At 46.1% G+C, this 72,089-nt stretch overlaps 2 protein-coding genes across 2 annotated transcripts; one reads left to right on the top strand and one right to left on the bottom strand.

Annotated features, from left to right (window-relative positions):
- Nucleotides 1-21,838: 21,838 nt before the first annotated feature.
- Nucleotides 21,839-30,365, bottom strand: LOC142906406 (pre-miRNA 5'-monophosphate methyltransferase-like; the record flags this gene model as incomplete). Its single annotated transcript, XM_076054087.1, has 3 exons — nucleotides 21,839-23,113; nucleotides 23,729-23,769; nucleotides 30,101-30,365. Coding segments are annotated over 3 exons (942 nt in total), but the record flags the coding sequence as incomplete, so codon positions are not given.
- Nucleotides 30,366-50,050: 19,685 nt separating this feature from the next.
- On the top strand, nucleotides 50,051-53,067 carry LOC142906607 (uncharacterized). The gene has a single exon (XM_076054773.1). It carries the CDS (start codon nucleotides 50,065-50,067, stop codon nucleotides 51,943-51,945), a length of 1,881 nt encoding a protein of 626 aa, XP_075910888.1. The 5' UTR covers nucleotides 50,051-50,064; the 3' UTR covers nucleotides 51,946-53,067.
- Nucleotides 53,068-72,089: the final 19,022 nt, after the last annotated feature.

Raw genomic sequence — 72,089 nt, 5'->3', positions numbered from 1 at the left:
AAACAGGCCTTGAGGTGTTCGAAAAGCCGTTTGGGTTTAGAGGCCTCATTTAGTGGCAAATGCCAAAATCCGGACAGGAGATCAAGGGTGGAGAAGTTCTGTACTCCCGCCAGAGCGTCCAGGGAATCGTCCATCCGAGGGAGAGGATACGCGTCAGCCACCGATATCTTATGAAGCTTCCTAAAGTCGACACACAACTGCAAGCTACCATCGTGCTTCTTAATGTGGTGGGTAATTGTCAGGCGTAATACGCCGCCACCACTACTGGAAAATATGTAGCTGCAGTCAGGGCCCAACAGGGGGCAATAGCGGGTCCGGCCTGTACCAAGTAGGACTCGTAGGTAAGGCAATTTGGAGGGCGGTTTGGAACCGGAGGTGGACACCCCAGGCCCCCAGTGGGGGCTGGGGGATTGCGCCGACATCCCCGGGGCCGGTGGGTCGTCGTCCTCTTCATCTGGAGACCTGGTACGTATTGTTCGCCTAGTCTCCATAATCTATAGTTAATTAACTAACGTTTGGCCACTTCCAACACCAGTTGTAGTGGGCTCAAATGGAGACTCAGGCTTCTATAGGAGACAACACGTTTATTTAACATTAACACGCTAAAACTAGATTCAAAGTTTTCGTGACTGCAGGAATTACTCTTTGGTTCTTTCGGTAAAGTCACGTTGACAGAAAATAAATTAAATAATAGAATACGCCGTTTTTCCAGTGTCGCTCCTATAATTTTGTTGACGGACAAATGGACAAAGGGCACAATAGCTTAGTGTTTGTGTATGTATATGTTATGTTTTTAAGAGAAGACAAGTTTGTAAATATATTTTCCCCCGGGAAACGCTGGGTACTTCCCGCTGGTACTGATATGAAAATATATATTTTAAACTGTGCCAAAATCAATCAAAACGAACAACAGTAGATCAGAATTAAATCTCCAATGCTTGATATTTTATCATCCGCATAGGCGAGTGATGGTCAGGATGTTGTGTATGTGTAGTCACATAGAATTGGTCACTACGTAGCATAGCGCTGGCTGCTGGCAGGGAAGGGGATCTGCAGAGTGAAGCAGCCCTGATTGACAGCAGACCACGTAATAGACCTGAGAAGGATCTCGGGTAGGACACGTCGAGAGCCTGCTAGTAGATTCTAGAAGGGGAGCCTGGCCGGAGTGGAGCGAGGCCACGCTAACAGGATTAAAGGGGACCCCGAGCAGGGGATGAGGGCCATCGTTTGGAGTGGGATCGCCGTCGTCGTCGTCGTTGCTGTTGAAGATCGTCGCCTTCGCCGCTGTTGTCATCCACTTGATAATTGTGCTGCTAGCAGTAGTTGCCTGTCTTAGTTCAGCGCCGTCAGTGTCAGATGGCGAGCGTTGTGTTGTAGGCTAGCCACCAGTGCAGAGTTGCGTTTAAGCGAGGGACAGAGCGTTGTATTACAGCAGAGAGTGTGTAACAGTATTCTCGGTGTGTAATTAAAGAATTGCCTCGAAGAAGTTACGTCTCCAAGTTAGTCACTATATATTTTTTCATGGGCATGGCTAGAGTTGTCACCTGTCCAGGAATTACCATTTGTGTTTAGGTTGTGGGTATTCATTCTTACGAGATATAGCACCCGCATTGTGTCGTTTACTGTGTAGTTCTGATAATTCTAGACTGAGTGCTGACTGAGAAATCTGTCAGGGCTTTGTCTACAGTCAAAAATGTGGCAATCTCATAGCAGCACCCTCCTGCGTCTCCAGTGTGAATATGCTGTAGAGTAAGTTTTCAACGCAGCGTATGTTTGCATGCTGAACTTCTTTCGCACCGTACGCAGGCAACCATGCTTATTGGAGGTGCGGGGGAATAACAAATTGAACAAAAAGAACAGGGACACAACTTGAAAACATAGAAGTGCATTTATACGTGGGGCGGTTGTTGAAGGGGGAGAGGGATGAAAATTATTAAGAGAGGCGTATCAGGGCAGAGCACAGTGCTGATTGGAATCTGAACTTAAATCATGAAACGTAACAAAGCCATTTTCCTAAAGCAGAACGTTTTTTAATCAGTGGATATGACCTGCAACAACAGATGCATCACAAACATGGCCATTGACGAAGACAATGGAACCAATGTTGAGAAGTGCACAAGGAAGCATAGAGATGCACATGCTAGGAATTAAACTGAGAATGGAAGACGGACACGTCAATTGGGCATCATATGCAAATTAAAGGCATAATTTTAGTTTAGAAAGGTGGGGTGAGGCAGGACACACAACTTGAAGAGATGACGGCCGGTGGTCGTGACTAACGTGGGAATGGGAGCTAAAGGAGGGAACACAACCAATAGAGCGTCCACTGCGAAGATGGATCGAATAAATCAACCGGTGGGCAGTAGCCAGACAGATTTTTGCATTGCAAATCCGCAAGAGATGGTGATGGCTTCGGACAGAAGTGGAGAAATCACGGCTGGAGATGGTGACGGCTGCATAAGCAGCTTTGGAAAACATTTACACGATATCACCTTCAAAAACAACCATTCACTAAAACACATTTTCATTAAATGTGTATTCAGAAAGATAAACTAAAACAGTACAGGAATTATATCGTCTTTATTTTGCAAATTTTACAATAAAGGGTATTTTTTTCATTGCACTAGTTTAAGATAAAAACATTTTTTGCCGAAATAATGACATTAATAGGCACATTAATTGAAAGTGCAATTTAAATTAACCGTGTAATTACTCGATAGTTTTGGTTAGAGTCTGTGCCTGTGTTAGAGTGCCGGAAAAAGTCCTGGCAAGGATTATTCAACATCACCTTGCCAGGCATGCTGAGAAGAGGATTGGGGAGCCCCATTGTGGTTTCAGGCCAGGGCAGCCACAGATGCCACATCTTCCTTCCGTTTGCTTCAGCAGAGGAGTGTTGAATTCCGACAGGACTTACATCTCTGCTTTATTGACCTGGTCAATGCCTATGATACCATCAATAGGTCTGGACTCTGGGTTGTTCTTCATGCTTTCGGAGTCTCTGACTCTCTGCTCACAATAATTAAGGACTTCCATGATATTGAGCAGGGCCGAGTAAAGCTACTTTGCCGGAAGACGAAGCTATTCCCCGTTAACCTTGGGGTTCGACAGTAATGTCCTCTGGCTCCGTACACTGTTTAAAATATTTTTGGTCCACGTCGTTCGAGAAACCTTCCATGTCCGTACCAGAGCAATCTATATCTGATATAGATACAATGGGAGGCGGATTGATGCCCGGGTGCGCTTGAGAGCTTGCTCCCGATTTGTCATCCATGTTACGTATGCGAATGATCTAGACCTGGAGCGTGCCACTAGACAGGGGTGGGGAACGTCCGGCCCGCCAGCCATGAGGCCTGCGAAATCATTTGGTCTGGCCCTGCCAAGGCAACCGCAGGCGGGACTCGAAATTCAATCAATCTTGGAGCAAACCTGGAAAAGCAGTTGCGAGTAGCAACATCATCAATACCAGCTAACATCATCAATACCAGCTAACATCATCAATGCCAGCTAATATCTCCACACGCCTCACCAAAGAGAAGCAGTTCCAGCCATCGCATTAGGGGTGAGTTAATTAAATGTTTGACCAAATATAATAGGCTAATTTTTAAGTTGATGATTTTGTATGGCCCCCGAATGATGTTATAAATATCCAAATGGCCCTTGGCACAAAAAAGGTTCCCCACCCCTGCACTAAGAGGTGGGGCCTTAACCATCAGCCCCACCAAAACTAAGCACCTGCCTCGCTATGTTGTGCCATTAAACAAGGCGTGGGCAATTTTTTTTACTCGCGGGCCACAATGGGTTCTAAAATTTGACAGAGGGGCCGGGCAAGGAACAGATGGATGGAGTGTTTGTGTGAACTAATATAAATGACATGTAAAAATCATTACATGAAAGGATTTGGCCTTTAACAGGTAGCAAAGCATTTATTTGCAAGGCAATTTAACAAATTGCACGAACATGAACAATACAAAAACATGTCGTAACGTGACTGATCAAACATCATGAAAACATCTGAGGCCTGCGCCCAAACCAATTACCACACTCCCGGTCAAAGTGCTCCATCTAATGGGGAAATGGGGGCATTACAGGTGAAAGGTAAAATTTAATTTAATAATATTTGGACACGTTCAGGGGGCCGGATTAAAAAGCCCAGCCCATGTCTGCATTAAACCCTCCACCCCTTAACTCCCCATTGGTGATGGGGCAGTTGTAAATTGGATAGTTTTCCACATCTGGATAGTGTGCTTATGACCAACTCCGGTTTGACAGAAGAGGTCTCACTCCGAATCAGTCGAGCGGCATTATCTTTTCATCGGTTGCATAACGCTGTGTGGAAGCTACCTGATATCTGTCGCTCCACAGCAGTCTTCGGATCTTCTCGGCCACGGTCATGCCCTTCCTTCTCGATGCTTGCCAAACGTGGACCCCCCTAATGGAACATCTTCGCCGGTAATAAACATTCATGATGGCCTTCCTACGATCCATCCTGTGTTTAACCAGGCTGGATTGTGTGAGCTCACAATCCTTTACAGATCTGGACAAAGTCCCATCGGTAAGCGCCTCCAGCAGGTAATGCTACATTGGCTGGGTCATGTACCACGCCTCCCTAACCACTGCATTAAAGGGGTCTAAACAGGTGCGGCACGGGCTAGAGAAGAGATTGAATGATGTGGTACAAGAGGATGTGGAACTGAATTGACTTGCGAATGACTGGTACCAGCAGTGTAAAGAGCGGCCTATGTGGAGGAGACTCATGATGGACGATACTGGGCAGTTGGAGGTAGTCGCCCTCCAGCAACAACAGAGGGCAGCAGAGAGACGCTCACAACAACGAGCAGAGCCTCAGGCGGATAAAACACATCAAGTTGGCACAGTAGGGGAGGCACAGCTGACGCATCTGCCACTCATCTCTGTCAAACCATGGCAGCTGAATCTGACCCGTGATCACGTGGCCATAAAGTGCACTTAGCCTGGCACAAGTGCCGTAGCAACGTCACAGCCACTTAGTGGCGGTTGTTGTCTGTGTGTGTGCAATTGTAGTGACTCATTTCGCCCCTTACGACAAGCAAGCCAACATCAGGACGCAAGGTATTTGAACATAAAATGTTTTTATAAATTTGTATGTATTTTATGTTTCATACACGATCCCGACAGTCCTCGACTTATGAACTCAATTAGTTCCTGGGACCCGTTCGTGAGTCAAACGGTTTGTAAGTGGGAACACAATAATGTACACACGTGCGTGCACGCACACACGAGCACAAACACTGGAAGCGCGAGGATGACACAACTTGTGGAGGATCGCTCCGCTGAAAAAAAATAGATCCTCGGTTCAGTTTGCAAGTGCGAGTTCGCGTTGTAATTCTCAATGTTAAAACACATTTCATGGAAGCTGGTTCCTAAGTGCGGAAATTCGTAAGTCGAGTGGTTCGTAAGTCGATGCCTGCATGTATGTGAAATGTTTATTTGTGACTGTAAACGGAAAAATCCGTGTAGCCAGTTACCCAGTTAGTATCGGTGGAAACAGCTGGAACCCACTAACAGAGTTAATTTTGTGGTGGAGAGAAACCCAGCCAGTAAGGAAACTCGAGGCATACATTATTGTAATAGCAGTATGACTTACATTGCTATAGCAGATTTGATGAAAAATCTTGAAGATAACATTTACCATTATCTTATTGCAATATATGAAAGTGTCATGGCAAATTAAAACGATGTGAAACAATTTAACAATCCTGTACAGCGATACACATAATCAAATTAAGTTAACTGGAAACGCTGAAACACGTACATATTAGTGAACATATCGTGAATAGAAGAAACTGATTTAACAAAGTATCCACACAATTAAAACATCAATGAAGCAGGTTGCTGGAATGGATGCTCCAGGCGCCACTCTACGCGTGAGTGGTGCCAGTGGACTGAGAGGCCGTGCCAGGAGTCGCTGTCGCTGGCTGCTCAATGACCACCACCCTCTCGGCCGCTGCAGGGAGGGCGCGGCGCTGAGCCTTGAACTTCAGCTTCCCGTCTTCAGTCAAGCAGCAGCTCACGCTCTGCGGGTCCACGTCCCTGGGCAGCTGCGTCTCCCTGTGGAACTCCTGGCAGCTGTGGCTGTAGCTGCCGCTGCTGACTTCTCCGCTCTTCACCTCGCGCCGTCCGGCCACCACCAGCTTGTCTCCAGACACCTTCACGGCCAGGTCTTGTGGGGCGAAGTCCTGCACGTCCAGGGACGCGACAAACCCGCCTCCCTGCTCCTGTGGATCTTCAATCTGGAACCCACTGCTCACGGCCGGCTGCTGCAGCAGTGCGTCTCCGAGGCTGCCCGGAGCCCGCGTGTGGCTGCTGAGCTGATCGACTCCACGGAAGATTCTCTCCATCCTCTCGATCTCACTCCTCATGTCTCGCTGCAGCTGCTGGAAGAGACTTTCACCGCGGGGGTTCCAGACCGGCCAGCCTGGCCAGACGCTCCTCTCCATCACGTGCATCGCAGGGAAGTGAACACTCAGGGCCATGCTTGTTGATGTGCTTCACAGTGAGGCTCGCTTCAGCTGTGAGCGCTGCTCCCTCGTCCCCCGATGTTCTGCCAGTGCAGCTACAGGAGCTGCTTTTATAGCCCTGGCAGTACCTACGAGCAGATGCCAGGTGGAGCCAGAAGCGTCCAGAATGACGCAGCTGCTCCCAGAGGCTTCCTCCATCCGCACAGAATCAAGAGCGTGACTCGTGTCTCAGGCTGCAGTTTGTGAGCAGTTTACTACAATAGCATTTAGTTCACCCTGCCAATGTGTAAGTATCAAACTATAGCATAACGTATATTTTAAAAATAACCATTGTACAGAATTGATAGTTTTTTATTAAGTGAAATGTAAGGGACATTCGTTGTCTTTGTGTGACTCAGTCTTTCCTGATAAGGCTGATGATGTCATTGTGCTGTGTAAGCGAGAATTTAAGTTTCGGTTTGTATCACCCTTCAAAGTGTAGTAATTTCAATTAAATATAGAATAGCGCATCACTCTGTTTTACATTCATTATGAGTGCTGAGTGAATTCCATGGCAGTAAACTGCTCACAAACTGCACCCTGAGACACGAGTCACGCTCTAGATTCTGTGCGGATGGAGGAAGCCCCTGGGAGCAGCTGCGTCATTCTGGACGCTTCTGGCTCCCCCTGGCATCTGCTCGTAGCTACTGCCAGGGCTATAAAAGCAGCTCCTGTAGCTGCACTGGCAGAACATCGGCAGAGGAGGGAGCAACGCTCACAGCTGAAGCGAGCCTCACTGTGAAGCACATCAACAAGCATGGCCCTGAGTGTTTACTTCCCTGCGAATCACGTGATGGAGAGGAGCGTCTGGCCAGGCTGGCCGGTCTGGAACCCCCGCGGTGAAAGTCTCTTCCAGCAGCTGCAGCGAGACATGAGGAGCGAGATCGAGAGGATGGAGAGAATCTTCCATGGAGTCGATCAGCTCAGCAGCCACACGCGGGCTCCGGGCAGCCTCGGAGACGCACTGCTGCAGCAGCCGGCCGTGAGCAGTGGGTTCCAGATTGAAGATCCACAGGAGCAGGGAGGCGGGTTTGTCGCGTCCCTGGACGTGCAGGACTTCTCCCCACAGGACCTGGCCGTGAAGGTGTCTGGAGACAAGCTGGTGGTGGCCGGACGGCGCGAGGTGAAGAGCGGAGAAGTCAGCAGGGGCAGCTACAGCCACTGCTGCCAGGAGTTCCACAGGGAGACGCAGCTGCCCAGGGACGTGGACCCGCAGAGCGTGAGCTGCTGCTTGACTGAAGACGGGAAGCTGAAGTTCAAGGCTCAGCGCCGCGCCCTCCCTGCAGCGGCCGAGAGGGTGGTGGTCATTGAGCAGCCAGCGACAGCGACTCCTGGCACGGCCTCTCAGTCCACTGGCACCACTCACGCGTAGAGTGGCGCCTGGAGCATCCATTCCAGCAGCCTGGTTTATTGATGTTTCAATTGTATGGATATTTAGATAAATCAGTTTATTCTATCCACGCTATGTTCAGTAATATGTACGTGTTTCAGCGTTCACATTCAACTTCATTGGATTAAGTGTATCGCTGTAAAGGATTGTGAAATCGTATCGCTTCGTTTTAATTTGCCATTAAACGTTCATATATTGCAATAAGATAATGATAAATGTTATCTTCAATTATTTTTCATCATTACACACGACTATTTTGCACAGTCTAATTTTCGAACTACTATAATACTATAGTGTTTGTGTGAATGGTAAATGATGTTTGTTTTTTGTAATAAAATGCCTTTCAATTTCCTGCAACAGTTGCAACTGTTCTTTTTTCTACATTGTGTTTGTTTCATCGTTACTGTGGATTAGAGTTCTGGACACAGAATTCCCCAAAACTAAGACAACCGGTAACGCGGCCTCATTGCTCCCTGTCCGTGACAACTCCCAAGGTGCCAGGCTTACGCCGTCGGCCCTGCCGAGTCACTCCGCACTCAGAATCTGGGATTGGCTTGCAATTGTCTAAGATCAATCTTACCACTTCACATTTCACTTGTATCATCCTTCAATTGGTAGTAAATCCTTCGCTAAAGAATTGGTCCTCAAATCGTGGGGACAGCGTACCACGGAAAAAAATAGTTGCCATTTAATGTTTGCGACACAGAGAATGTAAATAGTTACATGACAACATCGCTGGTGTAGCAGTGTAAGTCACGCTGCTATTAACATATTCTATGTCTCGAGTTTCCTGGCTGGCTGCTGGCTGTGCTTCTCTCCACCCGAACAATAACTCCGTTGTTAGTGGGTGCAGGAGACAATAGTGACACCAACAAGGTGGGAATAACCAGAACAGTATTTGAAGACTGACACGGTTCATTTAAAATTGCACTTTCAATGTATGCGCCAATTAACGTCATTCTTTTTGACAAAATAACTTGTTTTATCCTAGAGAATTGGAAACTAAACCTTAAGACATTAAACTAGTACAATTAAAATGTACGATTAATTGTAAAGTTAGCAAAATAAATAAATGATCTAATTCATATACTATATTCTTGGTTCTTTCGGTGAAGTCACATAGAAGGGAAACAATAAAATAATATTTTTCGATTTGAAGCTTTCGTGACTGCAAGGATTCATCTTCTTTGGTTCTTTCGGTAAAGTCACGTAGAATGAGAATAAAATAATAAAATAACACAATAAAATTCTCACGACGTTTCGGCCACAACGCAAGCGGCCGTCTTCAGGTGAAAGGTACAGAACTGTCAGGACGACAGAGCTTAAATGAACAATGTTAAGATTCGTAGCGACTTTTAAGCTGGTTGGGAGAAGTGTGGCACCTTGACAAAGGGGTTTACATATCAATAGCTGAGGGATTAGCTTGTGACTGGTCACGGAAATGGCTATGTTAAAGTCAAAACCTACACATCCACAGAGGCAACTAGTAATTTAGCATTGAAATAGCTAAGGGATTAGCTTGGGACTGGTCACAGGAATGGCTATGTTAAAGTCAAAACCTACACATCCACAGAGGCAACTAGTAATTTATCATTGAAATAGCTAAGGGATTAGCTTGTGCAAATAGCTGAGGGATTAGCTTGTGACTGGTCACAGAAATAGATGTTAAAGTAAAGGTCTACACATCCACAGAGCTTCAATGAACGCTGTTAAAATTCGTAGCGACTATTAAGCTGGTTGGGAGAAGTGAGGCACCTTGACAAAGGGGTTTACATGTCAAATAGCTGAGGGATTAGCTTGTGACTGGTCACGGAAATAGCTATGTTAAAGTCAAAACCTACACATTCACAGAGGCAAATAGTAATTTAGCATTGAGATAGCTAATGGATTAGCTTGTGACTGGTCACAGGAATGGCTATGTTAAAGTCAAAACCTACACATCCACAGAGGCAACTAGTAATTTAACATTGAAATAGCTAAGGGATTAGCTAGTGCAAATAGCTGAGGGATTAGCTTGTGACTGGTCACGGAAATGGCTATGTTAAAGTCAAAACCTACACATCCACAGAGGCAACTAGTAATTTAGCATTGAAATAGCTAAGGGATTAGCTTGTGACTGGTCACAGAAATATATGTTCAAGTCAAAGCCTACACATCCACAGAGGCACCTCGTACATGGACGCCAAAGGGGGCTGCAACAACTCAACTGTCATACAGTAAAGCGATGTGAAAAACCTAATTCTAAATTACATCAATATAATAAATGTACTCAATATATTCTTCAATAAGCTGAGCTATTAACATTAACTGGGTATACACTACACTATATAATGAATATCATATAGTAAACCAATAAAAACTAAAATATAAACTACCTCAATATGCTTAGTTCTTTCGGTAAAGTCACGTTGAAGGGAAACAATAAAGTAATAAAATATATATAAAATAATAAAAATTCTCACGACCTTTCGACCATAACACAAACGGTCGTCTTCAGGTGTTATATGGTGAAGAAACGGGTGGATTATTACCTTCCTCACCACGGACAGCTACGTTCAGACGGACGAGTCCATTCATGGTTGGAGCAGAGGAGGAAGGAGGGGAGAAACAGCTGCGAGGCGCTGTTATACTCCATGTTATAAACCATACCATTAACCGTGGTGTGAGAGGTATTAAAAGTCAGTGCCAGCGAAATAGCTGCGGTCTGAAGGTCCCCGTGAAATACAATTAATTAAGAACCGAAATGGTTTAAAACATCTTTCCAATGGTTACTAAGCCAGAATCCATCTTCTCGGTTGAAATAGTCTCTGTGTTTTATATGTGGATGGCCTCATGAACGAATCTCTCATAGTAGCCGGTTGGTTTGCACATCGCTTTACTGTATGACAGTTGAGTTGTTGCAGCCCCCTTTGGCGTCCATGAACGAGGTGCCTCTGTGGATGTGTAGGCTTTGACTTTAACATCTATTTCTGTAACCAGTCACAAGCTAATCCCTTAGCTATTTCAATGCTAAATTACTAGTTGCCTCTGTGGATGTGTAGGTTTTGACTTTAACATAGCTATTTCCGTGACCAGTCACAAGCTAATCCCTCAGCTATTTGATATGTAAACCCCTTTGTCAAGGTGCCTCACTTCTCCCAACCAGCTTAATAGTCGCTACGAATTTTAACAGCGTTCATTGAAGCTCTGTGGATGTGTAGGCCTTTACTTTAACATCTATTTCTGTGACCAGTCACAAGCTAATCCCTCAGCTATTTGCACAAGCTAATCCCTTAGCTATTTCAATGATAAATTACTAGTTGCCTCTGTGGATGTGTAGGTTTTGACTTTAACATAGCCATTCCTGTGACCAGTCCCAAGCTAATCCCGTAGCTATTTCAATGCTAAATTACTAGTTTCCTCTGTGGATGTGTAGGTTTTGACTTTAACATAGCCATTTCCATGACCAGTCACAAGCTAATCCCTCAGCTATTGATATGTAAACCCCTTTGTCAAGGTACCTCACTTCTCTCAACCAGCTTAAAAGTCGCTACGAATCTTAACATCGTTCATTGAAGCTCTGTCGTCCCGACAGTTCTGTACCTTTCACCTGAAGACGGCCGCTTGCATTGTGGCCGAAACGTCGTGAGAATTTTATTGTGTTATTTCATTATTTTATTCTCATTCTACGTGACTTTACCGAAAGAACCAAGAATATAGTATATGAATTAGATCATTTATTTATTTTGCTAACTTTACAATTAATCGTACATTTTAATTGTACTAGTTTAATGTCTTAAGGTTTAGTTTCCAATTCTCTAGGACAAAACAAGTTATTTTGTCAAAAAGAATGACGTTAATTTGCGCATACATTGAAAGTGCAATTTTAAATGAACCGTGTCAGTCTTCAAATTCTGTTCTGGTTATTCCCACCTTGTTGGTGTCCCTATTGTCTCCTGCACCCACTAACAACGGAGTTATTGTTGGGGTGGAGAGAATCACAGCCAGCAGCCAGCCAGGAAACTCGAGACATAGAATATGTTAATAGCAGCGTGACTTACACTGCTACAGCAGCGATGTTGTCATGTAACTATTTACATTCTCTGTGTCGCAAACATTAAATGGCAACAAATTTTTTCCGTGGTACGCTATCCCCACGATTTGAGGACCAATTCTTTAGCGAAGGATTTACTACCAATTGAAGGATGATACAAGTGAAATGTGAAGTGGTAAGATTGATCTTAGACAATTGCAAGCCAATCCCAGATTCTGAGTGCGGAGTGACTCGGCAGGGCCGACGGCGTGAGCCTGGCACCTTCGGTGTTGTCACGGACACGGAGCAATGAGGCCGCGTTACCGGTTGTCTTAGTTTTGGGGAATTCTGTGTCCAGAACTCTGATCCACAGTAACGATGAAACAAACACAATGTAGAAAAAAGAACAGTTGCAACTGTTGCAGGAAATTGAAAGGCATTTTATTACAAAAAACAAACATCATTTACCATTCACACAAACACTATAGTATTATAGTAGTTCGAAAATTAGACTGTGCAAAATAGTCATGTGTAATGATGAAAAATAATTGAAGATAACATTTATCATTATCTTTTTGCAATATATGAACGTGTAATGGCAAATTAAAACGAAGCGATACGATTTCACAATCCTTTACAGCGATACACTTAATCCAATGAAGTTGAATGTGAACGCTGAAACACGTAAATATTACTGAACATAGCGTGGATAGAAGAAACTGATTTATCTAAATATCCATACAATTGAAACATCAATAAAGCAGGCTGCTGGAATGGATGCTCCAGGCGCCACTCTACGCGTGAGTGGTGTCAGTGGACTGAGAGGCCGTGCCAGGAGTCGCTGTCGCTGGCTGCTCAATGACCACCACCCTCTCGGCCGCTGCAGGGAGGGCGCGGCGCTGAGCCTTGAACTTCAGCTTCCCGTCTTCAGTCAAGCAACAGCTCACGCTCTGCGGGTCCACGTCCCTGGGCAGCTGCGTCTCCCTGTGGAACTCCTGGCAGCTGTGGCTGTAGCTGCCGCTGCTGACTTCTCCGCTCTTCACCTCGCGCCGTCCGGCCACCACCAGCTTGTCTCCAGACACCTTCACGGCCAGGTCCTGTGGGGAGAAGTCCTGCACGTCCAGAGACGCGACAAACCCGCCTCCCTGCTCCTGTGGATCTTCAATCTGGAACCCACTGCTCACGGCCGGCTGCTGCAGCAGTGCGTCTCCGAGGCTGCCCGGAGCCCGCGTGTGGCTGATGAGCTGATCGACTCCACGGAAGATTCTCTCCATCCTCTCGATCTCGCTCCTCATGTCTCGCTGCAGCTGCTGGAAGAGACTTTCACCGTGGGGGTTCCAGACCGGCCAGCCTGGCCAGACGCTCCTCTCCATCACGTGCATCGCAGGGAAGTAAACACTCAGGGCCATGCTTGTTGATGTGCTTCACAGTGAGGCTCGCTTCAGCTGTGAGCGCTGTTCCCTCCTCTGCCGATGTTCTGCGAGTGCAGCTACAGGAGCTGCTTTTATAGCCCTGGCAGTGGCTACGAGCAGATGCCAGGGGGAGCCAGAAGCTTCCAGAATGACGCAGCTGCTCCCAGCGGCTTACATCATCCGCACAGAATCAAGAGCGTGACTCGTGTATCAGGCTGCAGTTTGTGACAAGTTCACTACAATAGCATTTAGTTCACCCTGTCAATGTGTAAGTATCAAATTATAGCATTACGTATATTTTAAAAATAACCATGGTACAGAATTGATAGTTTTTTATTAAGTCAAATGTAAGGGACATTTGTAGTCTTTGTGTGACTCAGTCTTTCCTGATAAGGCTGATGATGTCATTGTGCTGTGTAAGCGAGAATTTAAGTTTCGGTTTGTATCACCCTTCAAAGTGTAGTAATTTCAGTTAAATATAGAAGAGCACATCACTGTTTTACATTCATTATCAGTGCTGAGTGAATTCCATGGCAGTAAACTGCTCACAAACTGCAGCCTGAGACACGAGTCACGCTCTTGATTCTGTGCGGATGGAGGAAGCCCTGGGAGCAGCTGCATCATTCTGGACGCTTCTGGCTGCCCCTGGCATCTGCTCGTAGCTACTGCCAGGGCTATTAAAGCAGCTCCTGTAGCTGCACTGGCAGAACATCGGCGGAGGAGGGAGCAGCGCTCACAGCTGAAGCGAGCCTCACTGTGAAGCACATCAACAAGCATGGCCCTGAGTGTTTACTTCCCTGCGATGCACGTGATGGAGAGGAGCGTCTGGCCAGGCTGGCCGGTCTGGAACCCCCGCGGTGAAAGTCTCTTCCAGCAGCTGCAGCGAGACATGAGGAGCGAGATCGAGAGGATGGAGAGAATCTTCCGTGGAGTCGATCAGCTCAGCAGCCACACGCGGGCTCCGGGCAGCCTCGGAGACGCACTGCTGCAGCAGCCGGCCGTGAGCAGTGGGTTCCAGATTGAAGATCCACAGGAGCAGGGAGGCGGGTTTGTCGCGTCCCTGGACGTGCAGGACTTCTCCCCACAAGACCTGACCGTGAAGGTGTCTGGAGACAAGCTGGTGGTGGCCGGACGGCGCGAGGTGAAGAGCGGAGAAGTCAGCAGCGGCAGCTACAGCCACAGCTGCCAGGAGTTCCACAGGGAGTCGCAGCTGCCCAGGGACGTGGACCCGCAGAGCGTGAGCTGCTGCTTGACTGAAGACGGGAAGCTGAAGTTCAAGGCTCAACGCCGCGCCCTCCCTGCAGCAGCCGAGAGGGTGGTGGTCATTGAGCAGCCAGCGACAGCGACTCCTGGCACGGCCTCTCAGTCCACTGGCACCACTCACGCGTAGAGTGGCGCCTGGAGCATCCGTTCCAGCAACCTGCTTTATTGACGTTTCAATTGTGTGGATATTTAGTTTGACCGACCCTCTGTGCTGCATTATATTGTTTCCAAACTTTACTAAATCTTGTTCAATTTGACGTGCTTCTTCATCCCTCTGTGTTTCCTCTCTCTCTTAAATTTAGCTATTCTATACCTGATGATGATTGCTTGCGTTGCAATCGAAACGTCGTATGCTATTCTGTAATTGTATTTTATTATTTCTTATTTCTACGTGACTTTACCGACAAAACCAAAGAGCGGTTTCTTCTATCCACGCTATGTTCAGTAATATTTACGTCTTTCAGCGTTCACATTCAACTTCATTGGATTAAGTGTATCGCTGTAAAGGATTGTCAAATTGTATCGCATCTTTTAATTTGCCATTAAACGTTCATATATTGCAAAAAGATAATGATAAATGTTATCTTCAAGTATTTTTCATCATTACACATGACTATTTTCCACAGTCTAATTTTCGAACTACTATAATACTATACTGTTTGTGTGAATGGTAATGATGTTTGTTTTTTGTAATAAAATGCCTTTCAATTTCCTGCAACAGTTGCAACTGTTATTTTTTCTACATTGTGTTTGTTTCATCGTTACTGTGGATCAGAGTTCTGGACACAGAATTCCCCAAAACAAAGACAACCGGTAACGCGGCCTCATTGCTCCCTGTCCGTGACAAATCCCAAGGTGCCAGGCTCACGCCGTCGGCCCTGCCGAGTCACTCCGCACTCAGAATCTGGGATTGGCTTGCAATGATCAAAGATCAATCTTACCACTTCACATTTCACTTGTATCATCCTTCAATTGGTAGTAAATCCTTCGCTAAGGAATTGGTCCTCAAATCGTGGGGACAAGCGTACCACAGAAAAATTAGTTGCCATTTAATGTTTGCGACACAGAGAATGTAAATAGTTACATGACAAAATCGCTGCTGTAGCAGTGTAAGTCACGCTGCTATTAACATATTCTATGTCTCGAGTTTCCTGGCTGGCTGCTGGCTGTGATTCTCTCCACCCCAACAATAACTCCGTTGTTAGTGGGTGCAGGAGACAATAGGGACACCAACAAGGTGGGAATAACCGGAACAGTATTTGAAGACTGACACGGTTCATTTAAAATTGCACTTTGAATGTATGCGCCAATTAACGTCATTCATTTTGACAAAATAACTTGTTTTATCCTAGACAATTAGAAACTAAACCTTAAGACATTAAACTAGTACAATTAAAATGTACGATTCATTGTAAAATTAGCAAAATAAATAAATGATCTAATTCATATACTATATTCTTGGTTCTTTCGGTGAAGTCACGTAGAAGGGAAACAATAAAATCATATTTTTCGATTTGAAGCTTTCGTGACTGCAAGGATTCATCTTCTTTGGTTCTTTCGGTAAAGTCACGTAGAATGAGAATAAAATAATAAAAAAAACAATAAAATTCTCACGACGTTTCGGCCACAACGCAAGCGGCCGTCTTCAGGTGAAAGGTACAGAACTGTCGGGACGACAGAGCTTCAATGAACGATGTTAAGATTCGTAGCGACTTTTATGCTGGTTGGGAGAAGTGAGGCACCTTGACAAAGGGTTTTACATATCAATAGCTGAAGGATTAGCATGTGACTGGTCACGGAAATGGCTATGTTAAAGTCAAAATCTACACATCCACAGAGGCAACTAGTAATTTAGCATTGAAATAGCTAAGGGATCAGCTTGTGCAAATAGCTGAGGGATTAGCTTGTGAATGGTCACGGAAACGGCTATGTTAAAGTCAAAACCTACACATCCACAGAGGCAACTAGTAATTTAGCATTGAAATAGCTAAGGGATTAGCTTGGGACTGGTCACAGGAATGGCTATGTTAAAGTCAAAACCTACACATCCACAGAGGCAACTAGTAATTTAGCATTGAAATAGCTAAGGGATTAGCTTGTGCAAATAGCTGAGGGATTAGCTTGTGACTGGTCACAGAAATGGCTATGTTAAAGTAAAGACCTACACATCAACAGAGGCAACTAGTAATTTAGCATTGAAATAGCTAAGGGATTAGCTTGTGACTGGTTACAGAAATAGATGTTAAAGTAAAGGCCTACACATCCACAGAGCTTCAATGAACGCTGTTAAAATTCGTAGCGACTATTAAGCTGGTTGGGAGAAGTGAGGCACCTTGACAAAGGGGTTTACATATCAAATAGCTGAGGGATTAGCTTGTGATTGGTCACGGAAATAGCTATGTTAAAGTCAAAACCTACACATTCACAGAGGCAACTAGTAATTTAGCATTGAGATAGCTAAGGGATTAGCTTGTGACTGGTCACAGGAATGGCTATGTTAAAGTCAAAACCTACACATCCACAGAGGCAACTAGTAATTTAGCATTGAAATATCTAAGGGATTAGCTAGTGCAAATAGCTGAGGGATTAGCTTGTGACTGGCCACGGAAATGGCTATGTTAAAGTCAAAACCTACACATCCACAGAGGCAACTAGTAAGTTAGCATTGAAATAGCTAAGGGATTAGCTTGTGACTGGTCACATAAATAGATGTTAAAGTAAAGGCCTACACATCCACAGAGCTTCAATGAACGCTGTTAAGATTCGTAGCGACTTTTAAGCTGGTTGGGAGAAGTGAGGTACCTTTACAAAGGGGTTTACATATCAATAGCTGAGGGATTAGCTTGTTACTGGTCGCGGAAATGGCTATGTTAAAGTCAAAACCTACACATCCACAGAGGCAACTAGTAATTTAGCATTGAAATAGATAATGGATTCGCTTGTGACTGGTCACAGGAATGGCTATGTTAAAGTCAAAACCTACACATCCACAGAGGCAACTAGTAATTTAGCATTGAAATGGCTAAAGGATCAGCTTGTGCAAATAGCTGAGGGATTAGCTTGTGAATGGTCACGGAAATGGCTATGTTAAAGTCAAAACCTACACATCCACAGAGGCAACTAGTAATTTAGCATTGAAATAGCTAAGGGATTAGCTTGTGACTGGTCACAGGAATGGCTATGTTAAAGTCAAAACCTACACATCCACAGAGGCAACTAGTAATTTAGCATTGAAATAGCTAAGGGATTAGCTTGTGCAAATAGCTGAGGGATTAGCTTGTGACTGGTCACAGAAATGGCTATGTTAAAGTAAAGACCTACGCATCCACAGAGGCAACTAGTAATTTAGCATTGAAATAGCTAAAGGATCAGCTTGTGCAAATAGCTGAGGGATTAGCTTGTGAATGGTCACGGAAATGGCTATGTTAAAGTCAAAACCTACACATCCACAGAGGCAACTAGTAATTTAGCATTGAAATAGCTAAGGGATTAGCTTGTGACTGGTCACAGGAATGGCTATGTTAAAGTCAAAACCTACACATCCACAGAGGCAACAAGTAATTTAGCATTGAAATAGCTAAGGGATTAGCTTGTGCAAATAGCTGAAGGATTAGCTTGTGACTGGTCACAGAAATGGCTATGTTAAAGTAAAGACCTACACATCCACAGAGGCAACTAGTAATTTAGCATTGAAATAGCTAAGGGATTAGCTTGTGACTGGTCACAGAAATAGATGTTAAAGATGTTAAAGATGAACCTTGAGATTTGTAAGGGGCACGGGGTGACCAATTTGGCCCCGCGGTGTGGTGGCGGGTAGTTTGTGATAAACTACCTCAGGGCGTGACGACCCTGCCTTACGCGAGTCCCAGGCACAGCTGGCCCGGCTGTCAGTAGCTGGTAAGGGCCCCTCCCAGGGTTACGCGGTTTTCTCACTGCCTTGTGAGTGTCTCGGGAGAGTCAATGGCTAAGGGAGTAAACCCCGACAGAAAATCAGGAGTGGGGCCCCTCAGGCGGTTTTGTGACGCACTGCGGCACATTCCCGGCAGCCCCTGCAGCCAAACTGGTACCAAACGTCGTGCTACGCACTCCTTTGGACATCACCGGCAAGGCCGAGGGGGGATCCTGACGCATGGGCAACCCAGGATTTCCAGAATAACCTGCCCGGGCTTTGCACTAACAAGAGGTGCAAAAATGGGGAGAGGACACTCCTCGGCCACCTAATCGTGGCCAAGAAACACGGATGGCAGCAGTCACGGGTTATAAGCTCATTTTAGATTGGCGTAAAAAATGGGCGCCACGGGTTGCCATCGTCGGTGGGAGGGGTCATTGCACCCCAATGGATAGCTACTGCCACCCGCCTCAGGCTGGGCAGCCCCCGGCCAATAAGGTCCTTTCCCGCCACGGCTCACCTGCTCCAATGGGTGCTTGGACCTTATGGTTCAGCACCAGACAAGTGGGCTGCAAAACTTGCACCAGACAAAAGCAAAACAAAACGAAAGAAGGTTCCAGCCCTTCATTTTGCAAGCTGGAATGTACGCACAATGTGTTCTGGACTCTCCGAAGATCTATTGCAGATTGAGGACATCCGCAAGACTGGAGTTATCGACAGGGAGTTGGCGAGACTCCATGTCGATATTGCGGCACTGCAGGAGACCCGGCTTGCTGGCAGTGGCTCACTACGAGAGAGTGACTACACTTTCTACTGGCAAGGAAAACAGCAGAACGAACCAAGGCAACATGGTGTTGGGTTCGCTGTCAAAAACACACTCCTTGGCATGATAGAACCACCGACTGCAGGCTCCGAGCGGATTCTACTCATGAGATTGCTCACTGCTTCTGGCCATGTAAACATCCTGAGTGTCTACGCCCCAACACTCTACTCACCTCCGGAGATTCATGACCAATTCAATGAAGAGCTTCACAATATTATTCGCAAAATCCCCAGCTCTGAGCACATGTTTCTGTTGGGAGACTTCAATGCAAGGGTTGGGGCTGACCACGACGCGTGGCCCGCATGCCTTGGCTATCATGGCATTGGAAAGATAAATGCCAGTGGCCAAAGACTACTGGAACTTTGTTCATACCACAATCTCTGTATCAGAAACTCATTCTTTCTCACAAAACCATGACATAAAGTATCATGGAGACATCCAAGGTCTCTTAATTGGCACCAACTGGACCTCGTCATCACCCGACGAGCCCTCCTCAACTCGGTACTCATCACACGCAGCTACCACAGTGCAGTCTGTGACACCGATCACTCGCTGGTATCCAGCAAGGTCAGACTACGCCCCAAAAAGATACACAGACTCAAACAAAAGCGCTACCTACGCATCAACTCTGCCAAGACATCCCTCCCAGAGCTCCCTCAATTTTCCAACACAGCCTTGAGCAGTCCCTACACGACACACCAGATGGAAGCGTGGAGACAAAGTGGGCATACATCAGAGACGCCATCTTTAATGCAGCCATCAATAGCTTCGGCAAGCAGACAAGGCGGAACACAGACTGGTTTGAGGAACACCTGGCTATATTGGAACCCTTCCTCCAAGCCAAACGCATGGCGCTCTTGAAGTACAAGCAAGTCCCAAGTACAGGATCGTTAAGGGCACTGAAAGCTGCTCGCAGTGCAGCTCAAACGACCGCCAGACGCTGTGCCAACAACTACTGGGTGAATCTCAGTAGTAGGATCCAACTCGCCTCTGACACTGGCAATATCCGTGCCATGTATGAAGGCATCAAGACAGCCTTTGGTCCAAACATCAGGAGGACTGCCCCCCTTAAATCCAGCACAGGGGCCATCATCACTGATAAACAAGAGCAAATGGCCAGGTGGGTAGAACACTACTCAGAGCTCTACTCACGAGACAACGGTGTAGTAGCTTTAGAACACTTGAGTCTTAAACTGAGGAATAGGGAAGGGGAGTTGTCCCATATCTGGGGCCCCCTCATGAATGCCACTCCAGAGACCCTGAGTTTACTTGACTAAACTGGAAATTAGACTGACTCCCCTCCCTCCCACACACGATAATTCACACCTGCTTAACCAGCCCCATGCATAACCAGCCCCATGCATAACCAGCCCAATGCATAACCAGCCCCATGCATAACCAGCCCCATGCATAACCAGCCCCATGCATAACCAGCCCCATGCATAACCAGCCCCATGCATAAGCAGCCCCATGCATAACCAGCCCCATGCATAACCAGCCCCATGCATAACCAGCCCCATGCTTAACCAGCTCCATACACAACCAGCTGCTTCCTGACGTATGTACGAAAAAAAACTCACTAACTTGTAAGATTCTTTCATGATTGAAATTATAATTTTGGATGGTCGGTGACATTGTATGCTTGTGCGAGGCAGGACACTAAGTGCATGGCTATGAATAACAGACGTGTCATAACATTCCGCCACCGCAAAGATTGTTCCATTGCAGCAGTTACAGCAAATGATCAGATTCCACTTCAAGAAATCTAATCAGGCACCAATGCTGCTGCGTACCCTGTTTGCAGTAGGTACAACGGAGAAGTGTCATCTCCATGGGTCTCATCACACTGGTTTGGCCTCAAACAGTTACCATTTAAAGATATTGGTCCAAGATTATCAGTAACATTGGGTAAGCATTATTTTTGTCCGTAGATATTTTTTTCTAGATGTTTACTTTGAGAGCAGCTGTAAGCAGTGAAGTTCCATAGCCGACTCAGCCAAGCGGATTAAAGAAAAACGTGAAAGAGCCCATCGGCATCAACACCAGTAACGGCACAACACAAGTCCCATTCAGCAGACGAGCAACTCTTGCCGACAGTGCGATCGATGCTTCCGCTCAAGTTGCTGGGCTCTTCCCACCAGCGTGCAGGAAAATGCTACGAGCAGCTCTTCTCGGCAGTCATCATCGTTTGCGATGGCCAATCCGAAGATTTTTTTTTCAGCAATCAAATCCCGCTTGTCTAACTTTTCACCCTTAACTGCTGAAACATATCTATCAAACAGAGCATTGCACGCTAGTTGCCACTCGGTCGTGGTGATATCGCAACGGCACTTATGTCAGTCTGAGTGCACTCTGCAAACCGTGCATATAGACAACACAACAAAGATATTTATGGAGCGGAGGGAGCTCACTGGACAGGAACATGGGATGGATTGCCTCCATACCAGATGTTGTGGTTAATGGGAGGATGAATGGCAATTATGACTTCACACAATTACAATGCACCCATCAACTATTTACAATGTTCAGATTTTATTTCACAATAAATATAAAAGTGGCGTATCCAAAACATTTACATGTGCATTTCAATAATATTTCAGATGCACGTGGAAATCCAAAGGAAACAGGGACATAGTTCACCTTTACAAAGCAGCCTCCACTGTCACATCATGAGCTGCCTTAAATTATTTGAGGAAAATCGCATGTGAAGAGGAAATATTTCTGTATGTCTTCCATGACCTGGGTTTGATATAATTTTCAAAATGCCTCCTCCAAACAATGATTTGAAGTTGGTGATATTCATTTTCCATTTTATGAGATGCTGTTGTCCCATTTATTAAAAAAAAAAACCATTCATTCCCTTTATCATGATTCTGGTTGGGTCCTTCAAAACTGACAACTCTTTTTGCATACAATTGTATTTTCAGAGGTACAAAAAAGGTACGTTGTGCATTGTTGTCACTTTATATATATAATATTCTGATAAATTATAACACGTTTTCAACAACATGCTGCATTTACACGCACGACGAGAAAACAACGTACCATCAACAAATAAAGGTGTTAAAAACTGACAAACACTTAACATTTCCGACCACGAATTCTCTCCAAATAGGCAACAGATCCTCGAAGGCCACAGCAGCAACGCAGTTTCAATCGGTACTTTTGTCAATGCATCCCAAGGCCACTCCCGTTCGTCCAAACAGCAGCAGGGACCGCCCCCACTCGGTGCTGCCCAGGCTGGACAGCAAGCGCATGTCTCCCTCCTCTCCCAGCAAGGCGGCCAGCTCATCGGCCTCCGCGCGGCCGCCACCGCCGCCAGCCCCACGCAGGAGCCGCAGATCCGGCAGGAGGGGGAACTCGGCCAGCCCCAGACGGCGCAGGCGGCGCGCGGCCGCTCGGTAGCACCTCCACGGCTGCGGCTCGACCAACAGGAAGGTGGCGGTGCGCGCGGCGGCCGCGAGGAAACGCCGCAGGCCGGCATCGCCGTGGTGCAGGTGAATCCACATCGTCACCGACATGCACAGGCACAGGTCAAAGCGCGCCCGGCCGTGGCGTCGCAGGAAGGCGTCCAGCGCGGCGTCTCGTGCTGCGGTGTCCATGAAGTCAAACGCCTCGTAGGCGATGACCTCCGGGTGAGGATTGTCGCCCCGCGCACGCTCCACCAGATCGGCGTCCAGGTCGCACGCCAGCACAGACAGCGGCAGCACGCGGGCAACCTGCCCAGAGCGTGCACCCTCGGGCTGGTCCAGCCCCGTCAGGTGCCGATACACAGCCACCGTCAGCTCCTGCGAGAAAACACGAGGACACCGGTGGCGGGTTTGTTTCTTTGCTGGAGAATGTCGTAAAAAAACAGACGTGATGCGAGGATGGAGTACTTCATTATTCAAAATGAAAATAAGTTAATACCTCAGTGGGCTTTGCCCGGTAGGATGGGGATGGTTTAGTTTTATTTGTATGTGTTTGGGTGATGTGTTTACCTCTCTTGCACTTTGCACTACTATCATGTTTTGTATTTTTTGTTGTTGTAACGTTCTTACCCTCCTTCTACTGGACGTCTGCGAAAAAGAGCTTTATCGCTCATCGCATTCCTCCAGTATGAATATTTTGATTCTGGCCACAGTATTAGATGCAACTTTATTCAATACAAACCTATGACGCAGTGATTCTAGGTCAAAAAATCCAACGAGACCAAGTTCGATGTTCAGCTACTGACATGAATGCAACTTTAAATATCTAATAAACGCCTCAAACCGGTGATATGTCTGAACCAGTCCTTGACACGCACCTTCAGCAACCTTGATTGCCAAAACCACCCGTGACCAACATGGCATGGCATAGGCCTTCATCCAGCAGTTAATTGACAAAAAGTCTGGAGCTAATGATGAATTTCCATGACTCACGTGTTTGATGAACAACGCGCATATGGGGTAGTGTATTCCATCTGTGGGAGAAAGGTGAAAATGCATTTTTGTAAACATGTCTCAGGCCCATGGCCACCCGCACTACCCCACTGTGACTAGTACACCCCTACACTACCACACAGTGACTAGTACACTACCACACAGTGACTAGTACACTACCACACTACCACACAATGACTAGTACACCCCCACACTACCACACAGTGACTAGTACACTACCACACTACCACACAGTGACTAGTACACCTCAACACTACCACACAGTGACTAGTACACCTCAACACTACCACACAGTGACTAGTACACTACCACACTACCACACAGTGACTAGTACACCCCCACACTACCACACAGTGACTAGTACACCTCAACACTACCACACAGTGACTAGTACACTACCACACTACCACAGTGACTAGTACACTACCACACAGTGACTAGTACACTACCACACTACCACACAGTGACTAGTACACTACCACACTACCCTACAGTGAATAGTACACTACCACACTACCACACAGTGACTAGTACACCCCCACACTACCACACAGTGACTAGTACACTACCACACTACCCTACAGTGACTTGTACACCCCCACACTACCACACTGTGACTAGTACACCCCCACACTACCACACAGTGACTAGTACACCCCCACACTACCACACAGTGACTAGTACACCCCCACACTACCACACAGTGACTAGTACACCCCCACACTACCACACAGTGACTAGTACACCCCCACACTACCACACAGTGACTAGTACACTACCACACAGTGACTAGTACACCCCCACACTACCACACAGTGACTAGTACACCACCACACAGTGACTAGTACACCAACACACTACCACACAGTGACTAGTACACCCCCACACTACCACACAGTGACTAGTACACCCCCACACTACCACAGTGACTAGTACACTACCACACAGTGACTAGTACACTACCACACTACCACACAGTGACTAGTACACCAACACACTACCACACAGTGACTAGTACACTACCACACTACCACAGGGACTAGTACACTACCACACTACCACAGTGACTATTACACTACCACACTACCACAGTGACTAGTACACTACCACACAGTGATTAGTACACCCCCACACTACCACACAGTGACTAGTACACCCCCACACTACCTCACAGTGACTAGTACACCCCCACACTACCACACAGTGACTAGTACACTACCACACTACCACACAGTGACTAGTACACCCCCACACAGTGACTAGTACACTACCACACTACCACACAGTGACTAGTACACTACCACACTACCACACAGTGACTAGTACACTACCACACTACCACACAGTGACTAGTACACTACCACACAGTGACTAGTACACCCCCACACTACCACACAGTGACTAGTACACTACTACACTACCACACAGTGACTAGTACACCCCGACACTACCACACAGTGACTAGTACACGCACACACTACCACACAGTGACTAGTACACCCCCACACTACCGCACAGTGACTAGTACACCCCCACACTACCACACAGTGACTAGTACACAACCACACTACTACACAGTGACTAGTACACTACCACACTACCACACAGTGACTAGTACACCCCCACACTACTACACAGTGACTAGTACACTACCACACTATCACACAGTGACTAGTACACTAACACACTACTACACAGTGACTAGTACACTACCACACTACCTCACAGTGACTAGTACACTAACACACTACCATAGTGACTAGTACACCCCCACACAGTGACTAGTACACTACCACACAGTGACTAGTACACTACCACACTACCACAGTGACTAGTAAACTACCACACAGTGACTAGTACACTACCACACTACCACACAGTGACTAGTACACTACCACACTACCACAGTGACTAGTACACTACCATAGTGACTAGTACACCCCCACACAGTGACTAGTACACTACCACACAGTGACTAGTACACTACCGCAGTGACTAGTACACTACCACACAGTGACTAGTACACTACCACACAGTGACTAGTACACTACCACACTACCACAGTGACTAGTACACTACCACACTACCATAGTGACTAGTACACCCCCACACAGTGACTAGTACTATACCACACTACTACACAGTGACTAGTACACTACCACACAGTGACTAGTACACTACCACACTACTACACAGTGACTAGTACACTACCACACTACTACACAGTGACTAGTACACTACCACACTACCACACAGTGACTAGTACACCCCCACACTACTACACAATGACTAGTACACTACCACACTATCACACAGTGACTAGTACACTAACACACTACTACACAGTGACTAGTACACTACCACACTACCTCACAGTGACTAGTACACTAACACACTACCATAGTGACTAGTACACCCCCACACAGTGACTAGTACACTACCACACAGTGACTAGTACACTACCACACTACCACAGTGACTAGTACACTACCACACAGTGACTAGTACACTACCACACTACCACACAGTGACTAGTACACTACCACACTACCACACAGTGACTAGTACACTACCACACAGTGACTAGTACACTACCACACAGTGACTAGTACACTACCACACTACCACAGTGAGTAGTACACTACCATAGTGACTAGTACACCCCCACACAGTGACTAGTACACTACCACACAGTGACTAGTACACTACCACACAGTGACTAGTACACTACCACACTACCACACAGTGACTAGTACACTACCACACAGTGACTAGTACATTACCACACTACCACAGTGACTAGTACACTACCACACTACCATAGTGACTAGTACACCCCCACAGAGTGACTAGTACACTACCACACAGTGACTAGTACACTACCACACTACTACACAGTGACTAGTACACTACCACACAGTGACTAGTACACTACCACACTACTACACAGTGACTAGTACACTACCACACAGTGACTAGTACACTACCACACTACCACACAGTGACTAGTACACCCCCCCACTACCACACAGTGACTAGTACACTACCACACAGTGACTAGTACACTACCACACTACCACACAGTGACTAGTACACTACTACACAGTGACTAGTACACTACCACACTACCACACAGTGACTAGTACACTACCACACCGTGACTAGTACACTACCAGACAGTGACTAGTACACTACCACACAGTGACTAGTACACTACCACACTACCACACAGTGACTAGTACACTACCACACTACTACACAGTGACTAGTACACTACCACACAGTGACTAGTACACTACCACACAGTGACTAGTACACTACCACACTACCACACAGTGACTAGTACACTACCACACTACCACACAGTGACTAGTACACTACCACACTACCACACAGTGACTAGTACACTACCACACTACCACACAATGACTAGTACACCCCCACACTACCACACAGTGACTAGTACACTACCACACTACCACACAGTGACTAGTACACCTCAACACTACCACACAGTGACTAGTACACCTCAACACTACCACACAGTGACTAGTACACTACCACACTACCACACAGTGACTAGTACACCCCCACACTACCACACAGTGACTAGTACACCTCAACACTACCACACAGTGATTAGTACACTACCACACTACCACAGTGACTAGTACACTACCACACAGTGACTAGTACACCCCCACACTACCACACAGTGACTAGTACACTACCACACTACCCTACAGTGACTAGTACACTACCACACTACCACACAGTGACTAGTACACCCCCACACTACCACACAGTGACTAGTACACTACCACACTACCCTACAGTGACTAGTACACCCCCACACTACCACACTGTGACTAGTACACCCCCACACTACCACACAGTGACTAGTACACCCCCACACTACCACACAGTGACTAGTACACCCCCACACTACCACACAGTGACTAGTACACTACCACACAGTGACTAGTACACCCCCACACTACCACACAATGACTAGTGCACCACCACACAGTGACTAGTACACCAACACACTACCACACAGTGACTAGTACACCCCCACACTACCACACAGCGACTAGTACACCCCCACACTACCACAGTGACTAGTACACTACCACACAGTGACTAGTACACTACCACACAGTGACTAGTACACCAACACACTACCACACAGTGACTAGTACACTACCACACTACCACAGTGACTAGTACACTACCACACAGTGACTAGTACACCCCCACACTACCACACAGTGACTAGTACACCCCCACACTACCACACAGTGACTAGTACACCCCCACACTACCTCACAGTGACTAGTACACCCCCACACTACCACACAGTGACTAGTACACCCCCACACTACCACACAGTGACTAGTACACTACCACACCACCACACAGTGACTAGTACACCCCCACACAGTGACTAGTACACTACCACACCACCACACAGTGACTAGTACACCCCCACACTACCACACAGTGATTAGTACACTACCACACTACCACACAGTGACTAGTACACTACCACACTACCACACAGTGACTAGTACACTACCACACAGTGACTAGTACACTACCACACAGTGACTAGTACACTACCACACTACCACAGTGACTAGTACACTACCACACTACCATAGTGACTAGTACACCCCCACACAGTGACTAGTACACTACCACACAGTGACTAGTACACTACCACACAGTGACTAGTACACTACCACACTACCACACAGTGACTAGTACACTACCACACAGTGACTAGTACACTGCCACACTACCACAGCGACTAGTACACTACCACACTACCATAGTGACTAGTACACCCCCACACAGTGACTAGTACACTACCACACAGTGACTAGTACACTACCACACTACTACACAGTGACTAGTATACTACCACACAGTGACTAGTACACTACCACACTACTACACAGTGACTAGTACACCCCCACACTACCACACAGTGATTAGTACACTACCACACTACCACACAGTGACTAGTACACTACCACACTAGCACACAGTGACTAGTACACTACCACACAGTGACTAGTACACTACCACACAGTGACTAGTACACTACCACACTACCACAGTGACTAGTACACTACCACACTACCATAGTGACTAGTACACCCCCACACAGTGACTAGTACACTACCACACAGTGACTAGTACACTACCACACAGTGACTAGTACACTACCACACTACCACACAGTGACTAGTACACTACCACACAGTGACTAGTACACTACCACACTACCACAGCGACTAGTACACTACCACACTACCATAGTGACTAGTACACCCCCACACAGTGACTAGTACACTACCACACAGTGACTAGTACACTACCACACTACTACACAGTGACTAGTACACTACCACACAGTGACTAGTACACTACCACACTACTACACAGTGACTAGTACACTACCACACAGTGACTAGTACACTACCACACTACCACACAGTGACTAGTACACCCCCACACTACCACACAGTGACTAGTACACCCCCACACTACCACACAGTGACTAGTACACTACCACACAGTGACTAGTACACTACCACACTACCACACAGTGACTAGTACACTACCACACTACTACACAGTGACTAGTACACTACCACACTACCACACAGTGACTAGTACACTACCACACCGTGACTAGTACACTACCAGACAGTGACTAGTACACTACCACACAGTGACTAGTACACTACCACACTAGCACACAGTGACTAGTACACTACCACACTACTACACAGTGACTAGTACACTACCACACAGTGACTAGTACACCACCACACAGTGACTAGTACACTACCACACTACCACACAGTGACTAGTACACTACCACACTACTACACAGTGACTAGTACACTACCACACCGTGACTAGTACACTACCACACAGTGACTAGTACACTACCACACTACCACACAGTGACTAGTACACTACCACACAGTGACTAGTACACCCCCACACTACCACACAGTGACTAGTACACTACCACACTACCACAGTGACTAGTACACTACCACAGTGACTAGTACACTACCACACTACCACAGTGACTAGTACACTACCACACTACCACAGTGACTAGTACACTACCATAGTGACTAGTACACTACCACACTACCACACAGTGACTAGTACACTACCACACTACTACACAGTGACTAGTACACTACCACACTACCACAGTGACTAGTACACTACCATAGTGACTAGTACACTATACCACACTGGGACTGGACGAGTCTCACAGCCACGGCTTTGTTCGAGTGAACGTCCCGAGAGTTTCAGAACCTTCCCCAGCGGTCGACGTCCTCAGCCCCGTCCGTGGTAACGTGGAGTTGCGCTCACCCCGCTGTTGCAGCCCATGTCCAGGGCGAGGAACGGCGGCGCGGACTCCGGCAGGAGCCGCCTCAGAAGCTCGCGGGGCAGCAGCGCGACGCGTCGAGCCGGGGGGTTGAAGGCCGCCTAGTTGATGAAGTTCCCGTGGGGAGCCGCGCCTGGCTCCCTCTTCCTCGGGGCCCCGGGCGCTGCCATCTCCTCCCCGCCGTCCTCCTTCTTAATCTCCTCCTCGTCCTCCTCTTTCCTCGCCTCCATCCCTGTGGAGGCCGTAAGCGAGGAGGCTATCAGGCGGGATCGGCACAAGCAAAAGGAGGGGAGCGGGACGCGCGAGTGTGTGGAGGCACAGTCAGCCATGTTACGTGGGGAATTGAACACCGTAGAGGCACAGTCAGCCATGTCACGTGGGGAAGTAAACACTGTGGAGACAGAGTCAGCCATGTTACGTGGGGAAGTGAACACCGTAGAGGCACAGTCAGCCATGTTACGTGGGGAAGTAAACACTGTGGAGACAGAGTCAGCCATGTTACGTGGGGAATTGAACACCGTAGAGGCACAGTCAGCCATGTTACGTGGGGAAGTAAACACTGTGGAGACAGAGTCAGCCATGTTACGTGGGGAAGTGAACACCGTAGAGGCACAGTCAGCCATGTTACGTGGGGAAGTAAACACCGTGGAGGCACAGTCAGCCATGTTACGTGGGGAAGTAAATACCGTGGAGGCACAGTCAGCCATGTTACGTGGGGAAGTGAACACTGTGGAGGCAGTCAGCCATGTTACGTGGGGAAGTAAAACACTGTGGAGACAGAGTCAGCCATGTTACGTGGAGAAGTGAACACCGTGGAGGCACAGTCAGCCATGTTACGTGGAGAAGTGAACACCGTGGAGGCACAGTCAGCCATGTTACGTGGGGTAGTGAACACCGTGGAGACAGAGTCAGCCATGTTACGTGGGGAAGTGAACACTGGAGGCAGTCAGCCATGTCACGTGGGGAAGTAAACACCGTGGAGGCACAGTCAGCCATGTTACGTGGGGAAGTGAACACCGTGGAGGCAGTCAGCCATGTTACGTGGGGAAGTGAACACTGTGGAGACAGAGTCAGCCATGTTACGTGGGGAAGTGAACACTGTGGAGGCAGTCAGCCATGTTACGTGGGGAAGTAAACACCGTGGAGGTAGTCAGCCATGTTACGTGGGGAAGTAAACACCGTGGAGGCAGTCAGCCATGTTACGTGGGGAAATGAACACTGTGGAGGCAGTCAGCCATGTTACGTAGGGAAGTGAACACTGTGGAGGTAGTCAGCCATGTTACGTGGGGAAGTGAACACTGTGGAGGTAGTCAGCCATGTTACGTGGGGAAGTGAACACCGTGGAGGCAGTCAGCCATGTTACGTGGGGAAGTGAACACCGTGGAGGCAGTCAGCCATGTTACGTGGGGAAGTGAACACCGTGGAGGCAGTCAGCCATGTTACGTGGGGAAGTGAACACCGTGGAGGCAGTCAGCCATGTTACGTGGGGAAGTGAACACTGTGGAGGTAGTCAGCCATGTTACGTGGGGAAGTGAACACTGTGGAGGCAGTCAGCCATGTTACGTGGGGAAGTAAACACCGTGGAGACAGAGTCAGCCATGTTATGTGGGGAAGTCAACGACGTGGAGGAACATTCCGCCATGTTACGTCGGGAAGTGAACAGCGTGGACACAGCCGGCGACGTTCCAAATACATAAAAACACTGGGGCACAGCGCTCACAGTCCAACAAAGACAAAGATCCCCCGTGTAGCCTGTGACAGACTGTTGGGGCAAGTGCTGTTAGCGAGTGGCAGCACCGATTAAGATCGGCACTGTGGCACACGACGGGGTGGTTGGCCAACACCACGCCCGGCCGCCTTTGTCTCCCCCAGTGGCGATGTTTACTACACACCGCGCACCAGGTACTCATTTGAGGCTGAGTCGACCTAGGGGGAAGGGGGACCCAGGATTCGAACTCGTGTAGTCGGGGTTCAGAGTGCAGTGCGCTAACCGCTGCGCCACCGCTCCCCCCACCACACACGCGCACAGCAACTCCAGAGAGCGACTTTTGGGTCAGAGGTAGCCGCATTGTACTGGCGCCGTCCATAAATGACATCACGCACCTAGGGGGGGCGGGGGGGGGGTCAGATATTTGTGACGATGTGTGACGAGGGGGGGGGCTGAGAAATGTGACGTCACATCAAAATGCGCAACTTTAAATAAATACAGACAACACGTTCTACTTAATTAAATAGACTTTTTAATAAATGTTTTCTCCTACAACATCAGAGTGCAGCGCCACATTAAATACGCACTACAATGACAATAGTTTAAAGCGATTTGAAGCATGTTTTTTTTTTGGGGGGGGGGGCAGAGCTTTGTGACGTCATATTTGAGGGGGGGGGGTCTGACTTTTTGTTACGCCGTGTGAGGATGGGGTGGGGGGTAAAAAATCGCGTGACGTCATTTATGGACGGCCCCTTTGGCACCGTGCGTCGCTGAATCATTGCTCATCGGAGTGCCAGCTGTATGACAACGCGACGTGGCACGCAGTGCCAACTTACACCTGTCAACCCCTAACCATTGCCTCTCTTATTACAGACCAATTCAGACCTTATTGGTCACCCCGTGCCCCTTACAAATCTCAACGTTCATCCTACAAAGTCCCATCACAAGGGGAAAAACACAAAACATTGTTTTGCCCGTTATAAAACGGCTGTAGTAAGCCGTATGGACCTGAAAAATCAATTTCCCTGTACACGAATACGGAAATTGAAAGGCATTTTATTACAAAAAACAAACATCATTAAAATTCACACAAACACTATAGTATTATAGTAGTTCGAAAATTAGACTGTGGAAAATAGTCATGTGTAATGATGAAAAATACTTGAAGATAACATTTATCATTATCTTATTGCAATATATGAACGTGTAATGGCAAATTAAAACGATGCGATACAATTTGACAATCCTTTACAGCGATACACTTAATCCAATGAAGTTGAATGTAAACGCTGAAACACGTACATATTAGTGAACATAGCGTGGATAGAAGAAACTGATTTAACTAAATATCCACACAATTAAAACATCAATGAAGCAGGTTGTTGGAATGGATGCTCCAGGCGCCACTCTACGCGTGAGTGGTGCCAGTGGACTGAGAGGCCGTGCCAGGAGTCGCTGTCGCTGGCTGCTCAATGACCACCACCCTCTCGGCCGCTGCAGGGAGGGCGCGGCGCTGAGCCTTGAACTTCAGCTTCCCGTCTTCAGTCAAGCAGCAGCTCACGCTCTGCGGGTCCACGTCCCTGGGCAGCTGCGTCTCCCTGTGGAACTCCTGGCAGCTGTGGCTGTAGCTGCCGCTGCTGACTTCTCCGCTCTTCACCTCGCGCCGTCCGGCCACCACCAGCTTGTCTCCAGACACCTTCACGGCCAGGTCCTGTGGGGAGAAGTCCTGCACGTCCAGGGACGCGACAAACCCGCCTCCCTGCTCCTGTGGATCTTCAATCTGGAACCCACTGCTCACGGCCGGCTGCTGCAGCAGTGCGTCTCCGTGGCTGCCCGGGGCCCGCGTGTGGCTGCTGAGCTGATCGACTCCACGGAAGATTCTCTCCATCCTCTCGATCTCGCTCCTCATGTCTCGCTGCAGCTGCTGGAAGAGACTTTCACCGCGGGGGTTCCAGACCGGCCAGCCTGGCCAGACGCTCCTCTCCATCACGTGCATCGCAGGGAAGTAAACACTCAGGGCCATGCTTGTTGATGTGCTTCACAGTGAGGCTCGCTTCAGCTGTGAGCGCTGCTCCCTCCTCCGCCGATGTTCTGCCAGTGCAGCTACAGGAGCTGCTTTTATAGCCCTGGCAGTAGCTACGAGCAGATGCCAGGGGGAGCCAGAAGCGTCCAGAATGACGCAGCTGCTCCCAGGGGCTTCCCTCATCCGCACAGAATCTAGAGCGTGACTCGTGTCTCAGGGTGCAGTTTGTGAGCAGTTTACTGCCATGGAATTCACTCAGCACTCATAATGAATGTAAAACAGAGTGATGTGCTCTTCTATATTTAACTGAAATTACTACACTTTGAAGGGTGATACAAACCGAAACTTAAATTCTCGCTTACACAGCACAATGACATCATCAGCCTTATCAGGAAAGACTGAGTCACACAAAAACAACGAATGTCCCTTACATTGAACTTAATTAATAAAAAACTATCAATTCTGTACAATGGTTATTTTTAAAATATACGTAATGTTATGGTTTGATACTTACACATTGGCAGGGTGAACTAAATGCTATTGTAGTGAACTTGTCATAAACTGCAGCCTGAGACACGAGTGAGGCTCTTGATTCTGGGCGGATGATGTAAGCCCCTGGGAGCAGCTGCGTCATTCTGGACGCTTCTGGCTGCCCCTGGCATCTGCTCGTAGCTACTGCCAGGGAATATGCTATTCTGTAATTTTATTTTTTTATTTCTTATTTCTACGTGACTTTACCGAAAAAACCAAAGAGCAGTTTCTTTTATCCACGCTATGTTCAGTAATATTTACGTGTTTCAGCGTTCACATTCAACTTCATTGGATTAAGTGTATCGCTGTAAAGGAGTGTCAAATTGTATCGCATCGTTTTAATTTGCCATTACACGTTCATATATTGCAATAAGATAATGATAAATGTTATCTTTAATTATTTTTCATCATTACATATGACTTTTCCACAGTCTAATTTTCGAACTACTATAATACTATACTGTTTGTGTGAATGGTAAATGATGTTTGTTTTTTGTAATAAAATACCTTTCATTTTCCTGCAAGAGTTGCAACTGTTCTTTTTTTCTACATTGTGTTTGTTTCATCGTTACTGTGGACCAGAGTTCTGGACACAGAATTCCCCAAAACTAAGACAACCGGTAACGCGGCCTCATTGCTCCCTGACCATGACAACTCCCAAGGTGCCAGGCTCACGCCGTCGGCCCTGCCGAGTCACTCCGCACTCAGAATCTGGGATTGGCTTGCAATGATCTAAGATCAATCTTACCACTTCACATTTCACTTGTATCATCCTTCAATTGGTAGTAAATCCTTCGCTAAGGAATTGGTCCTCAAATCGTGGGGACAAGCGTACCACGGAAAGATTAGTTGCCATTTAATGTTTGCGACACAGAGAATGTAAATAGTTACATGACCACCTCGCTGCTGTAGCAGTGTAAGTCATGCTGCTATTAATATATTCTATGTCTCGAGTTTCCTGGCTGGCTGCTGGCTGTGCTTCTCTCCATCCCAACAATAACTCCGTTGTTAGTGGGTGCAGGAGACAATAGGGACACCAACAAGGTGGGAATAACCAGAACAGTATTTGAAGACTGACACGGTTCATTTAAAATTGCACTTTCAATGTATGCGCCAATTAACGTCATTCTTTTTGACAAAATAACTTGTTTTATCCTAGAGAATTAGAAACTAAACCTGAAGACATTAAACTAGTACAATTAAAATGTACGATTAATTGTAAAGTTAGCAAAATAAATAAATGATCTAATTCATATACTATATTCTTGGTTCTTTCGGTAAAGTCACGTCGAAGGGAAACAATAAAATAATAAAGATAATCCCTCAGCTATTTGCACAAACCAATCCCTTAGCTATTTCAATGCTAAATTACTAGTTGCCTCTGTGGATGTGTAGGTTTTGACTTTAACATAGCCATTCCTGTGACCAGTCACAAGCTAATCCCTTAGCTATTTCAATGCTAAATTACTAGTTGCCTCTGTGGATGTGTAGGTTTTGACTTTAACATAGCCAATTCCGTGACCAGTCACAAGCTAATCCCTCAGCTATTGATATGTAAACCCCTTTGTCAAGGTGCTTCACTTATCCCAACCAGCTTAAAAGTCTCTACGAATCTTAACATCGTTAATTGAAGCTCTGTCGTCCCGACAGTTACCTTTCACCTAAAGACGGCCGCTTGCGTTGTGGCCAAAACGTCGTGAGAATTTTATCGTGTCATTTTATTATTTTAATCTCATTCTACGTGACTTTACCGAAAGAACCAAAGAAAATAAAATAATAAAGATATAAAACAATAAAATTATCCAAATCAAAATTCATATACTGTTGATTTATTCACTCCATATCCGCAGTGGACACTGCCGGTTGTGTTCCTTCCTTAGCTCCCATTCCCACGTTAGTCTCGACCACCGGCCGTCATCACTTCAAGTTGTGTGTCCTGCCTCACCCCACCTTTCTAAACTAAAATTACGTCCTTAATTTGCATATGAAGTCCAATTGACGTGTCCGTCTTCCAGTATCAGTGTTGTTCTTAGGATGCGCATCATCTCTACGCTTCCTTGTGCATTTCTAAACATTGGTTATATTTTCTGTTTGTGATGCATCTGTTTGAAAAAAACGTTCTGCTTAAGGCATATGGCTCAGTTACGTTTCATTATTAAGTTAAGATAATAATAAGCACTTTGCTCTGCCCTGATACGCCTCTCTTAATCATTTTCATCCCTCTTCCCCTTCAACAACCGCCCTACGTGCAAATGCACTTCTGTGTTTTCAAGGCTGTGTCCCTGTTCTTTTTGCGTTCAGTTTGTCATTCCCCCGCACCTCCATTAAAGCATGGTTGGCAGCGTACGGTGCGAAAGAAGTTCACCATGCAAACATACGCTGCGTTGAAAAATGATTCTACTGATAGCAGACCAAACCTGGACAGATTTCTCAATACGAGTGCAATATCGAGGGTACAGATCAATACGACCTGAACACAGATGCTATTTCTCGGACGGTTGGCAACTCTAGCCATGCCCATACAAACATACACAACATCTTGACCATGAATCGCCTATGCGGCAGATTAAATGTCAAGCATTTTACATTGAATTCCGATCTACTTTTGTTCGTTTTGATTGATTTTGGAGCAGTTTCAAGTAAGTATTTTTTATACAATTATTGTATTGTCATTTACTGTATAATTATGATAATAGACCAAGCACTGAGACATTGCCCAGGGTTGGTCTACAATCGAAAAGGTGGCAACCCCATAGCACACCCTCATGTGTTCCAGTGTTAACACATCGTATGTTTGTATCTTGAAATTCTTTCGCACCGTACGTAGCCCACCGTGCTAATCGGAGGTATGAGATAAGGACAAGGAACTAAACACAATAAGCAATTACTTAAGAAGAGTTTCAATTGAGTATGGGATGATTGCGAGTGCTGTCAATATGGCGGTGTTGACAACAAGCATCCACTTGAAACGAACGCGCTTCCGAAAATCTGCGATTTTATCATTTCATGCCGATACGTGGAGATGAGCGGGTTCACCGCGGGTCTTAAACAGCCCTTCCCCAGCCAACATGCACTGGGGGAAATGCCATCAATATTCTCATTAATAATCTGCTTTGGAAGACGAAGAAGAAAAAAGCTAATCCTGCAGGCATCGCGGATAATAAGATTAGAATATTACTTCGCCCCACATCACGGATACGCACGAATGTTGAACGTCTTTGGGGCCGTCCATAAATGACGTCACGCACCTGGGGGGGGGGGGCGATCAGACATTTGTGACGATGTGTGACGAGGGGGGGGGGGGGTGAGAAATGTGACGTCACATCAAAATGCGCAACTTTAAATGAATATAGACGACACGTTCTACTTAATTAAATATACTTTTTAATAAATGTTTTCTCCTACAACATCAGAGTGCAGCGCCACATTAAATACGCACTACAATTACAATAGTTTAAAGCGATTTGAAGCATGTTTTATTTGGTGGGAGGGGGGCCAAAGCTTTGTGACGTCATATTTGAGGGGGGGGTCTGACTTTTTGTGACGCCGTGTGACAATGGGGGGTTGGGGTCAAAAATCGTCAGAAGTCGCGTGACGTCATTTATGGACGGCCCCTTTGGCACCGTGCGTCGCCGAATCATTGCTCATCGGAGTGTCAGCTGTATGACAACGCGACGTGGCACGCAGTGCCAACGCACACCTGTCAACCCCTAACCATTGCCTCTCTTATTACAGACCAATTCAGACCTTATTGGTCACCCCGTGCCCCTTACAAATCTCAACGTTCATCCTACAAAATCCCATCACAAGGGGAGAAACACAAAACATTGTTTTGCCCGTTTTGAAACGGCTCTAGTAAGCCGTATGGACCTGAGAACTCAATCTCCCTGTACACCAATACGGGGTAACCCCGTACGGGTTGACACGGCATGCCAACGTGATACTGGATCGCGCCTTCGGCTCTAAGAGATTCGTTTGTGACTGAACTGGAGATTAATGAATGATAAACCAGCCAGGGCTTCCCTCGCTGTACGCGGGTTCGGTTTGTTGCGCTATTTCACGCTGTGGGGGCCGTCCATAAATGACGTCACGCGATTTTAGACGATTTTTGACCCCCCCTCCCATCGTCACGCGGCGTCACAAAGAGTCAGAGCCCCCCCTCAAATATGACGGTACAAAGCTGTGCCCCCCCCCCAAAATAAAGCATGCTTCATATCGCTTTAAACTATTGTCATCGTGGTGCTTATTTAATGTGGCGCTGCACTCTGATGTTGTAGGAGAAAATATTTATTAAAAAGTCTATTTAATTACGTAGAACGTGTTGTCTATATTTATTTAAAGTTGCGCATTTTGATGTGACGTCACATTTCTCAACCCCCCCCCCCCCCCCTCATTTATGGACGGCCCCAGTACAATGCGGCTACCTCTGACCCAAAAGTCGCTCTCTGGAGCTGCTGTGCACGTGTGTGGTGGGGGGAGCGGTGGGCTACGTACGGTGCGAAAGAATTTCAAGATACAAACATACGATGTGTTAACACTGGAACACATGAGGGTGTGCTATGGGGTTGCAACCTTTTCGATTGTAGACCAACCCTGGGCAATGTCTCAGTGCTTGGTCTATTATCACAATTATACAGTAAATGGCAATACAATAATTCTATTAAAAATACTTACTTGAAACTGTGCCAAAATAAATCAAAACGAACAAAAGTAGATCGAAATTCAATGTATAATGCTTGACATTTAATCTGCCGCATAAGCGATTCATGGTCAAGATGTTGTGTATGTTTGCATGGGCATGGCTAGAGTTGCCACCCGTCCATGAATTAGCATCTGTGTTCAGTTGGTATTGATCTGTACCCTCGATATTGCACTCGTATTGAGAAATCTGTCCAGGATTGGTCTGCAGTCAGTAGAATCATTTTTCAACGCAGCGTATGTTTGCATGGTGAACTTCTTTCGCACCGTACGCAGCCAACCATGCTTTACTGGAGGTGCGGGGGAATAACAAACTGAACGCAAAAAGAACAGGGACACAGCCTTGAAAACACAGAAGTGCATCTACACGTAGGGCGGTTGTTGAAGGGGAAGACGGATGAAAATGATTAAGAGAGGTGTATCAGGGCAGAACAAAGTGCTTATTGTTATCTTAACTTAATAATGAAACGTAACTGAGCCATATGCCTTAAGCAGAACGTTTTTTTCAAGCAGATGCATCACAAACGGAAAGTAGAACCAATGTTTAGAAATGCACAAGGAAGCGTAGAGATGATGCACATCCTAAGAATTACACTGATACTGGAAGACGGACACGTCAATTGGACTTCATATGACTTCATATAATTAAGGACGTAATTTTAGTTTAGAAAGGTGGGGTGAGGCAGGTCACACAACTTGAAGTGATGACGGCCGGTGGTCGAGACTAACGTGGGAATGGGAGCTAAGGAAGGAACACAACCGGCAGTGTCCACTGCGGAGAAGGAGTGAATAAATCAACAGTATATGAATTTTGATTTGGGGAATTTTATTGTTTTATATCTTTATTATTTTATTTTCTTTGGTTCTTTCGGTAAAGTCACGTAGAATGAGAATAAAATAATAAAAAAACAATTAAATTCTCACGACGTTTTGGCCACAACGCAAGCGGCCGTCTTTAGGTGAAAGGTACAGTACTGTCGGGACGACAGAGCTTCAATTAACGATGTTAAGATTCGTAGCGACTTTTAAGCTGGTTGGGAGAAGTAAGGCACCTTGACAAAGGGGTTTACATATCAATAGCTGAGGGATTAGCTTGTGACTGGTCACGGAATTGGCTATGTTAAAGTCAAAATCGACACATCCACAGAGGCAACTAGTAATTTAGCATTGAAATAGCTAAGGGATTAGCTTGTGACTGGTCACAGGAATGGCTATGTTAAAGTCAAAACCTACACATCCACAGAGGCAACTAGTAATTTAGCATTGAAATAGCTAAGGGATTAGCTTGTGCAAATAGCTGAGGGATTAGCTTGTGACTGGTCACGGAAATGGCTATGTTAAAGTAAAAACCTACACATCCACGGAGGCAACTAGTAATTTAGCATTGAAATAGCTAAGGGATTAGCTTGTGACTGGTCACAGAAATATATGTTAAAGTAAGGCCTACACATCCACAGAGCTTCAATGAACGCTGTTAAGATTCGTAGCGATTTTTAAGCTGGTTGGGAGAAGTGAGGAGTGAGGCTCCCTCCTCTGCCGATGTTCTGTCTCAGATGTGAATAATTAGTATTGTATTACAATTCTATAAACAATACAGTGTTGTAGTGCATCACGTGTTGATGTTCCATTGCACAGCCACGTTCCAAACGCTATAATGACGTAAGAGCCGTGGAAACCTCTGACGTCACGGTGACGTCATGGCCCGGTGACGTCACGGCAGAGGTCAGAGTGGAGTCGGCTCCTGGAGAGGAAACCACCTCGCCCCACGCTGCTCCTCCACTTCGAGTTCTTCAGAGACCTTCGCCACCACCACCACCATGGCGATCTTCACGGCTGTCCTCACTGTGGTTCTGCTGCTCACGCAGCCGATGGTGGAGCTCCTCGGAGGATCTCGGCGTGGGGGTTCGGTCATCAACGGCTCCAACACCACCACCACGATCAACTACTCGGGACTCATGAAGAACGTCTCTGCATCAGCAGGGGTCGCCACCTGGGGACCGATGTTCAGTAGCCACAGTGAGGACATTGTGGACAGCGTGCTCCCTGCTCTGCTCCACGCTGTAGGTCAGCTGTACAGCGGCTGCAAGGAGGCCATCAGCTCCACCATGCTGCTGAACACCCTGCACATCGCCGTGCATCTCTGGCGTTTCATACGTCGCCAAGTGAGTGAGCAACATCCATCATCATCACCACCATCAGCCATGGTCAATCCACTAGTGGGTAGAGACCTCCACGAGCCGTCGCCACCTCCCACGATGCCGCTGTGCAGTAATCCACCCAGCACCTGCATGTGGAGCGATTTCATTGCTTCATCTCCCCACTGGGCACCCTCTCGGATGACCCCCTCGCAGCCCGTCGGCATCACTCACCCCCTTCACACCTCCACCGATCCCCCTCAACTCCACTCAGGGTGTCTTCAACAGCCTGGTTGGGCACTGGAACAGTATCCCGGACAGTGCCGGATTAAGCTCGTGCGGGTCCTGTAGCTTATATTATAAAGGTGCCCAGAATAAATAAAAAACACAATTATAAAGCACGAAGTTTTTAACTTGCATAGTAAAGTAATTGTAATTTTACTATAGTAATAGAGCAAGTACAGAATCACTGAACGGGGATTTATAGGGTGAGATCATTTAGCGCGGGGCGCTTGAAAGTGCGGGGCCCACAGCTAATGATTATTTTGTTCCGAGGATAATCCGGCACTGATCACGGATTGAGTATGAGGAGCAGTGATGAGATTTAAAGTATTTTTTTACATGTTATTAAAATGTTATGTTTAATAGAAAATATAATGTTGTTTGTCTCTTAGCTGTGATTCGTAAAAACACTGTTGTTACTCAATGGTCTTTCGGTAAAGTCACGTAGAAAAAATAAACAAAATAATAGAATACGACGTTTCGATTGCAACTCAAGCAGTCGTCATCAGGTGAAACTAAATTTGAGAGAGAGAGACCAAACACAGACAGGGAGACACAAAGATCCCCCGTATAGCCTGAACAGACTGTAGGGGCAAGTGCTGTTAGCGAGCACCTGTGAAGGCCGGAACAGTACACGAGGGGGTGGGTGGCCAGCACCACGCCCGACCGCCTTTGTCTCCCTAGTGGCGATGTTTACACACCGCACCAGGTACTCATTTGAGGCTGAGTCGACCTAGGGGAGGCCCGGGACCGGTTCAGATAATCGTCACTGGTGTTGGCCGTGAGCGGGAATCGAACCCGGGTCGCCAGGTTCATAGCGCAGCGTAGCGCTAACAGCTGTACCACCGCTCCCCACACACAGGGAGACACACAAGCAGAGAAGGACGGTGATCAACCAGGCAAAGTATTATTTGTTGTGTTGGCCGACTCAATGAGTTGCATTACATTTCTAAGTTTGCTGAGTTTGATCCTCTTTCTATCAGCTTGTACCCTCTGTAAATTTCACCCCCACTATCTCGCCCGTTACGGCAGCCCCTCCGCTCCCACTCCCCCTCGGAGTAGCCGAGGGATTAGCCGGGGTATGCTTGCTCTGCGATCCTACATTTACTTGCAAATCCCACCACAAACGTATATAGTGTAACCTTTGGTTGCAGTAGCTCTCTCGCTACATTTCTTCCTGTCTCAGCAGTCCGCCTGCTGTATTATTTCACCTGAAGACGATTGCTTGTGTTGTGACCACGTGTATACTGTTTACTACAGTACTATGGTGTTGTGACTACGTGTATACTGTTTAATATAGTACTATAGTGTTGTGACCACGTGTATACTGTTTACTATAGTACTATAGTGTTTTGACCACGTGTATACTGTTTACTATAGTACTATAGTGTTGGGACCACGTGTATACTGTTTACTACAGTACTATAGTGTTGTGACCACGTGTATACTGTTTACTATAGTACTATAGTGTTGGGACCACGTGTATACTCTTTACTACAGTACTATAGTGTTGTGACCACGTGTATACTGTTTACTATAGTACTATAGTGTTGTGACCACGTCTATACTGTTTACTACAGTACTATAGTGTTGTGACCACGTGTATACTGTTTACTACAGTACTATAGTGTTGTGACCACGTGTATACTGTTTACTATAGTACTATAGTGTTGTGACCATGTGTATACTGTTTACTATAGTACTATAGTGTTGTGACCACGTGTATACTGTTTACTACAGTACTATAGTGTTGTGACCACGTGCATACTATTTACTATAGTACTGTAGTGTTGTGACCACGTGTATACTGTATACTACAGTACTATAGTGTTGTGACCACGTGTATACTGTTTACTATAGTACTATAGTGTTGGGACCACGTGTATACTGTTTACTACAGTACTATAGTGTTGTGACCACGTGTATACTGTTTCCTATAGTACTATAGTGTTGTGACCATGTGTATACTGTTTACTATAGTACTATAGTGTTGTGACCACGTCTATACTGTTTACTACAATACTATAGTGTTGTGACCACGTGCATACTGTTTACTATAGTACTGTAGTGTTGTGACCACGTGTATACTGTATACTACAGTACTATAGTGTTGTGACCACGTGTATACTGTTTACTATAGTACTATAGTGTTGGGACCACGTGTATACTGTTTACTACAGTACTATAGTGTTGTGACCACGTGCATACTGTTTACTACAGTACTATAGTGTTGAGACCAAGTGTATACTGTTTACTATAGTACTGTAGAGTTGTGACCACGTGTATACTGTTTACTATAGTACTATAGTGTTGGGACCACGTGTATACTGTTTACTACAGTACTATAGTGTTGTGACCACGTGTATACTGTTTACTATAGTACTATAGTGTTGGGACCACGTGTATACTGTTTACTACAGTACTATAGTGTTGTGACCACGTGTATACTGTTTACTATAGTACTATAGTTTTGTTGACCACGTCTATACTGTTTACTATAGTACTATAGTGTTGTGACCACGTGTATACTGTTTACTATAGTACTATAATGTTGTGACCACGTGTATACTGTTTACTACAGTTCTATAGTGGTGTGACCACGTGTGTACTGTTTACTATAGTACTATAGTGTTGTGACCACGTGTACACTGTTTGCTACAGTACTATAGTGTTGTGACCACGTGTGTAATGTTTACCACAGTACTATAGTGTTGTGATCACGGGTGTAATGTTTACTACAGTACTATAGTGTTGTGACCACGTGTATACTGTTTACTACAGTACTATAGTGTTGTGACCACGTGTATACTGTTTACTATAGTACTATAGTGTGACCACGTGTATACTGTTTACTACAGTACTATAGTGTTGTGACCACGTGTATACTGTTTACTACAGTACTATAGTGTTGTGACCACGTGCATACTGTTTACTATAGTACTGTAGTGTTGTGACCACGTGTATACTGTATACTACAGTACTATAGTGTTGTGACCACGTGTATACTGTTTACTATAGTACTATAGTGTTGTGACCATGTGTATACTGTTTACTATAGTACTATAGTGTTGTGACCACGTCTATACTGTTTACTACAGTACTATAGTGTTGTGACCACGTGCATACTGTTTACTATAGTACTGTAGTGTTGTGACCACGTGTATACTGTATACTACAGTACTATAGTGTTGTGACCACGTGTATACTGTTTACTATAGTACTATAGTGTTGGGACCACGTGTATACTGTTTACTACAGTACTATAGTGTTGTGACCACGTGTATACTGTTTACTATAGTACTATAGTGTTGTGACCATGTGTATACTGTTTACTATAGTACTATAGTGTTGTGACCACGTCTATACTGTTTACTACAGTACTATAGTGTTGTGACCACGTGCATACTGTTTACTATAGTACTGTAGTGTTGTGACCACGTGTATACTGTATACTACAGTACTATAGGGTTGTGACCATGTGTATACTGTTTACTATAGTACTATAGTGTTGTGACCATGTGTATACTGTTTACTATAGTACTATAGTGTTGTGACCACGTCTATACTGTTTACTACAGTACTATAGTGTTGTGACCACGTGCATACTGTTTACTATAGTACTGTAGTGTTGTGACCACGTGTATACTGTATACTACAGTACTATAGTGTTGTGACCACGTGTATACTGTTTACTATAGTACTATAGTGTTGGGACCACGTGTATACTGTTTACTACAGTACTATAGTGTTGTGACCACGTGTATACTGTTTACTATAGTACTATAGTGTTGTGACCATGTGTATACTGTTTACTATAGTACTATAGTGTTGTGACCACGTCTATACTGTTTACTACAGTACTATAGTGTTGTGACCACGTGCATACTGTTTACTATAGTACTGTAGTGTTGTGACCACGTGTATACTGTATACTACAGTACTATAGTGTTGTGACCACGTGTATACTGTTTACTATAGTACTATAGTGTTGGGACCACGTGTATACTGTTTACTACAGTACTATAGTGTTGTGACCACGTGTATACTGTTTCCTATAGTACTATAGTGTTGTGACCATGTGTATACTGTTTACTATAGTACTATAGTGTTGTGACCACGTCTATACTGTTTACTACAGTACTATAGTGTTGTGACCACGTGCATACTGTTTACTATAGTACTGTAGTGTTGTGACCACGTGTATACTGTATACTACAGTACTATAGTCTTGTGACCACGTGTATACTGTTTACTATAGTACTATAGTGTTGGGACCACGTGTATACTGTTTACTACAGTACTATATTGTTGTGACCACATGTATACTGTTTACTATAGTATTATAGTGTTGTGACCACGTGTATACTGTTTACTATAGTACTATAGTGTTGTGACCACGTGTATACTGTTTACTATAGTACTATAGTGTTGGGACCACGTGTATACTGTTTACTACAGTACTATAGTGTTGTGACCACGTGTATACTGTTTCCTATAGTACTATAGTGTTGTGACCATGTGTATACTGTTTACTATGGTACTATAGTGTTGTGACCACGTGTATACTGTTTACTACAGTACTATAGTGTTGTGACCAAGTGTATACTGTTTACTATAGTACTGTAGTGTTGTGACCACGTGTATACTGTTTACTATAGTACTATAGTGTTGGGACCACGTGTATACTGTTTACTATAGTACTATAGTGTTGGGACCACGTGTATACTGTTTACTACAGTACTATAGTGTTGTGACCACGTGTATACTGTTTACTATAGTACTATAGTGTTGTGACCACGTCTATACTGTTTACTATAGTACTATAGTGTTGTGACCACGTGTATACTGTTTACTATAGTACTATAATGTTGTGACCACGTGTATACTGTTTACTACAGTACTATAGTGGTGTGACCACGTGTGTACTGTTTACTATAGTACTATAGTGTTGTGACCACGTGTACACTGTTTGCTACAGTACTATAGTGTTGTGACCACGTGTGTAATGTTTACTACAGTACTATAGTGTTGTAATCACGTGTGTAATGTTTACTACAGTACTATAGTGTTGTGACCACGTGTATACTGTTTACTACAGTACTATAGTGTTGTGACCACGTGTGTACTGTTTACTATAGTACTATAGTGTGACCACGTGTATACTGTTTACTACAGTACTATAGTGTTGTGACCACGTGTATACTCTTTACTACAGTACTATAGTGTTGTGACCAAGTGTGTACTGTTTACTACAGTACTATAGTGTTGTGACCACGTGTATACTGTTTACTATAGTACTGTAGTGTTGTGACCACGTGTATACTGTATTTGCTATAGTACTATAGTGTTGTGACCACGTGTATACTGTTTACTACAGTACTATAGTGTTGTGACCACGTGTGTACTGTTTACTACAGTACTATAGTGTTGTGACCACGTGTATACTGTTTACTATAGTACTATAGTGTTGGGACCACGTGTATACTGTTTACTACAGTACTATATTGTTGTGACCACGTGTATACTGTTTACTATAGTATTATAGTGTTGTGACCACGTGTATACTGTTTACTATAGTACTATAGTGTTGTGACCACGTGTATACTGTTTACTATAGTACTATAGTGTTGGGACCACGTGTATACTGTTTACTACAGTACTATAGTGTTGTGACCACGTGTATACTGTTTCCTATAGTACTATAGTGTTGTGACCATGTGTATACTGTTTACTATGGTACTATAGTGTTGTGACCACGTGTATACTGTTTACTACAGTACTATAGTGTTGTGACCAAGTGTATACTGTTTACTATAGTACTGTAGTGTTGTGACCACGTGTATACTGTTTACTATAGTACTATAGTGTTGGGACCACGTGTATACTGTTTACTATAGTACTATAGTGTTGGGACCACGTGTATACTGTTTACTACAGTACTATAGTGTTGTGACCACGTGTATACTGTTTACTATAGTACTATAGTGTTGTGACCACGTCTATACTGTTTACTATAGTACTATAGTGTTTTGACCACGTGTATACTGTTTACTATAGTACTATAATGTTGTGACCACGTGTATACTGTTTACTACAGTACTATAGTGGTGTGACCACGTGTGTACTGTTTACTATAGTACTATAGTGTTGTGACCACGTGTACACTGTTTGCTACAGTACTATAGTGTTGTGACCACGTGTGTAATGTTTACTACAGTACTATAGTGTTGTGATCACGTGTGTAATGTTTACTACAGTACTATAGTGTTGTGACCACGTGTATACTGTTTACTACAGTACTATAGTGTTGTGACCACGTGTGTACTGTTTACTATAGTACTATAGTGTGACCACGTGTATACTGTTTACTACAGTACTATAGTGTTGTGACCACGTGTATACTCTTTACTACAGTACTATAGTGTTGTGACCAAGTGTGTACTGTTTACTACAGTACTATAGTGTTGTGACCACGTGTATACTGTTTACTATAGTACTGTAGTGTTGTGACCACGTGTATACTGTATTTGCTATAGTACTATAGTGTTGTGACCACGTGTATACTGTTTACTACAGTACTATAGTGTTGTGACCACGTGTGTACTGTTTACTACAGTACTATAGTGTTGTGACCACGTGTATACTGTTTACTATAGTACTATAGTGTTGGGACCACGTGTATACTGTTTACTACAGTACTATAGTGTTGTGACCACGTGTATACTGTTTCCTATAGTACTATAGTGTTGTGACCATGTGTATACTGTTTACTATGGTACTATAGTGTTGTGACCACGTGTATACTGTTTACTACAGTACTATAGTGTTGTGACCAAGTGTATACTGTTTACTATAGTACTGTAGTGTTGTGACCACGTGTATACTGTTTACTATAGTACTATAGTGTTGGGACCACGTGTATACTGTTTACTATAGTACTATAGTGTTGGGACCACGTGTATACTGTTTACTACAGTACTATAGTGTTGTGACCACGTGTATACTGTTTACTATAGTACTATAGTGTTGTGACCACGTCTATACTGTTTACTATAGTACTATAGTGTTGTGACCACGTGTATACTGTTTACTATAGTACTATAATGTTGTGACCACGTGTATACTGTTTACTACAGTACTATAGTGGTGTGACCACGTGTGTACTGTTTACTATAGTACTATAGTGTTGTGACCACGTGTACACTGTTTGCTACAGTACTATAGTGTTGTGACCACGTGTGTAATGTTTACTACAGTACTATAGTGTTGTGATCACGTGTGTAATGTTTACTACAGTACTATAGTGTTGTGACCACGTGTATACTGTTTACTACAGTACTATAGTGTTGTGACCACGTGTGTACTGTTTACTATAGTACTATAGTGTGACCACGTGTATACTGTTTACTACAGTACTATAATGTTGTGACCACGTGTATACTCTTTACTACAGTACTATAGTGTTGTGACCAAGTGTGTACTGTTTACTACAGTACTATAGTGTTGTGACCACGTGTATACTGTTTACTATAGTACTGTAGTGTTGTGACCACGTGTATACTGTATTTGCTATAGTACTATAGTGTTGTGACCACGTGTATACTGTTTACTACAGTACTATAGTGTTGTGACCACGTGTGTACTGTTTACTACAGTACTATAGTGTTGTGACCACGTGTATACTGTTTACTATAGTACTATAGTGTTGTGACCACGTGTATACTGCGGGATTGTGGGTAATCGTCTCCCATGCTCGGTCTCAGTCGGTGTGCCTCACTCGTATAGTCAACATCCGTGCGAACCTATCTTGTTTACTATAGTACTATAGTGTTGTGACCACGTGTATACTGTTTACTACAGTACTATAGTGTTGTGACTACGTGTATACTGTTTACTACAGTACTGTAGTGTTGTGAATACGTGTGTGTGCGTAAAGCATTTTTTTATTTTGTGTCCATGTGTAGTGACTGTTCTTTAGTAACTGTACTGCAAGTGAAAGTCGTCCTACACAATAACCATCCTCTATCTCGTCTCCCTCACACCAGCCACGATTAAATGTAATTAATAAATTTGATTACTTTATATTAAATAATAAAAATATAAAAAGGTATTTTGTATTAATATTTTTTATATGAATACGGTATTTTTGGTTTGTGGAACGAATCATCTGAGTTTCCATTATTTCTTATGGGGGAAATTCGCTTTGATATACGAGTGCTTTGGATTAAGAGCACGTTTCCAGAAGGAATTATGCTCGCAATCCAAGGTTTCACTTTATTAGTTATTTTTCTATCTACGTGATTTTACCGAAAGATACCAAAGAGTATGCTGTTGTTAGTTTAAATGTTTGGTAAGTAAGACTTAGTCTGTGCTGCTCTCCAGTTGCCTGGATGAAAAGTGGCCCAAGTTTTTCCCAATCCTGGCCTCCTGGCTCAAAAACGTAAAAAACAAACTCGCAAGTCTGTCCCCAGGGTCACAACGCACTCACAGACACGGAGCAGGGAGATTCAGCTAATGACGCCGTTGATGTTTTTCGTAACTTTTGCAGAGAGCGATGAGAATGAGGATGAGGACCGGAAGGAGGAAGATTTCCCGGGCGCTGCAGAGAAAGAAAGGTGGAGGTCTCGGCCGAGCACCGAGTCCCTGGGCTCGTATGGCCGCGGCGCGGAGACGAAAGCGGCGGGCGCAGGGGAGGGGAAACAGCCCCGGCACCAAGCAGAGCTGTGCTCCTCACCTGAAGAATCCAGCTCCACTCAGGCCATCGCTCCCACTGGGGCCATCGCCTCCACCTCCACTCGGGCCATTGCCTCCATCTCTACTCGGGCCATCGCCTCCACCGCTGCCATCGCCTCCCCCGCTGCCATCGCCTCCACCTCCACTCAGGCCATCGCCTCCATCTCTACTCAGGCCATCGCCTCCCCCACTGATATCAACTCCACCTCCAATGCTTCCATCGCCTCCACCTCCACTCGGGCCATCGCCTCCACCTCCACTCGGGCCATCGCCTCCACCTCCACTCGGGCCATCGCCTCCACCTCTACTCAGGCCATCGCCTCCACCTCTACTCAGGCCATCGCCTCCACCTCCACTCAGGCCATCGTCTCCATCTCTACTCAGGCCATCGCCTCCCCCACTGATATCAACTCCACCTCCACTGCTTCCATCGCCTCCACCTCCACTCAGGCCATCGCCTCCACCTCCACTCGGGCCATCGCCTCCACCTCCACTCGGGCCATCGCCTCCACCTCTACTCAGGCCATCGCCTCCACCTCTACTCAGGCCATCGCCTCCACCTCCACTCAGGCCATCGTCTCCATCTCTACTCAGGCCATCGCCTCCCCCACTGATATCAACTCCACCTCCACTGCTTCCATCGCCTCCACCTCCACTCAGGCCATCGCCTCCACCTCCACTCGGGCCATCTTCTCCACCTCCACTCGGGCCATCGCCTCCACCTCTACTCAGGCCATCGCCTCCACCTCCACTCAGGCCATCGCCTCCACCTCTACTCAGGCCATCGCCTCCACCTCCACTCAGGCAATCGCCTCTACCTCCACTCGGGCCATCGCCTCCACCTCTACTCAGGCCATCGCCTCCACCTCTACTCAGGCCATCGCCTCCATCTCTACTCAGGCCATCGCCTCCACCTCTACTCATGCCATCGTCTCCACCTCAACTCAGGCCATCGCCTCCACCTCTACTCAGGCCATCGCCTCCACCTCCACTCAGGACATCGTCTCCATCTCTACTCAGGCCATCGCCTCCCCCACTGATATCAACTCCACCTCCACTGCTTCCATCGCCTCCACCTCCACTCAGGCCATCGCCTCCACCTCCACTCGGGCCATCTTCTCCACCTCCACTCGGGCCATCGCCTCCACCTCTACTCAGGCCATCGCCTCCACCTCCACTCAGGCCATCGCCTCCACCTCTACTCAGGCCATCGCCTCCACCTCCACTCAGGCCATCGCCTCCACCTCTACTCAGGCCATCGCCTCCATCTCTACTCAGGCCATCGCCTCCACCTCTACTCATGCCATCGTCTCCACCTCAACTCAGGCCATCGCCTCTACCTCTACTCAGGCCATCGCCTCCACCTCTACTCAGGCCATCGTCTCCACCTCTACTCAGGCCATCGCCTCCATCTCTACTCAGGACATCGCCCCCACTGCTGCCATCGCCTACACCTCCAATCGGGCCATCGGCTCCACTGCTGCCATCGCCTCCATCTCTACTCAGGCCATTGCCTCCACCACTGATATCAACTCTACCCCCACTGCTGACATCGACTCCACCTTCACTCCTGCCATTGCCTCAACCTTCACTTCTGCCATTGCCTCCACTGCCACTATCGCCACCACCGCCACTCGCACCATCACCTCCACCCATGAGTAATCAAGCTAACCCCCAGGATTGGGAGCTCCCTGCTTTCCACCTGCCTCCACCTCCACCAGAGCCCTGGGCTCCTCCACCCCACCGTGATACCAGACCGGGCCCGGCACACGAGTCTTTTGCTCCCTGTTCTTCACGGCAGCGTTACCGCAAGTCCCGCAACAGCCGCCTTCCTCCCCGCCTCCGCAAACCTCCTCTCGAATCCTCAACTCCACTGCTGCCATCGCCTCCATCTCTACTCAGGCCATTGCCTCCACCACTGATATCAACTCTACCCCCACTGCTGACATCGACTCCACCTTCACTCCTGCCATTGCCTCAACCTCCACTTCTGCCATCGCTTCCACTGCCACTATCGCCACCACCGCCACTCGCACCATCACCTCCACCCATGAGTAATCAAGCTAAACCCCAGGATTGGGAGCTCCCTGCTTTCCACCTGCCTCCACCTCCACCAGAGCCCTGGGTTCCTCCACGCCACCGTGATACCAGACCGGGCCCGGCACACGAGTCTTTTGCTCCCTATTCTTCACGGCAGCGTTACCGCAAGTCCCGCAACAGCCGCCTTCCTCCCCGCCTCCGCAAACCTCCTCTCGAATCCTCAACTCCATCCGCATTGATTCGTCCCATCCACCCGGACCGAGAGCACCTTCCCCCCGGCCTCGCTCCACCTGCAGGGCAGCGGATCCCCCCCCAGCCCAGGTGCAACGGCCGGGGTCCCGCGTACGGAGTCCCAGGTGCCCCTTCTGCCTGGCACCACTCCCACGAGTCGCGCTTCACGCGGCGTCCCGCCCTCCTCCCCACGCCTCCACCGGATCAGTGGATTCCTCCCCACCTTCGTCCCAGCCGAGCGGCTCCTGCTCCACACTGGGCCACCCGTCCCACTTTTGTTCCGTGCCGCTCCACAGATTTCCACGACAGACATCATCATCCGCCCCTTGTCCAACCCACACCACTGCATCACCATAGCCCGGCGACATTCACGGACTGCTCACACACGTGACTCCTGCTGGTCGGGTGACCGTGATGAACTATATGTGTCGCGTTGATGGCCATGTGATGGACATTGCTTTGAGTGGCAGAGCAGGTGGTTGTCATGATTAATACATTTGTGTTGTTATTGGACACTGCAGTGTGCGTGTGAGTTGCTGTGCGGTGCAACAGAGCACGTATTTGGTGTCGATCTTCGCGTGTGTGTGATTGTGTGGAGCGGTAGTGTCATGGTTAACGCTACACCGCGCTTCGAAACCCAGGTTTGACCCGAGTTAGCTTTCCGCACACGGCCACAGCCGGTGCAAGCAGTTGCGCAACTCGGTTGCACACAACTGAAGTCACTCTACACGTGGAAGTCTCTGCAACCAATTTGCTTGGCGATTGGTGGCCAGAACCACGAGCGATCCACACAGCACAGGGTGCTGGTCAGTCTGACCAACCACCCATTTCACCTGACTTTCCACAAAATCACCATTAATCTTCCTTTCCCAGGCAGTGACACCAACTCTGCCAAAGTGTGTTAGGAACTAATGCTGTGTATGTTCGGCAGAAACTCTGCACGATTCTGCTGATAAGACACTTAATTTCGAAACCATTTGAGAATGTCGTATTTATAATAAACGTGCACCATTTTTTAGCTGCTTGCCGCCCCTGTACATAGTACCTCTGTATTGATTACAAGTCCTGTGTGCTCACCATTGTACCATGGCATGTGCCTAGGTGGCACTACCGGATGGCTCCCATCCATAGCTGCCAGGCCATCGGCCAGCGCGATAAATATTCGACGCCAACCAACAAATATTTATTCCCACGAGGGGTGACGGGAACCGAACCAGGGATGTCCAGAGCAATCAACTCGTTAATGCGGGAGACCTGAATAGTTCCCGGCGCGTGACACAGTAACGCTGTTCGGCTGGCGACAGCACTCTGCTGCCGTATGCAACAACACACTCCACCCCGTTGACAACCTGGGACAGAACCGCGCCAATGCTGGTGTTGGTTGCGTCAGTATCAAGGACACACGGCATGGCAAAGTCAGAGTAGCGGAGGGGAATTGCGAAGCGCAACAAATGCAGCTTCCTCCTCCCCCCAATGAAACCTCTGACCCATAACCGTCAAGGCGTGGAGAGGTTTTGCGAAGGTAGCGAACCCAGTGACAAACCGGCGATAATAAGACGCAAAACCAATAAAACTCTGCACCTGCATCATCAACGTGGGGGTCGGCCACGTCCGAACACACGTGGTTTTGTCGGGATCTATCGCCATGCCCGATTTACTGACAATATGACCGAGATACCGCACGGATTTCTGAAGGGGGTAACACTTCTGCGGCTTGAATTTGAGATGGGCTGCTCGCATTTTAAGAAAGACAGCGCGTAACCAATCAAGATGTTCTTTGAACGTACGGCTGAAGACGATGACATCGTCGAGGTATTGTAAGCATGAGTCCCATTGAAGTCCAGCCAGCACCAGCTCCATCAGTCATTGGAACGTAGCCGGTGCTGCGTGGAGTCCAATGGGAAGCTGATTTAATTCAAACAGGCCTTGAGGTGTTCGAAAAGCCGTTTGGGTTTAGAGGCCTTATTTAGTGGCAAATGCCAAAATCCGGACAGGAGATCAAGGGTGGAGAAGTTGTGTACTCCCGCCAGAGCGTCCAGGGAATCGTCCATCCGAGGGAGAGGATACGCGTCAGCCACCGATATCTTATGAAGCTTCCTAAAGTCGACACACAACTGCAAGCTACCATCGTGCTTCTTAATGTGGTGGGTAATTGTCAGGCGTAATACGCCGCCACCACTACTGGAAAATATGTAGCTGCAGTCAGGGCCCAACAGGGGGCAATAGCGGGTCCGGCCTGTACCAAGTAGGACTCGTAGGTAAGGCAATTTGGAGGGCGGTTTGGAACCGGAGGTGGACACCCCAGGCCCCCAGTGGGGGCTGGGGGATTGCGCCGACATCCCCGGGGCCGGTGGGTCGTCGTCCTCTTCATCTGGAGACCTGGTACGTATTGTTCGCCTAGTCTCCATAATCTATAGTTAATTAACTAACGTTTGGCCACTTCCAACACCAGTTGTAGTGGGCTCAAATGGAGACTCAGGCTTCTATAGGAGACAACACGTTTATTTAACATTAACACGCTAAAACTAGATTCAAAGTTTTCGTGACTGCAGGAATTACTCTTTGGTTCTTTTGGTAAAGTCACGTTGACAGAAAATAAATTAAATAATAGAATACGCCGTTTTTCCAGTGTCGCTCCTATAATTTTGTTGACGGACAAATGGACAAAGGGCACAATAGCTTAGTGTTTGTGTATGTATATGTTATGTTTTTAAGAGAAGACAAGTTTGTAAATATATTTTTCCCCCGGGAAACGCTGGGTACTTCCCGCTGGTACTGATATGAAAATATATATTTTAAACTGTGCCAAAATCAATCAAAACGAACAACAGTAGATCAGAATTAAATCTCCAATGCTTGATATTTTATCATCCGCATAGGCGAGTGATGGTCAGGATGTTGTGTATGTGTAGTCACATAGAATTGGTCACTACGTAGCATAGCGCTGGCTGCTGGCAGGGAAGGGGATCTGCAGAGTGAAGCAGCCCTGATTGACAGCAGACCACGTAATAGACCTGAGAAGGATCTCGGGTAGGACACGTCGAGAGCCTGCTAGTAGATTCTAGAAGGGGAGCGTGGCCGGAGTGGAGCGTGGCCGGAGTGGAGCGAGGCCACGCTAACAGGATTAAAGGGGACCCCGAGCAGGGGATGAGGGCCATCATTTGGAGTGGGATCGCCGTCGTCGTCGTCGTTGCTGTTGAAGATCGTCGCCTTCGCCGCTGTTGTCATCCACTTGATAATTGTGCTGCTAGCAGTAGTTGCCTTTCTTAGTTCAGCGCCGTCAGTGTCAGATGGCGAGCGTTGTGTTGTAGGCTAGCCACCAGTGCAGAGTTGCGTTTAAGCGAGGGACAGAGCGTTGTATTACAGCAGAGAGTGTGTAACAGTATGCTCGGTGTGTAATTAAAGAATTGCCTCAAAGAAGTTACGTCTCCAAGTTAGTCACTATATATTTTTTCATGGGCATGGCTAGAGTTGTCACCTGTCCAGGAATTACCATTTGTGTTTAGGTGGTGGGTATTCATTCTTACGAGATATAGCACCCGCATTGTGTCGTTTACTGTGTAGTTCTGATAATTCTAGACTGAGTGCTGACTGAGAAATCTGTCCAGGCTTTGTCTACAGTCAAAAATGTGGCAATCTCATAGCAGCACCCTCCTGCGTCTCCAGTGTGAATATGCTGTAGAGTAAGTTTTCAACGCAGCGTATGTTTGCATGCTGAACTTCTTTCGCACCGTACGCAGGCAACCATGCTTATTGGAGGTGCGGGGGAATAACAAATTGAACAAAAAGAACAGGGACACAACTTGAAAACATAGAAGTGCATTTATACGTGGGGCGGTTGTTGAAGGGGGAGAGGGATGAAAATTATTAAGAGAGGCGTATCAGGGCAGAGCACAGTGCTGATTGGAATCTGAACTTAAATCATGAAACGTAACAAAGCCATTTTCCTAAAGCAGAACGTTTTTTAATCAGTGGATATGACCTGCAACAACAGATGCATCACAAACATGGCCATTGACGAAGACAATGGAACCAATGTTGAGAAGTGCACAAGGAAGCATAGAGATGCACATGCTAGGAATTAAACTGAGAATGGAAGACGGACACGTCAATTGGGCATCATATGCAAATTAAAGGCATAATTTTAGTTTAGAAAGGTGGGGTGAGGCAGGACACACAACTTGAAGAGATGACGGCCGGTGGTCGTGACTAACGTGGGAATGGGAGCTAAAGGAGGGAACACAACCAATAGAGCGTCCACTGCGAAGATGGATCGAATAAATCAACCGGTGGGCAGTAGCCAGACAGATTTTTGCATTGCAAATCCGCAAGAGATGGTGATGGCTTCGGACAGAAGTGGAGAAATCACGGCTGGAGATGGTGACGGCTGCATAAGCAGCTTTGGAAAACATTTACACGATATCACCTTCAAAAACAACCATTCACTAAAACACATTTTCATTAAATGTGTATTCAGAAAGATAAACTAAAACAGTACAGGAATTATATCGTCTTTATTTTGCAAATTTTACAATAAAGGGTATTTTTTTCATTGCACTAGTTTAAGATAAAAACATTTTTTGCCGAAATAATGACATTAATAGGCACATTAATTGAAAGTGCAATTTTAAATTAACCGTGTAATTACTCGATAGTTTTGGTTAGAGTCTGTGCCTGTGTTAGAGTGCCGGAAAAAGTCCTGGCAAGGATTATTCAACATCACCTTGCCAGGCATGCTGAGAAGAAGATTGGGGAGCCCCATTGTGGTTTCAGGCCAGGGCAGCCACAGATGCCACATCTTCCTTCCGTTTGCTACAGCAGAGGAGTGTTGAATTCCGACAGGACTTACATCTCTGCTTTATTGACCTGGTCAATGCCTATGATACCATCAATAGGTCTGGACTCTGGGTTGTTCTTCATGCTTTCGGAGTCTCTGACTCTCTGCTCACAATAATTAAGGACTTCCATGATATTGAGCAGGGCCGAGTAAAGCTACTTTGCCGGAAGACGAAGCTATTCCCCGTTAACCTTGGGGTTCGACAGTAATGTCCTCTGGCTCCGTACACTGTTTAAAATATTTTTGGTCCACGTCGTTCGAGAAACCTTCCATGTCCGTACCAGAGCAATCTATATCTGATATAGATACAATGGGAGGCGGATTGATGCCCGGGTGCGCTTGAGAGCTTGCTCCCGATTTGTCATCCATGTTACGTATGCGAATAATCTAGACCTGGAGCGTGCCACTAGACAGGGGTGGGGAACGTCCGGCCCGCCAGCCATGAGGCCTGCGAAATCATTTGGTCTGGCCCTGCCAAGGCAACCGCAGGCGGGACTCGAAATTCAATCAATCTTGGAGCAAACCTGGAAAAGCAGTTGCGAGTAGCAACATCATCAATACCAGCTAACATCATCAATACCAGCTAACATCATCAATGCCAGCTAATATCTCCGCACGCCTCACCAAAGAGAAGCAGTTCCAGCCATCGCATTAGGGGTGAGTTCATTAAATGTTTGACCAAATATAATAGGCTAATTTTTAAGTTGATGATTTTGTATGGCCCCCGAATGATGTTATAAATATCCAAATGGCCCTTGGCACAAAAAAGGTTCCCCACCCCTGCACTAAGAGGTGGGGCCTTAACCATCAGCCCCACCAAAACTAAGCACCTGCCTCGCTATGTTGTGCCATTAAACAAGGCGTGGGCAATTTTTTTTACTCGCGGGCCACAATGGGTTCTAAAATTTGACAGAGGGGCCGGGCAAGGAACAGATGGATGGAGTGTTTGTGTGAACTAATATAAATGACATGTAATAATCATTACATGAAAGGATTTGGCCTTTAACAGGAAGCAAAGCATTTATTTGCAAGGCAATTTAACAAATTGCACGAACATGAACAATACAAAAACATGTCGTAACGTGACTGATCAAACATCATGAAAACATCTGAGGCCTGCGCCCAAACCAATTACCACACTCCCGGTCAAAGTGCTCCATCTAATGGGGAAATGAGGGCATTACAGGTGAAAGGTAAAATTTAATTTAATAATATTTGGACACGTTCAGGGGGCCGGATTAAAAAGCCCAGCCCATGTCTGCATTAAACCCTCCACCCCTTAACTCCCCATTGGTGATGGGGCAGTTGTAAATTGGATAGTTTTCCACATCTGGATAGTGTGCTTATGACCAACTCCGGTTTGACAGAAGAGGTCTCACTCCGAATCAGTCGAGCGGCATTATCTTTTCATCGGTTGCATAACGCTGTGTGGAAGCTACCTGATATCTGTCGCTCCACAGCAGTCTTCGGATCTTCTCGGCCACGGTCATGCCCTTCCTTCTCGATGCTTGCCAAACGTGGACCCCCCTAATGGAACATCTTCGCCGGTTATAAACATTCAGGATGGCCTTCCTACGATCCATCCTGGGTTTAACCAGGCTGGATTGTGTGAGCTCACAATCCTTGACAGATCTGGACAAAGTCCCATCGGTAAGCGCCTCCAGCAGGTAATGCTACATTGGCTGGGTCATGTACCACGCCTCCCTAACCACTGCATTAAAGGGGGCTAAACAGGCGCGGCACGGGCTAGAGAAGAGATTAAATGATGTGGTACAAGAGGATGTGGAACTGAATTGACTTGCGAATGACTGGTACCAGCAGTGTAAAGCGCGGCCTAGGTGGAGGAGACTCATGATGTACGATACTGGGCAGTTGGAGGTAGTCGCCCTCCAGCAACAACAGAGGGCAGCAGAGAGACGCTCACAACAAGGAGCAGAGCCTTAGGCGGATAAAACACATCAAGTTGGCACAGTAGGGGAGGCACAGCTGACGCATCTGCCACTCATCTCTGTCAAACCATGGCAGCTGAATCTGACCCGTGATCACGTGGCCATAAAGTGCACTTAGCCTGGCACAAGTGCCGTAGCAACGTCACAGCCACTTAGTGGCGGTTGTTGTCTGTGTGTGTGCAATTGTAGTGACTCATTTCGCCCCTTACGACAAGCAAGCCAACATCAGGACGCAAGGTATTTGAACATAAAATGTTTTTATAAATTTGTATGTATTTTATGTTTCATACACGATCCCGACAGTCCTCGACTTATGAACTCAATTAGTTCCTGGGACCCGTTCGTGAGTCAAACGGTTTGTAAGTGGGAACACAATAATGTACACACGTGCGTGCACGCACACACGAGCACAAACACTGGAAGCGCGAGGATGACACAACTCGTGGAGGATCGCTCCGCTGAAAAAAAATAGATCCTCGGTTCAGTTTGCAAGTGCGAGTTCGCGTTGTAATTCTCAATGTTAAAACACATTTCATGGAAGCTGGTTCCTAAGTGCGGAAATTCGTAAGTCGAGTGGTTCGTAAGTCGATGCCTGCATGTATGTGAAATGTTTATTTGTGACTGTAAACGGAAAAATCCGTGTAGCCAGTTACCCAGTTAGTTTCGGTGGAAACAGCTGGAACCCACTAACAGAGTTAATTTTGTGGTGGAGAGAAACCCAGCCAGTAAGGAAACTCGAGGCATACATTATTGTAATAGCAGTATGACTTACATTGCTATAGCAGATTTGATGAAAAATCTTGAAGATAACATTTACCATTATCTTATTGCAATATATGAAAGTGTCATGGCAAATTAAAACGATGTGAAACAATTTAACAATCCTGTACAGCGATACACATAATCAAATTAAGTTAACTGGAAACGCTGAAACACGTACATATTAGTGAACATATCGTGAATAGAAGAAACTGATTTAACAAAGTATCCACACAATTAAAACATCAATGAAGCAGGTTGCTGGAATGGATGCTCCAGGCGCCACTCTACGCGTGAGTGGTGCCAGTGGACTGAGAGGCCGTGCCAGGAGTCGCTGTCGCTGGCTGCTCAATGACCACCACCCTCTCGGCCGCTGCAGGGAGGGCGCGGCGCTGAGCCTTGAACTTCAGCTTCCCGTCTTCAGTCAAGCAGCAGCTCACGCTCTGCGGGTCCACGTCCCTGGGCAGCTGCGTCTCCCTGTGGAACTCCTGGCAGCTGTGGCTGTAGCTGCCGCTGCCGCTGCTGACTTCTCCGCTCTTCACCTCGCGCCGTCCGGCCACCACCAGCTTGTCTCCAGACACCTTCACGGCCAGGTCTTGTGGGGCGAAGTCCTGCACGTCCAGGGACGCGACAAACCCGCCTCCCTGCTCCTGTGGATCTTCAATCTGGAACCCACTGCTCACGGCCGGCTGCTGCAGCAGTGCGTCTCCGAGGCTGCCCGGAGCCCGCGTGTGGCTGCTGAGCTGATCGACTCCACGGAAGATTCTCTCCATCCTCTCGATCTCACTCCTCATGTCTCGCTGCAGCTGCTGGAAGAGACTTTCACCGCGGGGGTTCCAGACCGGCCAGCCTGGCCAGACGCTCCTCTCCATCACGTGCATCGCAGGGAAGTAAACACTCAGGGCCATGCTTGTTGATGTGCTTCACAGTGAGGCTCGCTTCAGCTGTGAGCGCTGCTCCCTCGTCCCCCGATGTTCTGCCAGTGCAGCTACAGGAGCTGCTTTTATAGCCCTGGCAGTACCTACGAGCAGATGCCAGGTGGAGCCAGAAGCGTCCAGAATGACGCAGCTGCTCCCAGAGGCTTCCTCCATCCGCACAGAATCAAGAGCGTGACTCGTGTCTCAGGCTGCAGTTTGTGAGCAGTTTACTACAATAGCATTTAGTTCACCCTGCCAATGTGTAAGTATCAAACTATAGCATAACGTATATTTTAAAAATAACCATTGTACAGAATTGATGGTTTTTTATTAAGTGAAATGTAAGGGACATTCGTTGTCTTTGTGTGACTCAGTCTTTCCTGATAAGGCTGATGATGTCATTGTGCTGTGTAAGCGAGAATTTAAGTTTCGGTTTGTATCACCCTTCAAAGTGTAGTAATTTCAATTAAATATAGAATAGCGCATCACTCTGTTTTACATTCATTATCAGTGCTGAGTGAATTCCATGGCAGTAAACTGCTCACAAACTGCAGCCTGAGACACGAGTCACGCTCTTGATTGTGTTCGGATGAGGGAAGCCGCTGGGAGCAGCTGCGTCATTCTGGACGCTTCTGGCTCCCCCTGGCATCTGCTCGTAGCTACTGCCAGGGCTATAAAAGCAGCTCCTGTAGCTGCACTGGCAGAACATCGGCAGAGGAGGGAGCAACGCTCACAGCTGAAGCGAGCCTCACTGTGAAGCACATCAATAAGCATGGCCCTGAGTGTTTACTTCCCTGCGAATCACGTGATGGAGAGGAGCGTCTGGCCAGGCTGGCCGGTCTGGAACCCCCGCGGTGAAAGTCTCTTCCAGCAGCTGCAGCGAGACATGAGGAGCGAGATCGAGAGGATGGAGAGAATCTTCCATGGAGTCGATCAGCTCAGCAGCCACACGCGGGCTCCGGGCAGCCTCGGAGACGCACTGCTGCAGCAGCCGGCCGTGAGCAGTGGGTTCCAGATTGAAGATCCACAGGAGCAGGGAGGCGGGTTTGTCGCGTCCCTGGACGTGCAGGACTTCTCCCCACAGGACCTGGCCGTGAAGGTGTCTGGAGACAAGCTGGTGGTGGCCGGACGGCGCGAGGTGAAGAGCGGAGAAGTCAGCAGCGGCAGCTACAGCCACAGCTGCCAGGAGTTCCACAGGGAGACGCAGCTGCCCAGGGACGTGGACCCGCAAAGCGTGAGCTGCTGCTTGACTGAAGACGGGAAGCTGAAGTTCAAGGCTCAGCGCCGCGCCCTCCCTGCAGCGGCCGAGAGGGTGGTGGTCATTGAGCAGCCAGCGACAGCGACTCCTGGCACGGCCTCTCAGTCCACTGGCACCACTCACGCGTAGAGTGGCGCCTGGAGCATCCATTCCAGCAGCCTGCTTTATTGATGTTTCAATTGTATGGATATTTAGATAAATCAGTTTATTCTATCCACGCTATGTTCAGTAATATGTACGTGTTTCAGCGTTCACATTCAACTTCATTGGATTAAGTGTATCGCTGTAAAGGATTGTGAAATCGTATCGCTTCGTTTTAATTTGCCATTAAACGTTCATATATTGCAATAAGATAATGATAAATGTTATCTTCAATTATTTTTCATCACTACACACGACTATTTTGCACAGTCTAATTTTCGAACTACTATAATACTATAGTGTTTGTGTGAATGGTAAATGATGTTTGTTTTTTGTAATAAAATGCCTTTCAATTTCCTGCAACAGTTGCAACTGTTCTTTTTTCTACATTGTGTTTGTTTCATCGTTACTGTGGATTAGAGTTCTGGACACAGAATTCCCCAAAACTAAGACAACCGGTAACGCGGCCTCATTGCTCCCTGTCCGTGACAACTCCCAAGGTGCCAGGCTTACGCCGTCGGCCCTGCCGAGTCACTCCGCACTCAGAATCTGGGATTGGCTTGCAATTGTCTAAGATCAATCTTACCACTTCACATTTCACTTGTATCATCCTTCAATTGGTAGTAAATCCTTCGCTAAAGAATTGGTCCTCAAATCGTGGGGACAGCGTACCACGGAAAAAAATAGTTGCCATTTAATGTTTGCGACACAGAGAATGTAAATAGTTACATGACCACCTCGCTGCTGTAGCAGTGTAAGTCACGCTGCTATTAACATATTCTATGTCTCGAGTTTCCTGGCTGGCTGCTGGCTGTGCTTCTCTCCACCCGAACAATAACTCCGTTGTTAGTGGGTGCAGGAGACAATAGGGACACCAACAAGGTGGGAATAACCAGAACAGTATTTGAAGACTGACACGGTTCATTTAAAATTGCACTTTCAATGTATGCGCCAATTAACGTCATTCTTTTTGACAAAATAACTTGTTTTATCCTAGAGAATTGGAAACTAAACCTTAAGACATTAAACTAGTACAATTAAAATGTACGATTAATTGTAAAGTTAGCAAAATAAATAAATGATCTAATTCATATACTATATTCTTGGTTCTTTCGGTGAAGTCACGTAGAAGGGAAACAATAAAATAATATTTTTTGATTTGAAGCTTTCGTGACTGCAAGGATTCATCTTCTTTGGTTCTTTCGGTAAAGTCACGTAGAATGAGAATAAAATAATAAAATAACACAATAAAATTCTCACGACGTTTCGGCCACAACGCAAGCGGCCGTCTTCAGGTGAAAGGTACATAACTGTCGGGACGACAGAGCTTCAATGAACGATGTTAAGATTCGTAGCGACTTTTAAGCTGGTTGGGAGAAGTGAGGCACCTTGACAAAGGGGTTTACATATCAATAGCTGAGGGATTAGCTTGTGACTGGTCACGGAAATGGCTATGTTAAAGTCAAAACCTACACATCCACAGAGGCAACTAGTAATTTAGCATTGAAATAGCTAAGGGATTAGCTTGGGACTGGTCACAGGAATGGCTATGTTAAAGTCAAAACCTACACATCCACAGAGGCAACTAGTAATTTATCATTGAAATAGCTAAGGGATTAGCTTGTGCAAATAGCTGAGGGATTAGCTTGTGACTGGTCACAGAAATAGATGTTAAAGTAAAGGCCTACACATCCACAGAGCTTCAATGAACGCTGTTAAAATTCGTAGCGACTATTAAGCTGGTTGGGAGAAGTGAGGCACCTTGACAAAGGGGTTTACATGTCAAATAGATGAGGGATTAGCTTGTGACTGGTCACGGAAATAGCTATGTTAAAGTCAAAACCTACACATTCACAGAGGCAAATAGTAATTTAGCATTGAGATAGCTAATGGATTAGCTTGTGACTGGTCACAGGAATGGCTATGTTAAAGTCAAAACCTACACATCCACAGAGGCAACTAGTAATTTAACATTGAAATAGCTAAGGGATTAGCTAGTGCAAATAGCTGAGGGATTAGCTTGTGACTGGTCACGGAAATGGCTATGTTAAAGTCAAAACCTACACATCCACAGAGGCAACTAGTAATTTAGCATTGAAATAGCTAAGGGATTAGCTTGTGACTGGTCACAGAAATAGATGTTCAAGTCAAAGCCTACACATCCACAGAGGCACCTCGTACATGGACGCCAAAGGGGGCTGCAACAACTCAACTGTCATACAGTAAAGCGATGTGAAAAACCTAATTCTAAATTACATCAATATAATAAATGTACTCAATATATTCTTCAATAAGCTGAGCTATTAACATTAACTGGGTATACACTACACTATATAATGAATATCATATAGTAAACCAATAAAAACTAAAATATAAACTACCTCAATATGCTTAGTTCTTTCGGTAAAGTCACGTTGAAGGGAAACAATAAAGTAATAAAATATATATAAAATAATAAAAATTCTCACGACCTTTCGACCATAACACAAACGGTCGTCTTCAGGTGTTATATGGTGAAGAAACGGGTGGATTCTTACCTTCCTCACCACGGACAGCTACGTTCAGACGGACGAGTCCATTCATGGTTGGAGCAGAGGAGGAAGGAGGGGAGAAACAGCTGCGAAGCGCTGTTATACTCCATGTTATAAACCATACCATTAACCGTGGTGTGAGAGGTATTAAAAGTCAGTGCCAGCGAAATAGCTGCGGTCTGAAGGTCCCCGTGAAATACAATTAATTAAGAACCGAAATGGTTTAAAACATCTTTCCAATGGTTACTAAGCCAGAATCCATCTTCTCGGTTGAAATAGTCTCTGTGTTTTTATATGTGGATGGCCTCATGAACGAATCTCTCATAGTAGCCGGTTGGTTTGCACATCGCTTTACTGTATGACAGTTGAGTTGTTGCAGCCCCCTTTGGCGTCCATGAACGAGGTGCCTCTGTGGATGTGTAGGCTTTGACTTTAACATCTATTTCTGTAACCAGTCACAAGCTAATCCCTTAGCTATTTCAATGCTAAATTACTAGTTGCCTCTGTGGATGTGTAGGTTTTGACTTTAACATAGCTATTTCCGTGACCAGTCACAAGCTAATCCCTCAGCTATTTGATATGTAAACCCCTTTGTCAAGGTGCCTCACTTCTCCCAACCAGCTTAATAGTCGCTACGAATTTTAACAGCGTTCATTGAAGCTCTGTGGATGTGTAGGCCTTTACTTTAACATCTATTTCTGTGACCAGTCACAAGCTAATCCCTCAGCTATTTGCACAAGCTAATCCCTTAGCTATTTCAATGCTAAATTACTAGTTGCCTCTTGGATGTGTAGGTTTTGACTTTAACATAGCCATTCCTGTGACCAGTCCCAAGCTAATCCCGTAGCTATTTCAATGCTAAATTACTAGTTTCCTCTGTGGATGTGTAGGTTTTGACTTTAACATAGCCATTTCCGTGACCAGTCACAAGCTAATCCCTCAGCTATTGATATGTAAACCCCTTTGTCAAGGTACCTCACTTCTCCCAACCAGCTTAAAAGTCGCTACGAATCTTAACATCGTTCATTGAAGCTCTGTCGTCCCGACAGTTCTGTACCTTTCACCTGAAGACGGCCGCTTGCATTGTGGCCGAAACGTCGTGAGAATTTTATTGTGTTATTTCATTATTTTATTCTCATTCTACGTGACTTTACCGAAAGAACCAAGAACATAGTATATGAATTAGATCATTTATTTATTTTGCTAACTTTACAATTAATCGTACATTTTAATTGTACTAGTTTAATGTCTTAAGGTTTAGTTTCCAATTCTCTAGGACAAAACAAGTTATTTTGTCAAAAAGAATGACGTTAATTTGCGCATACATTGAAAGTGCAATTTTAAATGAACCGTGTCAGTCTTCAAATACTGTTCTGGTTATTCCCACCTTGTTGGTGTCCCTATTGTCTCCTGCACCCACTAACAACGGAGTTATTGTTGGGGTGGAGAGAATCACAGCCAGCAGCCAGCCAGGAAACTCGAGACATAGAATATGTTAATAGCAGCGTGACTTACACTGCTACAGCAGCGATGTTGTCATGTAACTATTTACATTCTCTGTGTCGCAAACATTAAATGGCAACAAATTTTTTCCGTGGTACGCTGTCCCCACGATTTGAGGACCAATTCTTTAGCGAAGGATTTACTACCAATTGAAGGATGATACAAGTGAAATGTGAAGTGGTAAGATTGATCTTAGACAATTGCAAGCCAATCCCAGATTCTGAGTGCGGAGTGACTCGGCAGGGCCGACGGCGTGAGCCTGGCACCTTCGGTGTTGTCACGGACACGGAGCAATGAGGCCGCGTTACCGGTTGTCTTAGTTTTGGGGAATTCTGTCTCCAGAACTCTGATCCACAGTAACGATGAAACAAACACAATGTAGAAAAAAGAACAGTTGCAACTGTTGCAGGAAATTGAAAGGCATTTTATTACAAAAAACAAACATCATTTACCATTCACACAAACACTATAGTATTATAGTAGTTCGAAAATTAGACTGTGCAAAATAGTCATGTGTAATGATGAAAAATAATTGAAGATAACATTTGTCATTATCTTTTTGCAATATATGAACGTGTAATGGCAAATTAAAACGAAGCGATACGATTTCACAATCCTTTACAGCGATACACTTAATCCAATGAAGTTGAATGTGAACGCTGAAACACGTAAATATTACTGAACATAGCGTGGATAGAAGAAACTGATTTATCTAAATATCCATACAATTGAAACATCAATAAAGCAGGCTGCTGGAATGGATGCTCCAGGCGCCACTCTACGCGTGAGTGGTGCCAGTGGACTGAGAGGCCGTGCCAGGAGTCGCTGTCGCTGGCTGCTCAATGACCACCACCCTCTCGGCCGCTGCAGGGAGGGCGCGGCGCTGAGCCTTGAACTTCAGCTTCCCGTCTTCAGTCAAGCAGCAGCTCACGCTCTGCGGGTCCACGTCCCTGGGCAGCTGCGTCTCCCTGTGGAACTCCTGGCAGCTGTGGCTGTAGCTGCCGCTGATGACTTCTCCGCTCTTCACCTCGCGCCGTCCGGCCACCACCAGCTTGTCTCCAGACACCTTCACGGCCAGGTCCTGTGGGGAGAAGTCCTGCACGTCCAGAGACGCGACAAACCCGCCTCCCTGCTCCTGTGGATCTTCAATCTGGAACCCACTGCTCACGGCCGGCTGCTGCAGCAGTGCGTCTCCGAGGCTGCCCGGAGCCCGCGTGTGGCTGATGAGCTTATCGACTCCACGGAAGATTCTCTCCATCCTCTCGATCTCGCTCCTCATGTCTCGCTGCAGCTGCTGGAAGAGACTTTCACCGTGGGGGTTCCAGACCGGCCAGCCTGGCCAGACGCTCCTCTCCATCACGTGCATCGCAGGGAAGTAAACACTCAGGGCCATGCTTGTTGATGTGCTTCACAGTGAGGCTCGCTTCAGCTGTGAGCGCTGTTCCCTCCTCTGCCGATGTTCTGCCAGTGCAGCTACAGGAGCTGCTTTTATAGCCCTGGCAGTGGCTACGAGCAGATGCCAGGGGGAGCCAGAAGCTTGACAGCGATACACTTAATCCAATGAAGTTGAATGTGAACGCTGAAACACGTAAATATTACTGAACATAGCGTGGATAGAAGAAACCGCTCTTTGGTTTTGTCGGTAAAGTCACGTAGAAATAATAAATAATAAAATACAATTACAGAATAGCATACGACGTTTCGATTGCAACGCAAGCAATCATCATCAGGTATAGAATAGCTAAATTTAAGAGAGAGAGGAAACACAGAGGGATGAAGAAGCACGTCAAATTGAACAAGATTTAGTAAAGTTTGGAAACAATATAATGCAGCACAGAGGGTGTGAATGGTAATGATGTTTGTTTTTTGTAATAAAATGCCTTTCATTTTCCTGCAAGAGTTGCAACTGTTCTTTTTTTCTACATTGTGTTTGTTTCATCGTTACTGTGGACCAGAGTTCTGGACACAGAATTCCCCAAAACTAAGACAACCGGTAACGCGGCCTCATTGCTCCCTGACCATGACAACTCCCAAGGTGCCAGGCTCACGCCGTCGGCCCTGCCGAGTCACTCCGCACTCAGAATCTGGGATTGGCTTGCAATGATCTAAGATCAATCTTACCACTTCACATTTCACTTGTATCATCCTTCAATTGGTAGTAAATCCTTCGCTAAGGAATTGGTCCTCAAATCGTGGGGACAAGCGTACCACGGAAAGATTAGTTGCCATTTAATGTTTGCGACACAGAGAATGTAAATAGTTACATGACCACCTCGCTGCTGTAGCAGTGTAAGTCATGCTGCTATTAATATATTCTATGTCTCGAGTTTCCTGGCTGGCTGCTGGCTGTGCTTCTCTCCATCCCAACAATAACTCCGTTGTTAGTGGGTGCAGGAGACAATAGGGACACCAACAAGGTGGGAATAACCAGAACAGTATTTGAAGACTGACACGGTTCATTTAAAATTGCACTTTCAATGTATGCGCCAATTAAAGTCATTCTTTTTGACAAAATAACTTGTTTTATCCTAGAGAATTAGAAACTAAACCTGAAGACATTAAACTAGTACAATTAAAATGTACGATTAATTGTAAAGTTAGCAAAATAAATAAATGATCTAATTCATATACTATATTCTTGGTTCTTGCGGTAAAGTCACGTAGAAGGGAAACAATAAAATAATAAAGATAATCCCTCAGCTATTTGCACAAACCAATCCCTTAGCTATTTCAATGCTAAATTACTAGTTGCCTCTGTGGATGTGTAGGTTTTGACTTTAACATAGCCATTCCTGTGACCAGTCACAAGCTAATCCCTTAGCTATTTCAATGCTAAATTACTAGTTGCCTCTGTGGATGTGTAGGTTTTGACTTTAACATAGCCAATTCCGTGACCAGTCACAAGCTAATCCCTCAGCTATTGATATGTAAACCCCTTTGTCAAGGTGCTTCACTTATCCCAACCAGCTTAAAAGTCTCTACGAATCTTAACATCGTTAATTGAAGCTCTGTCGTCCCGACAGTTACCTTTCACCTAAAGACGGCCGCTTGCGTTGTGGCCAAAACGTCGTGAGAATTTTATCGTGTCATTTTATTATTTTATTCTCATTCTACGTGACTTTACCGAAAGAACCAAAGAAAATAAAATAATAAAGATATAAAACAATAAAATTATCCAAATCAAAATTCATATACTGTTGATTTATTCACTCCATATCCGCAGTGGACACTGCCGGTTGTGTTCCTTCCTTAGCTCCCATTCCCACGTTAGTCTCGACCACCGGCCGTCATCACTTCAAGTTGTGTGTCCTGCCTCACCCCACCTTTCTAAACTAAAATTACGTCCTTAATTTGCATATGAAGTCCAATTGACGTGTCCGTCTTCCAGTATCAGTGTTGTTCTTAGGATGCGCATCATCTCTACGCTTCCTTGTGCATTTCTAAACATTGGTTATATTTTCTGTTTGTGATGCATCTGTTTGAAAAAAACGTTCTGCTTAAGGCATATGGCTCAGTTACGTTTCATTATTAAGTTAAGATAATAATAAGCACTTTGCTCTGCCCTGATACGCCTCTCTTAATCATTTGCATCCCTCTTCCCCTTCAACAACCGCCCTACGTGTAGATGCACTTCTGTGTTTTCAAGGCTGTGTCCCTGTTCTTTTTGCGTTCAGTTTGTCATTCCCCCGCACCTCCATTAAAGCATGGTTGGCAGCGTACGGTGCGAAAGAAGTTCACCATGCAAACATACGCTGCGTTGAAAAATGATTCTACTGATAGCAGACCAAACCTGGACAGATTTCTCAATACGAGTGCAATATCGAGGGCACAGAACAATACGACCTGAACACAGATGCTATTTCTCGGACGGTTGGCAACTCTAGCCATGCCCATACAAACATACACAACATCTTGACCATGAATCGCCTATGCGGCAGATTAAATGTCAAGCATTTTACATTGAATTCCGATCTACTTTTGTTCGTTTTGATTGATTTTGGAGCAGTTTCAAGTAAGTATTTTTTATACAATTATTGTATTGTCATTTACTGTATAATTATGATAATAGACCAAGCACTGAGACATTGCCCAGGGTTGGTCTACAATCGAAAAGGTGGCAACCCCATAGCACACCCTAACGTGTTCCAGTGTTAACACATCGTATGTTTGTATCTTGAAATTCTTTCGCACCGTACGTAGCCCACCGTGCTAATCGGAGGTATGAGATAAGGACAAGGAACTAAACACAATAAGCAATTACTTAAGAAGAGTTTCAATTGAGTATGGGATGATTGCGAGTGCTGTCAATATGGCGGTGTTGACAACAAGCATCCACTTGAAACGAACGCGCTTCCGAAAATCTGCGATTTTATCATTTCATGCCGATACGTGGAGATGAGCGGGTTCACCGCGGGTCTTAAACAGCCCTTCCCCAGCCAACATGCACTGGGGGAAATTCCATCAATATTCTCATTAATAATCTGCTTTGGAAGACGAAGAAGAAAAAAGCTAATCCTGCAGGCATCGCGGATAATAAGATTAGAATATTACTTCGCCCCACATCACGGCGGATACGCACGAATGTTGAACGTCTTTGGGGCCGTCCATAAATGACGTCACGCACCTGGGGGGGGGGCGATCATACATTTGTGACGATGTGTGACGAGGGGGGGGGGGGTGAGAAATGTGACGTCACATCAAAATGCGCAACTTTAAGTAAATATAGACGACACGTTCTACTTAATTAAATATACTTTTTAATAAATGTTTTCTCCTACAACATCAGAGTGCAGCGCCACATTAAATACGCACTACAATTACAATAGTTTAAAGCGATTTGAAGCATGTTTTATTTGGTGGGAGGGGGGCCAGAGCTTTGTGACGTCATATTTGAGGGGGGGGTCTGACTTTTTGTGACGCCGTGTGACAATGGGGGGGTGGGGTCAAAAATCGTCAGAAGTCGCGTGACGTCATTTATGGACGGCCCCTTTGGCACCGTGCGTCGCCGAATCATTGCTCATCGGAGTGTCAGCTGTATGACAACGCGACGTGGCACGCAGTGCCAACGCACACCTGTCAACCCCTAACCATTGCCTCTCTTATTACAGACCAATTCAGACCTTATTGGTCACCCCGTGCCCCTTACAAATCTCAACGTTCATCCTACAAAGTCCCATCACAAGGGGAGAAACACAAAACATTGTTTTGCCCGTTTTGAAACGGCTCTAGTAAGCCGTATGGACCTGAGAACTCAATCTCCCTGTACACCAATACGGGGTAACCCCGTACGGGTTGACACGGCATGCCAACGTGATACTGGATCGCGCCTTCGGCTCTAAGAGATTCGTTTGTGACTGAACTGGAGATTAATGAATGATAAACCAGCCAGGGCTTCCCTCGCTGTACGCGGGTTCGGTTTGTTGCGCTATTTCACGCTGTGGGGGCCGTCCATAAATGACGTCACGCGATTTTAGACGATTTTTGACCCCCCCTCTCATCGTCACGCGGCGTCACAAAGAGTCAGAGCCCACCCTCAAATATGACGGTACAAAGCTGTGCCCCCCCCCCCAAAATAAAGCATGCTTCATATCGCTTTAAACTATTGTCATCGTGGTGCTTATTTAATGTGGCGCTGCACTC

Source organism: Petromyzon marinus, chromosome 4 (genome assembly GCF_048934315.1).
Source record: "Petromyzon marinus isolate PM22_M1 ecotype Great Lakes invasive population chromosome 4, UKy_Petmar_22M1.pri1.0, whole genome shotgun sequence".
NCBI lineage: Eukaryota > Metazoa > Chordata > Hyperoartia > Petromyzontiformes > Petromyzontidae > Petromyzon > Petromyzon marinus.
This window is presented reverse-complemented; position numbering and strand designations above follow the sequence as displayed.

What these genes read in the sequence shown, in the direction of transcription:
- LOC142906607 (XM_076054773.1), top strand. Translation starts at nt 50,065, where the DNA reads ATGACGCCGTTGATGTTTTTCGTAACTTTTGCAGAGAGCGATGAGAAT.